This window comes from Oenanthe melanoleuca, chromosome 2 (genome assembly GCF_029582105.1).
Source record: "Oenanthe melanoleuca isolate GR-GAL-2019-014 chromosome 2, OMel1.0, whole genome shotgun sequence".
Taxonomy (NCBI): Eukaryota; Metazoa; Chordata; class Aves; order Passeriformes; family Muscicapidae; genus Oenanthe; species Oenanthe melanoleuca.
The window spans coordinates 22,992,474-23,064,562 of NC_079335.1; positions in this window are offsets into that span (position 1 = coordinate 22,992,474).

Here is a 72,089-nt window from a genome sequence, read left to right on the forward strand (position 1 = left end):
ACTTCATTTTCACGAAAATAAATGTTCCATCCTGTCCTTAGCTTTTTACTCTTATTCCATTTCATAAAAATAAACAGGACATGATGCTGTATGTAAAAATCCATACCCAGCCCTCCAAAAAGCCACGAAACTGCATATTTTCTGATTTATACTCAACTCAGAAATGTATGGGACACATCAATGGTCTGAAATGCATTTATGAATCCAGTGATTGTAGAAGATAGTGGCCACTCAAAAGAACCTCCAGTATTTGATCTGCTTGTTCAAGTGTGTCAAAAAAAGAATTGATGGGGCATAGGCTCTGCTTCCCCCTAGGAAAGTACACAGCAAAAATCCTATTGGTGCCACTGGGGAGTGGTTAATCTAATTCCCTCTCACAAAGTACACTTAGCAGGTCCATCCTATGGCACATGTATGCAGGTTAAAGCATTTTAGCCACAAAATTGTCTCACCATGTGTTCCCACAGCCAACAAGCTCAATGATGTGTTATGTCACACAGTCACTAGATCAAGAGCTGTTGCCAAAACTTGTGAAAACATTCCTGGAACCATGTGAATATGATCTGTGCCTTTGTTCCATGCAATATACACACCTATGAAAAAATTACCTCCAACAAAAAAACTGAGGATTTGAAGATGTCATGCTGAGTAAGACCATCTGCTTTAGAATTTCACACATTGGGAAGCCAGTGTGGAATATGCATCATGGTCTCTGTGACTTGCAGAGGGAGGGCTGCAATGCAGAGACCCATACCAACACGAGCTGGAAGTAAAACAGCCACAGCTGTGTGTGCTGTGCAGCTTGGACTGCCATAAGAACATGCCCAAAACACTCCTGCCTTGCTCCATCAGCACATCAGAAACACAGCTTTATACAGGCAGTACCTGGGGCTGCTCCCTCAAGTTCATTGGTGCTCTCAGAGGCTCTGAGTCTCTCCCAGGGGCACAATGGGCACAGACAGCTGAAATTTCTGCTGAGCTGCAGATATTCTCACCTGAGGGATATCACTTTACTTCAGTGCTTTCCATTTCCACGTTCAAAGCTCTGCATACCTGTGCCCTGACCCCTACTTAAATCCAGTGTCTTATCATATTCCCTCTCCATCCTCCACTGAGGCCAGTGTTTTTAGACTAATTCCCATACGCTCTGCACTTCACAGAGAGCATTTCATTTTTACTGGTCAATATTTAGGTCCCCTGGTTTTACAAAGAGGATGTTTTTCCTGCTATGAGTGGTGCCTAGTATTATTAAAACAAAGCACAGCATACTATGCAAAATGCAGTGTGGCAGTGTTGTCCTTTCTGCACAAATTAACCTAAAGTGTATTTTCCCAGCCATGGTATGGTGGCTAACCATCTTAGAGGTGGTCAGAAGTTTCCATAACACACATCTTTGTTTTGCTGCTACAAAAAAAGTTGGCATAGTGCCCATTTGTCTCAGGTTTTGCAACTGGCATAGAGGACAACAAAAAAAAATCTGTACATTTTTTTCCAGGAGAGGATCATCTTATTTTACTTAGAAAAAATATCTATGAAGGTCTCACAACTTCTGTCACATTACTCTTATTTCTGTATTGCTGAATAAGCAGGGTTGTTCACCTGCTGCCTCATACACAAAAATTGTCTTCATATGCCTGGTGAGAGAGGCTCCAGAGTGACTTTAATACAGAACATACACTCCCTCCTCGGCTGGCTTTGTTTTCTGGAACATCTGTAACCTGGGGCCCGATCACCCCGTACAGGAGAGGAGCAGCCACTGCTGGAGCCAAGCCCAGCCCAGCCACCAGCTGCCCTTACCTTCCACATTCTTTCACTGCCCTGCATTGTTTTGCTTTGCCTCTGACACAAATTTGTCTGTCCCTCAGCTTCCCAGGGAAGCCTTGCAGAGGTGCACAGCCCTTTCAGGCAAGCAGGGTGCACACATCTCACTCAGCCCTTTACCTTCTCCCCTCTTTGGCTCCCCAGAAAGCAGAAACCCAGGGAAGTTGCTTTGCAATGTGCTTAGAAAGTTTTTAATTCAGTATTTGCTGTTTTCAGCTCTTATTGGAAAAACAGTTCAAAGAAATGAGCCTTTCCTTGGACCAGAAAGTTGTGCTGCAAACAACTAGGGGAAATTTAGGTCTCAATAAATATGTCCTGCAGCTATTAAGGGGAGGTAAATAGACCAGACAGAAAAGGACTGGAAACAACAGAGTGGAGCAGCTGCATGCATTGCATTAAAACATTTATCATCTGGCCTACTTGGAGTTGTATTTTACATTGTGAATTTATTATATTTTGGCTTAATAAATGTGAATTCTCACATTCTTCCAAAGTTTTAAGTAAGTCCAGATACGCTTCCCACACATTTCTTCATGATCTCAAGTTGTGTTTGTTAACTACTACATAAATGATAAATTTCAAGAAATATATTAATAAATAAGGCCTTGTCAGGTGTATTTATCATATCAAAGTTTGATATGATAAATATTATTTACCCTTTCCTCTGACAAGAGGTGCAGGCAGGCCTCTAGGTCTGAAAATAAACTTCATTCTCACTGGTAAATATTGAATGTCACAAAAAAGAACAAAAAATTAAATGAAAAGAACAGAAGGAAGGAAGGAAGGAAGGAAGGAAGGAAGGAAGGAAGGAAGGAAGGAAGGAAGGAAGGAAGGAAGGAAGGAAGGAAGGAAGGAAGGAAGGAAGGAAGGAAGGAAGGAAGGATACAAGTACAAGGTGCCCTCTTTTTCCAGCAACCACTGCAAAGCTTTGCTGAATTCCTGTCATCTTTATCCATAGTATCCACTTGGGTTATAAATATTTAGAGAAGAAGGTCAGACTAATGGGTGACTCTGAGTAGGGGCTCACCAGGACAGCCTCATCTGGTTCTTTTTTTGCTGCTATGATAAAAACAGGTAATGGTAGAAAATTATTTTTCTAAAGGCAAAATCCTTCTCAGCAGAGCAGAAGTATTTATGATATTCTTTGTATAATTGTTAACAGAAATTATTTTTAATGTTAGACATACATTTTTCTACAAGCCTTACTAAGTTTGAAATTACCTTAAAGTTGTTTAATGTAATTAGCTTTCAGACATTATTTCTATGTGTTAAAAATGTACTATGAAGAGCTAGAAACCTGAGAACACACTGAAGTGCAGAGTGGGCTTGAAGAATTAAATGAATGTAGTCAGAGAGGATTATGTATTACCAAAAGGAAAGGTCCCCAGATCTGGGAACCAGTTTACTGATTCTTGTCAACTGAAATGAGTGAAATGAGATCTATTTTCCTTTCTTTTTTTTTTTCTTTTCTTTTTTTTTAACTCCCCAGGAAAGGAATTGGGAACCTGAACTATTTGTAGGAGAAGGTGATTCAGTGAAAGGAGATGAAGTAGGTGTCTCAAAATCTATGCTATTTTATAAATAAACCCATTATAATTCTCCAAAGAGAAAAAAAAATTATAGAATTACTAAAATGCAGAATCACCCATGTTAAGAAGTGATGAAGCTCTTTCCACAACCTGATCTGACCAGCCAGGTTGTTTGCCAAGGGTCAATTTACAACTGCCACACAAGGATCATTTTAATTACACTGTCCAGACAAGCCTCAAAAGTCCCATTTTCCCATTTGTTTATCTGAGAGAGTGTCACATAAATTGGCTGATCACTGTTTTCCTCAGCCATTTCCAAAAAACCCATGGGGAAGAAGGGGAGAAGGGGAAAAGGGAAAGCTGTCAATGCCTCAGTCCTGAAAAGAAAAAAAGACAGACATGGAGACATGGGGACAGCTGGATGTTCCTTGAAGAGGGATGGTGGGAAAGGGGTGCAGTGCAGCTGGAGCTGGTGCTGCTCCAGGATGGCAGAAGGGGTCAGGACGAGTGGTGGGATGGCAGCTCTGGAAACAGAGGGAGAGGGATGGGGGCACAGTGGGACCCTGCCTGGGCACAGCAGCACAGCCCTGCTCCTTCCACCTGCCAGGGGCTGGGCTGAGCCCTGGCTCCTGTGCAGCCACCAGCCCGCTCAGGAAAATGAGAGGAAGCAGCTTTAACAGGGGGTGATCCCATTTACATGCATCTTGTGCTGCATTATACAGGAGTAACTTAGACTCTTTGATTTCCTGATTGTAAATTTTCCTCCTGCTGACAGAAAGAGTAATTTCTGTGACCAGAATCAAACTGATTGCTTAAAATGTTGAAGCTGACTTTTGTTCCACTTCTACAATGTATACATCTCTGAAAAATGAGGTTTACGGGGATAGATATGGTATTGGTGTTTACCAGAAGTATCTTTGAAATGCTTTGTAGTGCCAAAGTATATAGAGGGCTCATTTACTATGTTGGAAGACTAAATGCAATGGGGCTGTTTCTGCAGAAATAAAGTATATGTATGTTTTTATTTCCTGTTCCCTTACATAATCTTGTTATTAGTTTGAAACTCTCCAGGCATTCTGTAGGTGATAAAAAGAGAAGAAAAGTTATTTCTAGAAAGCTGAGAAGTTCTTATTTCTTCTGGTTTTAAACTAAACATGCCAGCTTAAGCAGAAAGGTGTAACCACACTCCGCTTCAGGGACAGGATAGCAGTCGGGCCAACAAATGCAAATAAAGGTCAAAGCAATTTCCATGAGGAGATGCAGCCCAAGGCCACGGTTCCCTTCCCAGGGATCTGAGGGGACAGCAAGGGCTGATGCTGAGAAGGGAAAAGCAGTCCCCAGAAGAAATCAGCTGTGGGGCTGCTCTCCAGTTTGCCTTGCTTGCCTCTCCTATGGGTTTAATCACGCTCTTGCAGATCCTCTCCCACACTAAGCCATATGGGAGCAGGGAGCAGCCCAAGCTTCCAGCTGCTCCTTGCAGGGCAGATACCCACAGGCTCCAGCCCTTCCCTGTCCCTCCATCCTCTGCCACTGTCATTAATATACACTCTGGTGCAAATCAGCACTGCACACTCCACACATACTCTCTGAATCTGAGTGAACTCACTGAAAGATGGAGCCTTTGGGGGTTAATCAACGGCTCGAGTGGAAAAGGTTATTTTGATTAGGGTTTGGTAGGCTGAGTTCAGATGAATATTGTTGTAGATGCAGAGTAATGGGCTAATAATCCCCTGTGCATTCAAATACTTAATTTCCTAGGTCTGTCCCTTGTCTAGCTGGCCATCCTTCCCTATCCCTTCCCACACTGCACATGTTGCACAGATACATCACCACTTTAGATGATAAGGAGGAAGACTGTCACGCAGCAGTTTCTTCTTCCAGCCTCTTTCCCAGAAACTGTGTCAGCTGAATAAACATTCCTCTCTGTTCAAGAAATGAGGAATGAGCTCACAACGGGGTTGATAAGGGTGGAATCCTCCTCCCCAACCCAAATGTAACCAGAGGTGGGGGCAGACCCATGCCCTTCTTCCATCCCTCCCTATGCTCACATCCAGTCCTATAGCAGGAAGAGCCATTGACTTGCTAATTTCATATACTCAACCCTGGCATTATTTAAAGTTCCTGAAGAACAGTTCTGATGCATGATAACCTTATTCAATCACTTACTCAGCTCACCTTACTCAAGCACTGTTATCTCATAGTTATCCTATACAATATTTATTATCATTACTATTAAATCACTGTGAATTTTATGGTGTGTTGGATTTGCATCCTGAAGAACATTGGGAAGGAGTAGGAAGAAATTTAGACCTATTCTAAAGATTCCTGAAAATCTTCCTAGTCCATTTTTCAAAGCACCCCCAAAAAAGCTAAGTCGAATAATATTTGGGGAGTTTCTTACAGAAAAATGTGAAAGTATCTGAATAATTTAATATTTACAATGACCCTCTGGAAACCTTTAAAAATAGCTCACTCTGAGGACTAAATCTAAATGGCATTATACAGCCTTGTAAAAACAGATAGAGCATCACTTCATGGGAATGTATAAACAGAAAACTAATTTCTCCCTTTCTGCAGGGAACACTGGCAAAAGGGAAAGCTATTGCAAAATATCTGCGTGGCTAAGGAAACTGTGGTTTCACCACAAGGACTGAGATTAATGGGCACAAGCAAGGGGACAACATGGATAAGCAGTGAGCTGCAGAGATGGGAGATCTCTCCACAGCCACAGCTGCTCCAGGGGAGACAGGCTGCAAAAATGCTGAATCTTGCTCAGAAAATATCTTTGCAGCATTCCCTCGATGAGACTAAGCCTGCATGAATGTATTTTAGACCTGCAATGCCATTACCTCCTGTTTAGCAGCCCTTCAGAGCAGTCATCTGTGGTGGCCCCCAAATATTTCTTCCATGAATTCCATCCCCTTGTACAGTCTTCTCATAATTAATGTCCTGCTGTGGTACTCTGTATTGTGAAAGTCTGTGTGCAGAGCTGCTCCACCTGCAGAGGCTGGAAATGCAGGACTAAAGGCAGCTACCTTTATTCTGAAATGGACATCTACAGTGTTTCAGCCACCTCTATACCACTCTCCATTTGGTTTCACAAGTACACCACTAAAGTCTAGTTCAAATGAAGTACTGTGCAGAACTGTTTTAACAGGCTTAAACCCTGAAGTCCCCAAGCCTATTTTATTAATTCTCCAGAGGCTTATAATGATGTCACTCAAGGGAACATAGCCTATAAGAGAAAGGTATGTTAATTTTTTTATTGTTATACAGAGAAATTAAAACACATGGATTATTACACTTGCCTCATAACTGTGCATGCTACATGCAAAAAATGACAATAAAAATGAAGTAATGCTTTTTATAATGTGACTACTAGAATAATTTTATGTGAGTAACTACTATTTGGGATACATTTAAAATACTACAAAATTCTTAGATGGCTGTTTCAGCATACTGTATTAATCAACTCAGGCATAATTGTATGATGGCCCAAAAGTCAAACTTTTCCTTAAGTTTCCTGACCTTGACCTGAAAAAAATGTTATAACAAAATTTCAGATTGGGTTTCTTTAAGGCAACAGTTCCTCTTACCTAAACATACCTTTGAAATGGAGAGAAAGAGCTTGCTGATAAATGTTTCAACACCATACTTTATTAAAACAAGTTATTTCTGTTGTTTACTATGTGGTTAGGCCATGATGAAAAGCAGATCTTCACCAATACATTTTTGTGCAAATTCCTTACCTTTCTGTTTACAAAAGAAAGTGAAGTACCTTTCAGTGGTATTTGTCACAGAGCACTAGCAGCCAACAATGCACACTGTCAACTGCTTAAGGTTTCACTTCCTAATTAACTTTCCTAGAAGCAAAAGAACTGTCTGAAAACACAAAGCTCTCACATTTACCCTGCTGCCCCTCCATCCTATTCATCCCCAGCCGCGGCTGCGGCCACCAAGAGCAACAAAGTCCTGAAGGAGGGTCCCCACAGCCCAAACAGCAAGGGGGTAACCTGAGCAGCCTGACTACAGAGCAAATTAGTTATCTGCCTTAGTGGGGGCTTTTCTAAGAGATTATGACTCAACTGCAATTCCAGCACAGACTCCTTGATGTTAATACTTTTTTAAAACAACCCGTTCCTCTTTTTCTTTTTGCTTTGTATAAAATCCCATTCAAATTCCGTGGTTTCTTTCTAGGCTTGTTGAGTGAATGTACTCTCCTCAGGTATAAATAATTTTTTGTTCAACCAAACAGCAAAAATATTAAGTATAGCTGGAATTGTTATGGAGGTTGTTAATATCTACTTGCATGTGATCAACAGAAAAAACAATATTACATTGACCAGCTCACAAGTATTGTCACTCTTTCCACTTACAAAACTGCTTTAATTTGAACAGTTCAAAATGCAGTCCAATACAAAAGTAGATATGAATTCTGTCTGTTTCAAATACAGTCCCCTCTTTCTTCCATGGTTACTTATGGATCAACTTCTGAGTATCATGTATGTCTTTTAGAATGATTGGTTTACCTGCAGCATAGTTCTGCAACAATTATCAAGGCACAAGCCAACTGAAAAATGCTGAACACAGATGTTGAGCACAAATATTATTTCACCAAGTTTCTACAAATAAGCTTTGGCTCAATGTCCTCTTAGCAATGTGCCCCATCTTCTGCTGTTCGTTGACCCTTAGACTGGACCAGGCTTTTATTACTCTTACCATTGTTTAAAAGCAATGTTCACATGAGTCTCAAAGGCACAGAAAACTGACATATTTTGACTTTTCTACTGTAAGTTACTCTCATGTCAGGACGATGGTAAATTATTAATTGCATGATACCTTGAATGTCTCCAGATGACTGCAGACTGTGAAGCTCTTCTAAACACAGGTTTGCAAGCTGATCGACCCAGCACACATTCTGGTAGCAAATTGCAAAATGACAGATTCATCATCTGAATGAGCTGCTATCAGATAATATTAGCTGGCAGATGTCTCAAAAGAAATAGTTGATGCCTGCAGAGCTCTGGCAATTAACTGTTTACAGGTCTAACACCTGCCTCAGTGATAGCATTTATTTCACAAATCATTTTAATGGCCATTTTCTCCAGCACACAAAATACTTAGCCTTGAAGGTAAAAAGTTCAGCCACCTCTCCACTGCAGCACACAAAGCAGCAGGAGAAGGAAGGAGACAAAGCACTACAGAGGAGGGTGTTGAGTGATTCCCTGCCTCTGCCACCCAGGTGAGAGCAGGGAGGGGGCAGCCCTGCCCAGGGCTCCTCCTCTGTGCTCCCTGGCATCCCACAGGCCCTTCCACAGCTCTGGGAGCAGAGCCAGCCATGGAACCAGCTCTGCCCATGGCAGGGCACATCTCCCTCTGCCCAGGGTGCCCAGGCAATGCTGCCCAGCCACTCATACAGCCACTTTTACAGCACAGGAGGCAATGACACTAATAACCACTAATCCTCTCAAAGGCTTTTTGGTCTCTTGCCAGCTCAGCTTTAATCAACTGTGACTATAAAAAAGTAAAACACTTTGGAGGACTGGGTTACATAACCCACCAAACTTTACAATTGCATCAAATCCAGTCACCTAAAACCAGGAAGGACAGCTGCTTAAAAAGCTGCTTGCTCATGGACAGCATGGACCAGCATCTGCTTAGCAAAACATGACTAGCAAGTAATCACACAAGTCACAATCTGACTTCTGGTGTATTTGTCCCACTGAACGGCCATGTCTCAAGTCATCAAATCCATAAGCACTGAATTTCAATGATAAGCCAGAAGCATGTCAAATACAAGGTGGATAGACTGTGCTCTAAGCTCCATTTCTCCTGCAGACTCATGAGCATTTTAATGGCCATAAGCCACTCAAATGTAATGTTTTCATGCCACTTAACAGCAAGCCCTGTGCTTAGGTACCTCAAGTAATCAACAGCCTAGACACATAGTGTAATAAATTATTCCTTACTATAATTAAACAATATTTATATAAGAAATTACAACAAATGTATTAAGAGCAGGAAATCACATTTTTACTAGGATAAGTCCAGATGTTGCTTCCTAACTGCAAACTATAAAATGTTAAGTGTAGTGGGTACCACTGAAATCAAGCTATCTAAATTCAATTAATGAAGGCATTTCCTATTCTGAGAGTCTGAAAAAAACAAAACAAAAAAAAAAAAACAAAAAAAAAAAAAGGAAAAAAAAAAAAAAAAAAAAAAAAAAAGACAGCTGTTAGAGTAAGCAGGAAAAATTACAGGAGTGAAAACCTTACCAGGTAGCCCACTGAGCAAACATTTTGCACTTTCTACTGAGGAACTTTCAATGAATTTTTAAACAAGGAACTTAGCATTTTCCATACCTGCAGGATGATATTTTTGAGAGCACATGAAGTGAGGTATGCCTCCAGTCACAGTAAATGTGATAAATACCCACAGGCCCCTCAAAACTCAACTGCTGGGTTTAATCCTCTCAGCAAATTTGCAGGGTTTGTTTCTCTCCCTACCAGAATAACTCTCACAGAGGCACAGCTCACATTTGCTCACAGCAGTTGCATGCAGGCAATGTCCCCACTGTGTGACCCTTCTCCCCCACAGGCAGCAAGAGACACTGCTGCAGTGCCAGGGTACAGACATGGAGCACCATGCTGTGGTTTCACAAGGAAAAATTTGGTGTAAAGCAAGGCAGCATACACAGATTATTATAGATTTGTAACAGCTCTCTGGACACCACACTCCTCATGGAAGAAGATTATCCTTGCTCACTTGAGCTTGTACTTTAAGCAGGCAACCTGGCAGAGGAGGGCTGCTTTGTGTCCTGAAACACCTTGCTTTCCCCCCCTCACTCCAGCCTGCCACTGGTGTTTTGCAAAGCTCTAACTAAACCTGGCAGCTACAGATATCTCTTTGAAAAAATCCAGGTGTTCAGCAAAAAGTTTCAAAGAACCTATTTTCATTGGCTAAATCAAAAAATGTTCAAATTAGGGAATGAACCTCTATTTCTACAGAAGAGCTGCAGCACCAGAGTCTGAGACCCATTTTCTAAACTGAAGATCACATCTCTCTTGTGCATCTCCTCAAAGGACTCTTCTTCCAGGCTGCAGCTATACAAGGAGAAGGAATTTCCATTTTGTAGGATATTGAGTTCCAGCTGAAATATAAAATGCATATTTAGAATTTTTGTCTTTTTTTTTACATCTGCAATGAAACAGAGCAGCTAACTGCATGAGTCCTGGACCATGTGAGCCTTGGCATGGCTCAGGATCAGGGTCAAGCCAGGGGCTCAAGTAGGTCCCAGGTTACCAACAGATGGGCACCCATGGGCAGGTCCCTCCATAATCCCTGGCACTGCTACCCCATCCCACCAAAGGCTGACAGGCAGGAGCATCACAGCTGCTGCTTTTTTCCCCTCTTGCTTTTTTCCCATTTCTTATTGTGGCTTTTGAGTTATTGTAGGTTTTTACATTAATGGTTTTGTATTTCCTAGAGCATGCTGGGGAGGCAGAGGGAGGGTGAGAATATCCAGATGATTGTATGGACTTTTCAAGACACAGCCTTTAGTGCCTGGGTTTTGCACTGGTGGGAGGAAGGGAAACCAAACCCCAATATTCTGTTACTGTCATAAACTCCTCGAATTCTCCCACTTTCAATACTTCTAAAATTAGGGTCATGCACCATTGCCTCACTATATCCTTTTCACTCTGCTCTTTATAGATATTCTATATGAGGCAAGTCTACAGTTTCTGTCATCATTAGAGGATTTCATGACAAATGGGCTATAAGCCTGAACCTTTAATCCTTCCTATTCATGCAAGCGTAGAGACCCCAGGGAGCGTTCGCATCGTATTCTCACGGATGGGATTCTCTGTGTGAATCTCTTTCCTCTGAGGATATTCAGCTTCCACCTCATCAATGGTAGCTTTCTGAAGGGAGGTTTCTAAAGCACCTCCATGTGAATCTTCACACTAATGAAGTAGTTATGGATAAAAAATGCAAAATCCCCAGATACAAGGAAGACAGATAGCAAAACTCCTGTTGCCATGAGGCCACGCTGAGCAGATTGCTTTGTACAAATGCTACACATGGAAATACTGTTAGTGCATCCCTCTTTAAAAATATAATACCCATCTTGCTATTATTCCTATTATTTCCTTATCCATAACATCCTGATCCAAGAAATCCTGAATTTCAGCTTTCCTAGAAAGCGTTCTAATAAGCCTCATGGGCCTCCCATCATATCCCTCAAGAGCAGAGAAATTAGGCTGGACTGTCAGATAAAACAGTCGTTATCTGGAGAAAAATTAAAATATCAACAATTAATTTCATAGCTAGAAAAATAAAAAAGAAAACCTGGTTGAGATTATATTTAGGGAAAAAAGTCAAATTCATCCAGTAAGAAATGTGTGGACAAGACTCAAAGCACTCTACATGATAAGGTGTAATAATGTGACAAAATAATTATGCAGTTATGATGGAATGATTTTATTGGACTGGACTGAACCAAAGATTATTGGTTCCAGATAAAAGTTATTTTTAAAGACTCTATGCATTTTTCACTTGCTGATGGTCCTAAAGATAGAGTTACTGTTCTGCCTAACTGCAAAAGTTCTAATCTAAAACCTTTTTTGCTCAATTTCTCTCTTACAAATGGGTTTACTACTGCATTAAAGGCACACAAAACTGCCAGCCAGACCTGTCCAAGTCATTGAAGTGCCTTTGATTCAGACTGGTCACACTTGAAGAGCCCAAAGGGGCTGGAACTTGCTGCTGTTTCTGACCTTTGTAGTTGTCCATGGAGAGTGTGACTGGATGGAGAGCCCTGAACCTGTGTCTGAACTTCTGGCTGTGCTCTTGAATCTTGCATTCTCTGAACCCAGTGGGATCACATGGGCCAAGCAGGAGAACCACCAGCCCTGTCCCTCTCATAAGCACTGCATACACATTATCTGCAGGTGAAAAGCTGCCAGTGCCAGAGTCCCCTGTAAGACAAAAGGATTTGCCAGCTTAACCTTTCCTTTCGTGCACACTGCTCCAGTGGCAACAGAACCAATGAGTCTGGTTTTCTACAGCCTCGTGTCCTCTGTGCTTTTTTACTGTTCCTCCCCACTGCAATAATCTCAGTCTGTCACTAAGGAACAGCCCAGAGAGCAAGAAATAGCAGGGGCTGGTGATCTGGGCAAGTTGCACGTGCCATTAGAGCAGCCCAGGTCTTCTTGACTTTCCTGCAACAGCTGCATTGATGCAAGTCATCCATCTCAATGAAATGATGCTTTCAGGTAACTTACAGGAAGCTGCTATTTCTCCTAAATCTGGTTAATTCTGCTAAAAATAGACTAAAGTAGTGAAGCATTCAACAGCTGGGAAACACAGACATTCATTTTGTCTGCATAACTAACATTTAATTAGCATTTCAGGTTTATTAGATATGGTATTTTGCTGTAGGTTCCCTATCCCTTTCAATTCACAGGCTAAATGTTTTAGAAATTGATACAAATTATGAAAGGAAAACTCTTCCTTTCTTTGAAAGACTCTTTCCTTCCTTGAAGACATTAAATTTTATGTCATGAAGATAACAAAGAGTAGTCTTGAAACAAAGGCTATATTTACAGTCCTGATACCAAAGCCTGGTGGGACTCTGAATGAAGTCCATACTTATCCAAAATGTCAAAAATATGAAGAAGTAAATATTTTAAAAACTGATTTCTTAAAGCTGAAAAAGTTGGATAAGTACTTTCCCAAAAAAACATTTCCCTTGCAGGATGCAAGTGCTCTTCACTTGGGTGAAAAAAAACCAACATGAAAAAGTAGCCAAAGTTTAGCAAAATTTTCTGAGAACAAGATTGAAAATATGTAGCATCAGCAAAAGTGCCTGTAATAGGAGTTTAAAACAACACTGCATAAAAATTAAATAATAAATTATTTCTTCAAATGTATCCTGTGCAAAATATCATTTTGCACAATGCATTGCAGCTGAACTTTTTTAAGCTAGAGTATAAAACAGACATAAATGTTAAACTTGTCCAAGGATCACATCTTTAACTACAGATCCAATTTACATCTAATTTTAGCTTAGAAACTGGTTGGAAGATTTACTTGTAAAATGCCAGAAAACTTATCCAATGTGAAGTATGGTAAATTGCTATGGTCTGGCTGCACTTTTCATAAAAACCTAGAGATTTAATCCCTTCAGAGCAAATCTTAGTCTTAAAAATGTCATCATACATGGGCCTTCCAGCATGCTTTATAATTTACTATTATTTATTGATTCCTACAAATGCAAACTCTGCATCAGAAGAGAATCCTCAGTACCTTAAACTAGATGAGCATAGAAAGAGGAAGAATGACTAATTCCCAGTGTTACCAGCTACTGTTAATTAGTTCTTCCCTGATCAAATTCACTTGCTTTAAAGCTTCTTAATTATTAAATGGTGCTTGCTAGTTCAAACTAATCCCTAATAAGAAAAAAAAAATGTTTAGCTGTGCAGCAGAGATTAAAGGGCTTCAACATGCTCACTGTTAACAGGAAGTAAAGAAAATACATTTCTTCCTCAAATCATTTTCACAAAGCCCCATATATTTCATCAAAAATGGCCATTAGTGTTATTTCAAAGACGTGCCTGTGGTTTCTGCTAACTACTTATTACACAGCCATCATTTTGTAATATAAACCAATGACTTGGTGATAAAGTGTAGCAGTTGGAAACATAAACAGATGCATTATGGATAACTGAAGTACTGCTTTCTCTTCTACAAATTCATTCTATGTCACTTAAAAGGAGAAATCAAAGGAACCTTATGTTTAATAATATTTAGATATTCAGGATATGCCTAAACTTAGCAAATTAAAGCAGTTCCAGTATTCTATGTTGCAGAATACTGAATTCCTGTTTCAAAAATCAAATGAGATGGAAAATGCTTATGATCCCTTGATAAGCATAGCTAGGAATGAATTGGCATATGGAGGAAATAGAAAAGCCAAAAACAGCAAGAGTTGTGCTGTGCAGGGCTTTTGTAATGACTTTGCGGCCATATTTCCCAGATTATGTTTCCAGTTTTTGAAAATCAGACAGGCAAGGAAGAACATTTTGAAAAATCAAATTCTTCTGCAGAACTATCTGCATGTTTTTATAACTATCCCATGGTAATGCAGACCCAGTCCTAAAACACATACAAAGCATGTAACCTCACTGGCAAGATAATGTCCTTGCCCCTAGCAGTGCCTTCAAGGAAAATAACACTCCAGCTGTGCAGCAGAGTTTGCCTGTTTGATGGTATGGATAATCTCCTATTCAGGTTACTTTAAAAAGTTTAGACCTTTACTGCTGAATGCTTTAAAAGAAACCTGCAAAAATTTATCATCCTTGGCCTTGTAGCAAGCGATGATTTGACTGAACTACTCTCAGAAGGGAATATCTATGGATCGTCTCGTGTTCTAAAAGAAAAATAACTAGAAACCAGCAGAGAAAATTCCATTTCTCTGGACAGTCTCCATTAGCTCTCTGAAAAATTGTCTCTTTAAATGTAGCCCCAAGAACAGCACCCTTCTCATGAGTCATTTCCCAGTGGAGGAAAGGCTTCCTTTAACAGCACTTTCAACATGACTTTCTGCAGCATCCTTGTATCCAAAGTAAGTCTTCACAATACTGATGGCTGGACTACAAGACAGAGAAAAAACTGTTTGAATTGTCCATTTCAAAGGGTAGTTGTTACTGAGTAGTACCCTGTACAGAGCCTGGTGAGGAGTTCCTCAAGGGTCTACCTTGGGACATGTCAGGAAGATTAGAAACTCCAGATATAAATTGGAACAAGAGGGATTCAACCTGAATATAAAAAAGATGTACCATCAGATAATTTAGCACTGTAATAGGTTGCCCAGTGGCGAAATCACAAGTTGCCTGAAGCCCATCAGGGGATCCTGGGCAACCCTGCTTTCCAGAGACATCCATAATTTTGGCAGTCCTTTTCAAGTGCTTGCAAAATGACCAGTCATTTGTGTCCTAACTGTGTCCTTGGCCAGGCACAAAACAGACAAAGCAAAACCTGTTGTGTCTGGCTAAGACCAGTGCAGTGTGCCATCAGGAGCTGCAAAGCACTCAAACACATCAACACCAGCTTTATACACAGGTTGGGGAAGTGAAATGGAAAAGAATTAACCCAGAAGTTACCCAGGCCTCAACAAACAAGAAATTAAATTAACCAGCTAAGTTCATAGGGGTCATTGTTGGAGGGACAGAGAAACTGCTAAAATACATCTTTAATTAAATCAATAACAATTGAAGTAATACTTTATAGCTTCTGAGATGTCCCAAACTTGCACAATAGTTAACAGGGCCACAAGTGAACAAGAACTTTTGCACTAATCTGATGTTGACAGTTTTGCAATTTCTGCTTTTTATTTATTTCCTTTAATCTATGAGGATTTTCATATTATAAACTGTTTATCTTGTCTGTGTGTGATGTTCTAAGATACAATGATCTAAGGCCACTTTGTATCAAAAAAACTCCAAGACAAAACAAGTCCCAACTTTTTTTTCATATGAAATTCTGATATTTTTTTTCCCAGCACATTTTGCAGAGACAAACAAACAAACAATCAAGTAGAATTAAAAAACCTAACACTTCAATTTTAGGAAAAAAATTTTGCTACTGCTTTATCTGTGTCAGGTATTTTGGAAGACTTTTTCTTTTGAGAAAACTGAAAATGTCATCCTATTTTGTTCAGAATATTTCAAGTAATAGATAAACAGCAATTGCAAAACTGGCATAGCCAATTGATTTTCAACCTCACTGTTGCTCTGCTTCCTTTATTCCATACTGATTGAAAGCACCAGAGGAGAAGTATTGGGAATTAACACTTCAATTGTTGCCAGTGCTGCCTTGCATCCCTTTCTCCAATACTTTAAAGTAAAAGTAAAGAGGAAGTAAAAATGTAGAGTGCTAATTAGCCATTAAACAATCACGAGGGGGTTTCCTGCACTGCAGCTCCAGGTGAAGCAGTAAGGAGAGGAGGGATGGACCAGGGCAGTATCTGGTACCAAACTCTGGAGGAACATGGCAGTGTGCAGAAGTGCAACACACCTGATTAACTTTTAAATCAAGGAAAGAAGAAAGTGGGGGGGGGAAAAGGTTAAATTAAAGCTCTTAACATTAATTGCTTAATGAAGACTGACAAGAGTCTGTGTAGCAGGGTCATTTTGTATTAAGAACAAACAGTGCCCTCTGTGGTTTAACAGAAAATGTGGTGTTGGTTTCTTCTGTATTGTATTTTTAAACACAGAAGCTAAGAGCACCCAAAATTGCCCTATTTAGTATAATCACTTAGCTGGATGAAAATCCTCAGTCATTTTAGCATGCTTGCCTGAGGAATGCAGATTACAAGTAGCAAACAGAAAGTAATCCACAAATAGCTTTAGAATCCTGTTTGAAAAATTGGTCTGTGAGCTATGTAGGTCTAAAAGCCAAGTGAGTACATTATGATCCAAAAAAGTGAACGATTTTTTAAAATGATTTATGTAAACTAGGAAAGAAAAACTCACTTTAAAACAAACTTGAGTGTGTATTGTTGATACGATCACATTTTAGAATACACTAAGTGTTCCAAATGGCCCTCAGATCAATTTTGGGAAGTAAACAAAGCTCAGCTTTCAATAAGATTTAGGTTTTAAAACACAAGAAATTAGGTATAGGTTAATTCAAACATTCATTAAATCCAGACTGCCATGAGTTATATTCCATGGTCTAAAGTGATGACTAACGCAGATAACAGTCATGCTTATGCAATCTGTTACAGATAATATGTTAAGTAAAAGAGTTTGCACAAACTCTAAAATAAAGGATCTTTCCAGTTAACAAAAAAAAAAAAAAAAAAAAAAAAAAAAAAAAGACAAAATTAAAACATAATTTGAAACATGCATTTTGTTCTATATTTGAAATCAGAGACTGTGTTCACATTTCATACACACAAATACACACTCACAAACACACACAACACACACACACACATGCTCACCCACATTATTTTAATAGATGCCAGATGGGAAAAGTGCCTGACATCCAGTTGACTTCCAGCAGCTCACAGTGGAGCACAGCCCATGGCACTGTGGCCCCAGGACCTGGGGTGACAAACTTGGTCATGGAGGAGCAATGCCACCTAGGACACACCTGGGAGCACCTGCTGACCTGGGGAGGAGGAAGCAGCCAATATCAGCTCCCATCCCATGCAAGCAGACAAGTCTGCAATGGAAGGACAGAGTCCAGGGGCTTCAGCAATCTCAGCCTCTCCTTTTGCAAGGGAGCCTTTGGGGCACTGAAGGGCTGTTGGACATTTCCCACACAGTTTGCTTCTCCCCTACTCCCCTTCCATGGTTTGGATGACAGCAGCACCTCTGTAGACCAAGGGCAGAGATAATGAACAGCTGAGCCCCAAAGGGGTCCAAACCCCTCCGTGTAAGGCATTACAATTTTCCCACTATTAGCACCTGGAAAAGTCATCCTTGCTGACAATTTATAGTAACTCCTGTTCACACTCCTACAAGTTCCCACTGTGCACCAAGACCACCCTGGACACTCTACCAAGCTGAAAGATGCTGTCTGGCACCCAAAGAACTTGCAGTCCTAGCACAGGTGACAGCAGAGGAGGTGGACAGCCTTCAGTACATGGCACTATGCTGAGTGCACATCTGCTTTCCAAAACTTTGAAATGTAGTGTCTAATCTGCCTTTGGGGGAGACACAGGGAAAACCATGACTTTCCTCAGCCAGGTTTCAGTGGTTAGTCATCTGAAGCACTGATGTGTTGCTCTCACAGCCATCAGGATGAGATCTGCTGAAGCAGATGGAGGAATGGCAAAGCAGGTTCACAGTACAGTGAAGCTATTACCATACTTCATTCATGGCTGTTCATTAAAGACTCTGAAGATGTAAAGGGTAATATAAGCATTGAGTGATATTGTTAGTGTTTCAAAAGTTACTTTGGCTTTTAGGTTTGACACATTTGCAGCATGCAAAAAAGGCCTAATACTGTCCCATAGCTGGAAAAAACATCAGTGGGCAGGGAGTGCAAAACCATCTCACAAGTATCTATCAAAACAATTATATTAATTTAGAATAGTTGTATTTGTAAAGTATTATAGCATAAAGTATTATTAGAGTTAGCTGGATGTCTGAGATGGATATGGGAACATGAAGAAATTAAATATTTATTTTACTACCCTGGATGTCACTTTTGTTATGATATCTGGGTGTAGAGTGCTTTTCTGGCTGGACCTTTTTGTAAACTCAGCAGCACAGGGCACAGCACAGATCTGTCTAAATAATCTCCAAAGGCAGTTTCACTTTGCTGATTGATGTTGATATAGGTGCAAGTATATAGAACCTCCTGTTGTATTGTCCCAGCACCTCTTTATCCCTGGCAAGAAACTTCAGCCCCTCAGTCTTGTGGCACCTGGGAGCATTTCCCAGTTCCAAAGTGGTGGATTTGCCTGAAAATTCCGGGGAAAACATTTTGAAATTTTTATTCTGGGCTTTTGTAACACAGAGCAGGTTCTACAGTCCAGTGCTTTCAGTGTTACCTTCTCTTTCAACAAATAGGAAACTAATTTCAGTAGAATATCCCGGAGTTGTGACTCAACATTTACAGAAGAGAGGTACTTTAAACATAAAAGAAAGAATTATAAAAAGAGGCTGGGCAAGTGGACACTCCATCAAAGAAAAAAAAGTTCATAAGCATAAAAATATAAAGTACATATATAAAAAAAAAAAACACTTTGAGCTGCTGTAACAGAGTCGTATGGGAGCTGCAATCAAATGATTTCCTGTCTCCACTTTCATCCATTGCTGCATTTCTTGGCAAGACCCCATCTCCTGGGGTTCCAGAAAGACTCCCAGGATACACTGTCATATCCTCACTGGGAATAGGATTCACTGATAATATCTATGAAAGATACAGAAGGAAAAAGCAACTCTTAATCAGAGAAAAAAAAATATTCTGAAATTATTGTTCACAAAACAGCTAAGAGGTAGAAATAGTCAATATATTTAGAATTGTTTGGTAAACAATTTGGATACTATCCCATGGAAGAAGAAAAGAGACATAATAAATCTTTTATTTATGGGATTAGATTATCATTTTGTTGGAACTCAGGCATCTTAGTGAAAAGCCATCCTGTAGGCCAGCTGGGAGTATAAAGGCACCTTGATTCTCATAGAGAGCCTGAGGCCTCTCTTTTCCTCATTAATAAATATCTAACTATATGTCCCTATCAGTTTATTTCAAATTTTCTCAAGAGCTGTTGTCATGGTTTAATCCCAGCCAGCAGCTCAATCCCATGCAGCTGCTCTCTCAGTTCCCCACAGTGGAATAGAGAAGAGAATCAGAAGAGTAAAAGTGAGAAAACTCATGGGCAGGGATAAAGACAGTTTAATGGGTAAAGCAAAAGCTATGCACATAAGCAAAGCAAAACAAGGAATTATTTCACTGCTTCCCATGGGCAGGCAGGTGTTCAGACATCCTCAGGACAGCAGGGCTCCAACACATGTAACAGTGACTTGGGAGGACAAACCCATCTCTCCAAACATCCTCCCTTTCCCTCCTCTGCTCCCACCTTTATACACTGAGCATGACTCCATATGGTCTGGAATATCCCTTAGGTCACTTGGGGTTAGTTGTTCTGGCTGTGCCCCCTTCCCCCTCTACACTCCTTGTGTACCCCCATCCTACCCATTTGGGGAATAGCATAAGAAGCAGAAAAGGCCTTGGATCTATGTAAGAACTGCTTAGCAAAATGAAACATCCCACAATTATCAATGCTGTTTCCAGCACAAGTGCAGAACACAGCCCCATAGTAGCCACTGTGAAGAAAACTAACTCTTTCCCAGCTGAAACCACCACAACTGCATGTTCATAGTATTGCAGGAAGCACAGGTGATTTCCAATGGACAGAAAGAGATCCATCAGGGTAAATTCAAACTGGTCCTTGAAATGTGTTTAAAGAATAACTCAATATCACTAGGCACAGTCAACATGGGCTCACAGAGGGAAAAACCTGTTTAACTGACTTGATCATCCTTCTATCGTACGGTCACTCATTAAATGGATGAAGGCAAGACTGTGGAAACAGTTTTTCTAAATTTTAGCAAATTTTTTTGATACTCTCTCTCAAGTAACCTTCAGGACAAATTGTCCACCTTTGGGATGAGCAGGCTCATGGTGAGCTGGGCAATGAGCTATCTGAAAGACAGAGCTCAAAGGGCTACATCTGCCTGGAAACCTGTCCCAGCAGTGCTCCTCAGGGCTCAGTTCCAGGGGACTTTAGGGACCAGATGCCTTGCTGAGGTGTCTAGATAGCTTATAGCATTGGGCAGTGGTTAATGGGAGGAAATTCAACAAGTTTGAATGCTGGATTCTGGACATGGGATGCAGTAGCTGGAGAGCATCCCTGCAGGAAGGGATCTGTGTGTGCTGGTCAGCAGCAGGCTCAGTAGGAGTCAGCAATGCCCCCTGGCAGCCCAGGGGACAAACCCCTTCCTGGGGTGCATCAAACTCAGCCTCACAGAGGTGACTCACGCTGTACAGCCTTGGTGCAGACTCACCTTGAGCTCTGGGTGCTGCTCTGGGCCCCACAGCTGAAGAGTGAGGGTAAAGGATGAGAATGTGTCCAGAGGAGGGCAACAAAGGTGATGAAAGGGCTGGAGGCAATGTCCGGTTTGAAGGGACTGAGGACTTTGGGCTTGTTTCATTTGGAGAAAGGAGGTGGAGGGGTGACCTCACAGCTCTCTACAGCTTCCTGAGGAGGGGACATGGAGAGGGAGGTGCTGAGCTCTTCCCCCAGTATTCAGGGATAGGAGAAGTGGGAATGGTTCAGAGCTGTACCACAGGAGGATCAGACTGGACATAAGGAAGCATTTCTTTACTGAGGGTGGTCAAATACTGGAACAAGCTTCTTACAGGATGTCCCAAGCCTGTCAGTGTATAAGAGGCTTTTTAGAAACCCATGACAGGTTTAACTTTTGTTCAGCCCTGAAGTGGTGAGGCAGTTGGTCTAGATCATTGTAGGTCTTTTCCAACTGGAACTATTCTATTCTTTTCTATTAAACCAATCCTCTTCACATGTGACCATGTGCTCATCTGCACTTAAGGAGAGCCCCTTAATCACAGGACTGTTCTTTCTCCTCCTATAGCCTTCCATAGCATTTAGTCCAGTTTACTAATTTCTGTAACCAGTGAAGTGCCCTACAGGCAAGAGCCTCCTTCCCTGAAAAAGCCCATTTCACTTCTTGAACATGACTATACTGTACCTGAACACCCCATGGGAAAGGATGACTATAGGTTGCCTTATCTCACACAAATTCAAGGGAGACAAGTTATTCACATTACTTCCAAGTTTCAAAACAATTGCTTTTTCAGCTTTAGATTCACTTCTTTCACTAAAATTGTGAGAGTGATTAGAGTTGGGGAAAGGTGTTTGACTCTTTGTTACCTTGTATTTTTAAGAGACAAAAAGATAAGTAACATGCTAGTAGCAGTCTCATTGGCTAGGGTTTGTGGAAATGAATGCTTTGAAATCATTTTGGGAAGAAGGCCCCAGAGCAAGAATGAGACATACCTGTTCCACCAGGACTGGACTGTGACAGGATCAGACATCCAAAGGACTAGAACACTTAGCAGATTTTCTCTGGACAAGGAAAATTAGCAATATGTAGGAAGCACCTGTCCATTCAAAGATTCACAGCATACTCTGGTGGTCACTGACATGCAGCATTACCTCAGTTGACCTAAAACTTTTCATCTTGTCTCCAGCTCAGTGCAGATACATTCTCTTTGCCTCCAGATTAGCATTTCATTCCTTCCCCCACATTCTCCCCTACTAGTTACAGCCTTCCAGAAAGCATTACAACTCAGCTATTCATCCAGTTTATTAACATATTTATTACATCAGTGTGGCTTGGTACATTCTTCTCCTCTGATCTTGGCTATAAAGATAACATATAAAATTGCTGTATAATAATTGTTTGAATGAGACCATGTCTTCTTTTAGAAATTCTGATTTTAGTGTGTCCACTGAAGAAAAAGGGGCACATTCATATAATATAACTCAAAAAAGTTAAAACCACTCTATAAAAATATTTTAATCTTATTTCTACTGCAAAACTGCCAGCTGAAGGTTAGGTTGTTTGTCTCTCACTGTAACAGAGCTCTAACTCCTAGCAGTGCTTACCTGGAGCCTTCAGTCAACCAATAATAACCAATAATTCTATGTAGTGAGAGTACCTTAAATCTTTACCTTAAATTCTAACTTTCCTTTTTAATTAAATAATCAGATTGAACCATGAGTCTTTCACCAGAAGATCTAACCTTTTACCATTTCAAATCTCCCTGTGATCTTTTCTTTACACAATGAAGGATCTGATCAGCTTATTTAGGAAATTACCTTGCCTGACAGAATTCTTTGGAGAGTTATTTCTGACAAGTTGGAGCTGCTGTCTCACAAGAAACTCATTTTCTGTTTTTCCAGAGGTGACATAACCTTTATGGCGTGCTTGAGAAGATATAACTCCTGTTTTTATTAGATGTCTGTCTCTCTTGCTTACCACTCCCAGTCCCCATATTGGTTGGAACCCCCCTCTGCAATGATTTCCTTTCAGATCTTCAGTTCAAAAAATTGAAGAAGACAGGACCTAGAACGTCATGGTGCCTAAAAATAGACATATTCAGCAGTGGTGATCCATTTATTATAATATTATAGCACCTAATCCATTTAGTACACCAGAGGGAGTAAATTAAATTGTTCTTGATTAAAATGTTACACAGTAAGTTATCCAATATTTTGCATTACTTGCTTTTCAACCAAATTTTATATGAAAAAAAAAATTGTATATGAAAAAATGACCCCACCAAATGAAAAGTTAGTTTCAGAGGTTTCCTTTAAAACTGTGGGTTTGAAATTAACTGTATTAACTTCCTTCATAGTTTATTTATTGATAATTTCATCAACAATTCTGGGATTTTTACATGATCAGTGTAAAGGTAAAAGACTTTAAATTACCTAGGATGCAATTTTACCCGTTTGCTGTGGTATATCTTCAGTTTTTACTGTGTCCTCTAAAACTTTACACTGGTACCATTAATCATTCAAAGAGCTCTTCGGCAAGCTCTTATAAAGTTCTCAGATGCAAATTATCTAGACAACCTGATATTAAAATGTCTAGCTTTAGCAGCTGCTGTTTAACATCCTTTGAGAAATGTTGGACTGGAAAGTGTTTCAGTTTCAGGATCAGCATGTAATATGACTAATTCACATGGCTTTTCTCCAAAAACTTTACTGAAGTATTTTGCAGAATCACAGAATGGACAGGGTTGGAAGGGAGCACAGTGGGTTATCTGTCCAACCTCCCTGTTCAAGCAGGGCCATCCCAGAGCACATGGACAGGATTGTGTCCAGATGGTTCTTGAGTATCTCTGGGGAGAGAGACACCACAGCATCTCTGGGCAGCCTGTTCCAGTGAACCTGCACAGTAAAGTTCTTCCTCATGTTCAGATGGAACTTCCTGTGCATCAGTTTCTGTCCATTGCCTCTTGTCCTATTGCCTGGCACCATGGACAAGAGCCTGGTTCATCCTCTTGGCTCCCTCCCTTCAGAGACTGATAGACACTGGTGAGGTCCCCTCTCAGTCCTCTCTGAACAGGCCCAGCTCCCTCAGCCTTTCCTCCTAAGAGATGCTCCAGTCACCTCAGGATCTTTGTAGCCCAGAACTGGACACAGGTGTGGCCTCACTAGGGCTGAGTAGAGGGGCAAGATCACCTCCCTTAACCTGCTGCCAGTGATCTTCCTAATGCACCCCAGGATACCTTTGGCCTTATTGACCATAAGGACACAGTGCCAGCTTATGGACATTTCATTGTCCTCCAGGACTCCCAGATCCTTCTCTGCAGAGCTGCTTCCAGCAGGGCACCCCCAACCTGTACTGGTGCAGGTTGTTCCTCCCCAGGTTATTCCCCTGCATTCCCCTCTGTTGAATTTCAGATGGTTGTTCTCTGCCCATCTCTGTTGGGTCCCTCTGAAGGGCTGCACAGCACTCTGAGCTATCAGCCACTCCTCCCAGCTTTGTGCTGTCAGGGAAATTGCTGAGGAGGCTTCTGCCCCTTCATCCAAGTTATTGGTGGAAAGTTAAACAAAACTGGGCCCAGTACTGAACCTTGGGGGACACCATCAATGACAGGCTTGCAACCAGATCCTGTGCCACTGATTACAACCCTCTGGAATCTGCTCAGTTCTCAAACCACCTCTCTGTCCACTCACACAGTCCACACTTCCTGAGTTTGCCTGTGATGATGTTGTGAGAGTGTCAAAAGCCTTGCTGAACTTGAGGTAGACAACATCCCTGCTCTCCCCTCATCCATCCAGCAGTTCTTTCATCATAGAAGGCAATTGGGCTGGTCAAGCAGGATTTACCTTTAGTGACTCCATGCTGACTACTCCTGATCACCTTCTTGTCACTCATGTGGGTGGTGATGGTCTCCACAATGAGGTGCTCCATCACCTTTCCAGGATTGAGGTGAGGCTGACTGAGCACTGCTCCCTGTGTCTTCCTCCTCACCCTTTTGGAAGCCTGGGGTGACATTTGCTCCCTTCCAGTCCTCAGGCACCTCTCCTGATGTCCATGACCTTTCAAAGATGACCATGAGTGGCCTGGCTGTGGTGTCCACCAGCTCTCCCAGCATTTGTGGATGTCTCCCCTCAGGGTCTGTGGATGCCAGGTGTTCCTAGGTGTTCTCTAACCCAGTCCTCCATGGCCAAGGAAAGGTTTTCCATCCAACACCCCTTTCCCCTGTGTCCTGGGTCAGAGATCCCTGAGGGCTGGTCTTGTCAGTGAGGACCAATGCAAAGGAGGTGTTGGGTAACTCTGCCTTCTCTGCTCCTCTGATCCCAGGGTTCCCCTTCCTTTTAATATTGGTCCCACATTGTTCTTTGTTCTTCTTTTGTCATTGATGTATTTGAAGAAGTCCTTCTTTGTGTCCTTGACATCCTTTACCAGATCTTGGCCTTCCTTGTCTCATTTCTAGTAACTATGACCACCTCTATATCCACTATAAGTGGCCTGACCCTACATTCACCTCTTGTGTATTTCCTGCTTATACTTGAGTAATGACAGCTCTTTATTCATCCACATAGGTCTCTTGTCATAACCAATTTCTTGCTCATCAGGGTATATCACTTTTGAACCTGGAGGGACTGATACTTAAATATCTCTTGCACCACTCCTTCCTGCAGGGCCTGTAGCCGTGGGATTCTTCCAAGAACATCCATAAAGAGGCTAAATTTCTCTCTCCTGCATTCCATGGCTGTAAGCTTACTTTCTGTCCTGCTTCCTCCTCTCCTGACACTGAACTCCACAGTCTCATTGTCACTACAGCCAAGGCTGCCCCCAACCTTTACATCTCCAATAAAGCCTTTCCTGTTTGTTAGTATGAGGTCAGGCACACCATTCCTTGAGGAAACCTCCCTGCCTGGGACAGGGAGCTGTGATTGAGCTTTCCAGGAACCTCCTGGACTGTGTGTGCTGTGCTGTATAACTTCTCCAGCATGTCAGGGTAGCTAAAGCCCCCCACAAAAAACACCTCTTGTGACTTTAAGGCTGCTCCAAACTGCCTCCAGAGCATCCATTTCCTCCTCCTGATCTGGCAGCATGTAGGAAACACCCACAATGTCACCCTGACTACTCTGCCCTTTAATCCTAACCTATGGGCTCTCACTTATTCATCATCCACCCCAAGACAGGACTCATCACATTCCAAGTGTTGCCTCACATAGAGGGCAACTCCACCACCACTTTCCTGGTCTGTCCCTCCTAAGGAGTGTGCAGCCCTTCATGATAACATGACATACAGCTCTGTGATTATTTATTTTCTATCCACTCAGGTTAAATCTATTATACTATATATAGGTGATCAGTTCTACTAAATTGTTTCAAAATCAGTATGTCTTGAAAAATCTACAATATTAGTGTTGACAGAATGGAAGATCCAGCATATAATTCAAATTGAAACTTCTAGCATCTTATGTTCTTTTTTCATTCCAGCACACAGTGCAGTGAGGCATTAAAAAACCCTAGTAAAGTGATTTTGTGAATTCTGTTGAATCCTAATTAAAAGCATCTCTTGTTTTTCATAGAAAAGCATTTGGCATAATTTTCATGACTTCATGCAAGGAACAAAGAACTCCAGGAGACATAACCAGACCCTTTCTCATGCACAGCTACTTCACATAATACCTTGCAGAGACAAATTTTCATTTTTGTTGCTAATTGACATTTCCTTACAACACTTTAATGGTTTGAGTGGAGTTTTTCTTTGTCATCTCTAGGCTTCAGCAGCTCCTTCAAAAGAGATGAACATCCATGCTGGATGCCCATATTCTACACTCCTGTACACAGGAATCTACAGTAATAAGAAAAACACACCTTTTTTTTTTTTTTTTTTTTTTTTTTGCAAGGTTATAGAGACACTAAGGATAAAGCCACTGCCCATGCATCTCTTCACTGTGCATAAACACTCACCCCAGCCACAAGGAGCTGTACCAGCTGGGACCCCTGTCTGCTGGGACAATTTTCTCTTGGTGCCAGTACCTGAGTGAAGGGCATTTCACTCTGTGCTGCCACAGGCATACACTCTACAGGGAAACCTGTAGTTGCTGGGACAAAAGCAGATGTTTTCTCCCCACACCACTTTTCAAGTTCCCTGAAACCAGAGTGCAAACTGTGGGGGTGTGGAGCTGGGGAGGAGAAGAGGGAAAGGGAGAGGATGCCCAGTGAGTCAGGAGGAGATAACAGCTCGTTTTATGTGGCTTGCCATCCTCCTTCCCCTCTTGACTCTTCCTAAATAGGTTATGTTCACAGGCTTTTGCATTCCAGGCATGTGAGTTCTATGGGCAGCATCCAGTGACAGCAATACAGACAAATTTATTACCAGTTAGGGGCATTGGTGTATAGACAATTAAATACTTTTTTCCTCACACCCTTTGTGCCCCAGTTAAGTTTATCAATATCTTGATTGGATGGAAAATGAGTGCTTATTTTTTACTTCTACATTGGCTATCAGGTGAGTCCAGTTGCCCCATTACTTACAAGGCTGGGAAGAGGCTCCCTCCTCCCAGGGCTGAAGGCACCATCCACTCCTGGTGCCAGTCCCATCTCTGTCCAGCATCCCTCCTTGCCCCCAGCTCCCCAGATGTGCCCAGTTCTCTGCCATGGACTCTGTTCATGTGCTGGCTCAGGACAGGAAAAAAGTTAATTTAAATCACCCTATAATCATGCATAGAAAATAAGTGTTGTTTGGACCAAAGAAGTCTATTTCTAACCTGCCTGTTCCCACATCTCAGAAGGGCCTGAGAGATGTTTGATTTGGCACCAAAACCCCAAGCTGGTGAGGCTCTTGCTTGGCTGCTTAGCTTGTGGTCAAGTCATCACCTGAATGACTCCTAGGTTTTTGAATACATAGCAAAAAAAAAAAAAAGGGAAAACAGGTATTTTCAGCTCGTCATGGGCAATTTAAGGGGACAAATAAAAGGCTAAGTTCTATCCAGGTGACTCTTTCCCCATTGAATTTCAAAGGCCTGCTGACATGACTCTCAAAACTCTGCTGAGAGAAGGATTTTTAATAACCAAGGGTGCCAGAAAATGTTAATAGCCAGAGGCCTGTCCAATTCTCAGCATTGCATATTCATACTGTCACACAGCAAACTCAGTCATTCATCTGTGCTTCTAGGCACAAGAAAGAGGGGTTAAGAAGAAATGTTCCTTCACTTAATCACAGTGCCTTAAGGTTTCCTGTCAGGAAACCCAGCTCCCAATACCATGAAGTCATTTTAAAGGGATAAATAAATAAATAAACAAGTGCATTGCCCAGGGATGGCTTTCACTTTGGCTCCAATTTTTAATCAGGATAATAACACCCAAGAGCAGCATGGCAGTGCCTTTCTTTCATTTTGTGCCACATTCAAGTGATGTTGTTTCACAGCTTTAATAGTTCTGTCAGCATTCATCAGCAAATCAAGGCACCCTCCAGAATACCACCATAAAAACACAGTGGATTTTTAATTGGAACAGGGCAGCCCTTAGCACACCAACTACATGTTAAATTGATATTTCTCACTACAAGCTCAAGATTACCCCGTTTCAGCTGTTTCCAAATGAAGCAAATCAAGCTTAATGTGGGCTCAGCTGAAGAAATGTATTTTCTTAGCTTTACAGCAGCTTTTAACTTTTAATGCCGTGTCTTTTCTCCCCCCTCTTTTAAAGATGATGTTATGCTAGGAAAATGTTACACTTGCCTATGTGAAATTTACAGATGACCTTTTTCACTAGACAAAGGTTCTGTGGGACATTGGACAGAATATAAATCCCAGACTCTACTCCATCAAAAGCCGATAAATAAGTGAGGAAGATTAAGAGTGTAGTTTAATGAGACAATATGTTTTCCATTACAGATGTAATTATTTGCCAAAAATTGTCCTTTCCACATTCATTTTGTTTTGAAAAACAATGACTCCTTCATAAAATCGTTTAGTAGGTTTTCTGGTTGTACCATTTCTTTGGAGATCAGTGGTTTGTGGTCTTGTTGATGTGGATCAGAAGAAGTCACAGCCATTTGTTGCTGTTCCTGAAATCTTAAGTACCACAAGCTGCTGGATGACTTCTTATTAGTATCTGGGAATTATTAAAGCATACCCAGGATTCCCATCCAGTCCCATTTTACAGTAACAAAAACCACAGGGAAAAAGTGGCTTTTGTTACTTCTGTGTTACTTTCCCATAAATTACATGGAGCACATTCCCCTGCCATTTTTCTGTTTAGCCAGTCAGTACTCAGAAGGTGTGATATCAGAAAATGAAACACTTCCAAATATTAGCTCAAATAGGTGGAAGGTGGGAGGTGAAATCAGACAACACACACTTTGCTTGCTCCTTGCCCTAAAGAGCAGGAGGGTGGACTGGAGGGGACAGCAGACTATTCCCAGGACAAGGTGAGTCCAAGCACATCTAGCACAGCATTCTCCACATACAGGGGCTCATCAGAAGGACCATAAGGAAATCAAAAGTCAGGCACACAGCTCATCTCTCCATCTTAACAGACACTCACTTGAGAAGTTTTTCTAGTGGACACAGCCATATTTTCCATAATAATTTGGGAGACAGTGTGGAGTGTTCGCATTCAGGAGTGTTATGTGTCAATCCACCTACACAGATGTTTATTGTTGGAATATATGCTTTAACTAGAAAGAGGTCAAAGCACAACAGCAAAAAGGAAAAGGTATAGTTAGACACCTGAATTGGCTGAGGATTGTATCCTTCCAGGTGCTGCAACTCTTCCATATGTTTTGAGTTTAACCTATCTACAGACATCAAAAACAGTGTAAGGGAGTTGGGTCCCTTGGAAAGGGGTTGGCAGTAGCCAATGTGCTGAGCTGGGAACTGTGGAGAGCTGGTGGCAATGCAGAGACAGCACTGCCCTTGATGCCTTGCTCCTGAGGTGAGCTGGTAGTGTGAGAGTGGATATCAAGAGATTCACCATCACCTGCCCTCCAGTGACCTCCTCATGTCCCTGCTTTGTTGAAGGGTCTGGAGGACATCAGGGAACTGTACCATGGGCGTCCAAGCAAACCCCAATGCTGCTGCACCAGAACTTCATCCCCCTATGTCTGGAGCTTCTCTCACAAGAAAATACCTGATGCTAAGGGCTCTCTAGTGCTAATCCTTCTAGCAGCAAATTGCTCTCTTTATACTTTTCCTTGATCTCTCAGGAAACCTGGGGGACTTGCAGACTTTTCAACCAGCTTATCCCATACATGGAATGATGCACTCCAACAGGATGATGGGACAAGTCTTCCTCCAGACTTCTCTGACATGTTTTGTTGTTGAGTTTGGGTTTTGCCCTAAATTTGTGTGTGTGTATGTGTGTGTTGTTTGGGTTTTTTGGGTTTTTTTAAGTAAACATACACATCACAGTAAAACATTCTCTCTCTTTTTTTCTCAGTGTTCAACCTGAAAGTGAATCATTAAAGCTAAATTAAACAAGAACAAACTTTTATATAATTTTTAAACAGCAAAGAAGCTTGGAAAAAAGATCCTGTACGTGAAATACTACGTGTAAATTATGATTTCATTTTCAAAATTTATCTTGGCCAAATTTCTGGAGTAAATCTATCAAATGTAATCTTCACTGGGAAGCTTAATTCCAATAAACAATTTCCTACATTAAGAAGCAGAGGATAAGTACAACAACAAATTAATCCCATTGCATATGGCTATATATATAGAGAGAGAGGTATATGCCATGATAACACCTTTAGAGACAGACACCATGATAATGCAAAACTCAGAGTTTTGAGGCAACATCTGTATTTTGCCATTCAGCTTCTGTTTCAGCTCTGTGCTAAGGCTCAGACCTGAAAGGTGCTGAGTAACCCCAATTCAGCAAACATTGAAGGGCACAATTTACTTAAAGCCTACAAAGGGGACTTCAAAATTAATGGGAAATCAATCAGACCAAAAGAAGCAGAGCAAAGAAAGCATACTTCATTAAAATATAAGGGAATAAAATTAATCATACATGAAGTGACCTCCACCGTGCTGGACTCCCTATTGGAGGAGATGAAAGACCATTTCCATCCACATGAGTTTCCCCATCCCATTTGGAAAGCTATTTCTTCACAAGTCCTTACTTTTGTCTGTGCATGACCTGCCTTGGGGTGAGACATCATCCTCCAGGGAAGTATCATGGCATTGAGCTGGGGTTTGATGGGGAGCATGGCAGCATACAGCAATGGAGTCACACTCTTTCAAAGAGCAGGTGACCTCAGCACTTTCCAGAGGGCCCTTGAGATACTGGCTTTGACCCTTGGGACCTGTCTGACTTCATGCTTGCAGAGGTGGAAATATGCAAACTAAAGCTAAGAGAAACACACTGGACCAATACTCTGCTCAGGGCATTTACACATATTATGTAGGGGGTGAAGGAGTATTTCAGACAAAAAAACCTCACAGTGAAATGAAGGGGCTTGCTTCTGCTTGTGCTGATGTCCCCATTAATAGGTGACATTAGTAGCTACATGTTTGCATTCTGTACATTAGGGAAAGACAGAAGCACTCAGCACCTACAGACAATTTACATAAATAAGGGTCTCAGCACCTACAGACAATTTACATAAATAAGGGTATAGGAAACCCATAGTGAATCACTCACAAAAGGCTGGAAGAAAGATATGAGAAACAGCTTCCTCTCTTCTATTTGGCACCTGGCAGACTAAGTCCCACCAAGTATGTGACAATTACCATGGTTCAATTACCTCAGCTAGCTGAGAGGAACTTATGTCCCAACTTTCTTTCCCCTGGAAAACTCTTAGACTGGGCTGATTCTGGAAGGATCAGCTGAGAAGTGACCACTGTGGCTTAAAACTTCCAGGTTCTCAGGCCTCCCCATACTCAAACCATGGTGGTTTTAGGAGAAAATGGGCCAGAACCTTGTCTTCCAACACAGTCATAAAGATTTCCCAGTGGGAATAGCTCAGACTCTTTTACAAAGAGGAATAGCTAAAGAGAAACCTGTGAGAAACACTACTGGAAATCCATTAGTGAAAGAAAGCATTTGTTTTCTAAGTTCAAATAATCCAACTAAAGAAGTACCAGCCATCAGAGAGGAGCTTACATAAACATTTTACAAGTAGGTAGCAAAGAACTAGAAAGGAATAAATAAATTACTTCTCTACCAAATACACCATGCAGACTGCAAGCCTTCTGGGGCACATACTTTGGATACTGTATTTTCTCTTCAAGTTGGTACCACATGCAACAATACAAACCCCCCATTTCTTTAATGGAGTCTATATACACTGGACTAATATAAACAGAAAATTGTGTGCCAATAATAATAATGTAGATGTGGTCCTGAAAAGGGCAGTGCAGCCATGACCACATCACTTGACGTGGTGCATCCCTGAGCTCTTGTGCCTTTCTGCACTGAGAATGCTCTAGACCCAAAGCTGCAGAGAGGTGAAGGCTTGCCCAAAGCCCCAGCTGCCCCCACACATCAGTTTGCAAGCTCAGGCTTCGGTGTCTTTCCACGTCTCCACTTAGGGAACAGGTCAGGAAACTGTCCCAGATAAAAAAAAGGGCCAAGCAAAAATAATAAGGTGATTTCTAGACAGGATTTTGCAGAGCATAAGTGGCATTGTTGTTACATTTGTAATCAGGTAGACTTATCTTAATGCAGCTTCAAAAAAGTGGCCAAGAGAAGCTTGAGGCAGGGAGGAGGAAATGTTCCTATTGGGAACACTAAAGAGACTGTTTTGTATGTGTGCTCCCCCTCCCCCTCCAAATTACAGTGGGTAATCCATGTGTGCCTAACCTTTGGGCTCTCAAATAACTAATTAGTGTACTTTAATTAGTACATGCAGTGTTAGTGAGGTAATATTTCATCATGTTTCAAGTAGGAAAGGTTTTGGCAGAGTGCAATCTTTTCTTAGTCCAGATTGGAATAACAGGGGTTATATAAATGTAAATTACACAATTTGACAGCTGTGTTACATCAGCATGTTATGATTTAAAGAGCTAAATCCCAAGACCCCTCACTGACCAGTGAAATCAGGCTCCCATTGGAAGCTGCCAGTGGAAGCAGCCTGCAGAAGAAAACCCATGGCTGTAGCTTCTCACCCTCCCCACCAGCAGCCCTGCCCTGGTCACTCACAGGCTTTCTGTGTGTGCTCCTCCTTCCTGACCCACTGCCAGCCAAGAGTTTCTTCCTTCTCACACCCACCATGCCTGCTTTCCTTACTGTATCTCTCTTTATTCTAACTGTTCTTTCTTCTGCTTTCTTCTATCTTGTGATACTTCTTTCTAACCTTCCTATTTTGTCAGAAGAGCTTCATGCTATTTAAATGATTTATTACAGCTGCATCTTTCTGAGCACTGGCAGTCTCTTCTCCCATTCCCATCTTCATTGTCCTTCCAGCCCATTGCATTTCACTTTCACTGGCTCTTTCTTTGCCTTCTTGCCTGCCCTCCCTCTCACTCTGCTATTCCTTTAGTGCCTGAGCAGTGCCATGGGTGCCAGTATGGACCCATCCATCAGGCCCTGCACGTGGAGGCTCTATGGAAGAGGAGAGATTCATTGGACACAGAGATCCAAAATATTCCCATGGCTAGGTGGCCTTGGCAAGGTCGAGGTCCCCCATAACAGTGACTACACAACTTAGTAATACTTTTGCTCCAGAGAGCAAAATAAAATCAACTGGTTCCTGCTTACCTCATGCGCTTCCCAAACCCTCCTCATGAGACTGAAACAGAAAACAGTGATGGTAAAAGGACAAATCAAGGTGACCCCCATCTTAATAAAGATTCCTCCACTTTCTTTCAAATACAGAATTCAAAATTCAGAGTAGGAATCAGCTTAGTTTGGCCTGGATCAGAGAAAAATTGGTCTTTAGCAGATGACTCATGACCAACACCTTTTTCTTCCCACCACAGCTTTTCCTGCTTTTCCTGCTTTTCCTGCTTTTCCAGAGGGCCTCTTGCCCCAGTGGCTGATGTACCCTGAAGGCCCTGCAGCAAACACCCAACCTGGCTCCTCTGCAACTCCTACAGCCAAACCTGGCTTTCAGATCATTTCTGTTGTTGGCTCCTACCACACCTTAGAAGAATCTGCTTCTTAGGTCTGCAAGAAACTCAAAATTTTGTTGGAGTATCATCTACAGCATTAGCTTTATTACCAGATTTATTTGCTGTCCTCACTCTGCTGTGTCCAAGCCTGATCTGAACACACAAGAATAGAATTTGCCTTTCACCCAGGACACATCCAACATAACTGTTTTGTCGCTAACACTCACAAATTTGATTATTTTATTAATTAACTTTAAAAAATGTTAATCAAAATTATTGAAACATTTATACCTGGTAACAACATGCACATGAAGTACAATCTAGCCTGTCTTTTCCATCAGGTATAAACAGATTTTCTCTAAACCTGTATCATTCAGAGCCTCCTGCTCTAGGAATTACACATGAACAAAACTCTGGGGGTAATATGAGGGCTCAACAGCTTTGATGGAAACAAGCATGAAGTGACCAATGTAATTTTTACCCACATTAAAATAATGATCTAAAAAACAGTAAAGGCCAGAACCTCAATGCAGGAGGCCTTGCACAGGCTCAGAATTAAACTGCATTCCTTCCTCCAAGATGCTCACAGGCAATTCACCAGGTAAGAGAGAGCAGGGAACAGGAGAAGCCCAGGGAAGCAGAGGTGCCCAGCCTTGCAGGCAATGGCTGCAACAACAGAGTAACCTGGCTGTAGCAGTGTGGCTGTGTTCCACAGAAAGAAAGGTTCAGAGATAGTGGGGATCTGTATATGTGGATATCTCATACTGCTCTCCTGGGCCTCTCTGAAGACCAAACCAGAGAGGACTCCTGACTATATTCAGACTTCTGGCCCTGAGCACGTCTCCACTGGATGCACACTGTCATGCACACTGAAAACAGTTTTGACACAAAACAGCTTCAATCCCTTTTCTCTGTTTCACCCGTGCAAGGAGCTCTCCCAACCCCATCCCCTTCACCAAGGCATGTTCCAGGCTGTGCTGCAGAGAGGGAGAGAGCAGGTTCTGGGACACATCCAAGAGGAGAATTCAGAGGATATTGTCTCACAAGTCCTGCTCCACCAGCACCTTCAGCCAAGGCTGTGCCTTTTGCCCTGGCTTACAACAAAAGCTTTCATCCTCCATCCTGCTCAGCATTGCACCCTGAGCACAGGAAGGGGTCTGGAGAGGAGCAAGGGGCAACAGTTCTGCATATGAAACACAGAATAAACAGAATTGCTCAGGATGTGGACAAAATCAAGGATGATGAAGTTCTGACAGAAGTTAAGGAGCATCTGACTTTACCATTGAAAACATCTCTGAGAACACTTTCCAAAGTAAATAAGCTACATAAATAGGGTTTGGTTTTTTTTCCTAAAGATTTCTAGGAAGGAAAATCCTGCTGCTCCTGGTGTCAGTGTATTTTACATCTCAGCATCTAGAAGTACTTTACAAAAGTTGGTAAATGTCCTTGTTTTTTTTGCAGAGAGTGATTATTCCCCTTTGCAAGATGAGGAACAGAAGTTAAGTGGGTTGCTGGAGGTTGCACTAGGACTGAACATTGGTCTTTTGACTTCCAGGACCGTGACTTAAACCATAATCTTTCCCCTTTTTTCCACTACCATTGCAGCTTCCACTTCACTCAATACTCAGCATGGTGGTTATCATAATTTTACACTAATTTTGACTAATTTTCTGCATCACTGCTCTGCATTTAATTACTTCAAAATGTATCTCTGAATCATTTATATACTGTAACTGATTTTGTGTGTTAGAGTAGAAGTATCAAGTGGTCTGGCAAAGCTCAGCACTAAATAAATAGACCCTCAGGGAAAAATCTGAGGGATCTGGGGAGATATTTCTTTTTCCAAAAAAGCTGTGGCTAGCCTTATCCATGTTCCCAAGTCTGTTAGAAAGTTTCACAGAGTAGAACTGGGGAAACAATTGTAGAAACCAATTTGCTTGATGCAGCCTCCTCTTCAGTCTCAATAATTTTCAATAAGAGAGATCTGATTTTTTTGATGTGCTAATTATTTATACTTATTCAACCATGAAAAACAACAGGCTGATTAGGAAGGGTGGGGAAAGCAATAAAGAGAAAATAAATAATTTGCCTGCAACAAGCATTTAATTTGTAAAATGTTTGTTAGAAAGCAAAGAAAATTGACAGGGCAAATTCAGGGTGTCAACAGAAAATCAGCAAGCAGCATTTCTGGTAATAGTAGAGTGCAGAATAACACTGCCAAGACACAGTCTGACCTCTGTGCTCTACAGAAGATACAGTGGGTTAGAGAGTGTGGACTGCTGGGGAGGATGAAACCACAGATCCCCAGATGCACTGAAACTGTAGTGATTAATGAGGCTTGGAAATAAATATTTTATTCCAATTTTCTTAGCAGGAAATTCTACATCTTGTCCTGTGGATTCTTCTTTTTTTAATTCAAAAAGTGGAAAAGAGACAGAGAAAATGCTGAAATGTTTGATAAACATTTCCAAATTAGAGAAAAACAATTATTGAAAATAATTTTTTATCGTGGTAACATGTAGATGGCATGTAGACTGACATGAAAGAGACATGTAGACTTCCCAGTTGCTGGAAGCATTTTCTTATCTCTAGGACAGAACTGACTGGCAATTTACACATTGGCTGAGATATCTGAAGACAGTCCTACTTTAATGAAGAAATGGCAGAAGATGAGCACAAGGTTATATTAAGCTGTCAGAGGACATCTGTGTGCTTCTGGGCTTGGGCTGACTGTGCAGGTAGGTCTCAAGGCACCAGCTCCTTTTGCCAAGGGCTCCTCTCTTCTGGGAGACCCTCAGAGACCAGAAGGGGATCAAGGATGGGTTGGCCATCCCATGGGCATTGCAGCAAAAGCCCCTTAGGAGAGCATTTGGAGGATGAGGACACCCAAGAAATTCAGACTTGGCAGCACTGCAGATCCCATCCAGAAAAAAAAAATTCTTGAAGACTTTTATTTGGCACCAACCTAATGTATGCAAGCCAAAAGATGAAAACTGGAGAACCACAGGTTTTTAAGTGCAAGGATACCTCTGTACCTGGGCCCTGCCTGAGGCTCTGCACTACTTTCAGCAACTGGGAATCCACCTCCTCTGATTTTAAGTCAGTGAGCTCGTTGTTTGGTCCCAGCTGCTTCTCTGGATTTGGAGTGGCAGGAGGAGACCATCCTCAGATGGAAATTGTCTCACTGACAAAAGATATGTATTTTAGCAGGGAACTAAACACCTTCTAGATATATCAAGTTAGAGGAGCAAGGCTAAATGGAGCTGAAATGAAGAAATCATGCAAAGGCAGCTCTCTCATGGGCAGTTCCACCCCTCCTCTTGCTGCTGGGATGGAGCCTGTTCCCATCCTTCTGATTCCTGCCTGGCCCCTGCCTGCCTCTGGCCACTGGGCATCTCTTGGCATCTCCCCGAGTTTCTAGAAGGAATAAAACATAAGGCATGCCCTGTTTCCCAAGGGTAAACAACAGCAAAAGTAGATTTAAAGGTACAGATGGCTGATTGTGCCCAAGATGCCAAGAGGAAGTGGAGAGCACAGCACAGCAAGGCAAGGACACACTATGTGCTGGGCTGGGAAGTGGTTAAATGTTTTAGCACCAAGGACCACAGAATGTGTCCCTGCAAACACATTTGCAGACTAGGTACAGCAGCTCTGGCGCATGGGAGAGAGGGCACAGCAGCTGTGACCAACCAGCTGTGCAGCACAGAAGCACACTAAGTCACATTTTTCTGAGATACTTTGAGTGCCATATTCCCAGGAATGAGATGCAGTGTAGTTTACACAACAGTCTTACTGCAGGACTGAGCCAAAAGCTACAATGCAGTCCTCTTTTTTCTTTTTCTTTTTTTTTTTTTTTAATATTATTCCACCTAAACCCCACACCTTCTCTTGCTTATATGGTACAGAAGGGAAATTTTAAAATCATATATTGAATACAGAATATACTTTAATTACCTCCTGAAGTCTGTTATTTTTGGTAGAACATATCTCTAGTGGCATGCAAAACTGAATTTTATTATTATAAATTGATGTTTGATTGAATCTGATTTGAAAATGAATTAATTTATGATAACATGAGGTCATACAAAATTGCCTACTATTAGTTCAATATTTTTATCCAGCACAATAAATAAATCCTAGCTCTCCTCAGTGAAGAACAGGAATAAAAGTACTGCACTTTTTTTGCAAAAACTCTGCAGTAATTTTTACTAGCTATACCTTCTTTGCTTTTAGTAAATTTACAAAATAAAAAGAACACTAAGCTCTAAGTGAAACATTCTTAAGTGATATTCTGCTTAATTTTAAAAGTTTGTTTTCTCTGTGGTAGTGTGAAACTTTCAAGATAAAATTCTCTGCTTTCTACTTACATGTGCTCAGTTTATATACTACATTATTAGAATAAGGCTACAAACACAACTGTGTTTCTATTGCTCCCAAGTTTAGGGGCTCAGAGAGAAGGTTGCCTCCATCTATATTATTATTTCCCAATTTCTTTGCAGGCAAAATTCAGTCCTCTACTTTCTGCTCATTCAAAGCTGCAAATGGTAATCAGTGTCTTGCATTTTCCTATTTCTTCCACAAAAAATATTTTTTCATCTAATTTTTTTTACCAGATACACAGAAAAGTAGGAAGACCTGGCAGCAGGGTTTGGAAACTGACACATTCAGGAGCTGGAGGACTAAGACTTGGAAGACAACTCCAAGTTCACGATGATTGCAAATCAGGGATCCTTTTCAAGGATTGCTTTGCTTAAACCCTTTTTTCTTTTTTTCTTTTTTTTTTTTTTTTTTAACAGGTTGGTATGGGCTGGTGGCCTGCAGGGACCTTGTTACTGGCAGGGATGAAGCTGGGAAGTGGTTAGAAGTGTTTTAGCACCAAGGACCACAGAAAGTGTCCCTACAAACACATTTGCAGGTGGGTGGTGAGCAGAGGAGGAGGTGATGGAGCTGCACATCACCATGAAGTGGTAGGTGGAATGTGGCCAGGGCACCTCTACACACAGGCACAAACCCATGCACAGAAACCTTTGTGGGTGTGCAATAAATTCCAGGATCCTGAATGCCATAATAATCTCTCCTGGGACCTCCTCACATGTTCCTTGTCCCAATGCCTGGGGCTGGGGTGATAGGAGGGGCCCTGGATGGGCACTCTGCCTTGCCATACCTGTGCACTGACAGTAACTACCTGTGCCTTGGAAAGTTAATTGAATTTAAAATTGTGCCTTACCATTAACTGGATGGTGGAAATTAAAACTGTATTAATTTTAAGGAGAAATTAGTTTCATAGAGTGAACTATTAGCAGTAACCATATTCTTCCTGCATGTTCTGCTTTCCATCCAGGTATCAGCAGGAGCATGTGTCACTATGAACAGCAATGAGGATGGGTGTAATACAGCTCAGCAAATGCATATTTGTCTGTAATTTCCCTAGGAGCTTAGTTTGGCATTTTGAGTGCATTTAAAACTGTTGGAGGTATTGTAGAAGCCTCCTTGTCTAGAGATGAAAAATGCATCTCCTTAGACAGTATGTGAGAGGTCATACTTAGAAGGAAGGAGAAGGAAAGATGCTTTTTCAAAGGTGGTCACCTACTATCACAGACTCGATGCAGGTCCAAATCTTGCCAAAAGAGCATGAAGCACCTGATTTTCACCTAGTTATGGACTGAATTAGCTCTGCTCCACTGCTTTCCTCCTTCCAACTGTTTACCATGATATTATGTTGAGAAAGTTCAGTAAAGTTCATTTCCAAGTCTGGCTTTGTGGGCAGGTGCAAGTGCTCTACCATGGTTTCTGCTGACTCCCACTGAAGAACACAACAGCAAAGCAAGTAGACAGAGTAGACAAAGCGAGAGACAATTCATGTGATCTCACATGGCTACAAACTACAGCATTTGTGTCAATATCAGTCCAATTAATATCAACTATGACAAGAAACAATGTTAAGGAAGATTTAAAAGGTAACAAAAAACAAAAAAGAAAGCATAAGTTTTTCAATAATATCAATTTAAGAAAACAAAAGACAACAGATTTCTCTGCTTTAATAAAAATGCATATACGTGGCAGTTTCAGTAATGTTTTATTTTCTTTTTCCATTAGACCTGAGAGAATCAGAGAGTTTCTCCAGTGAATGTAACTGAGTGATTTCACTTATTCCTTCTTTGGATTGGATTAAGTTGCTGCCATCTGCTTAGTGTCCCAAGTACTTTTGAGGAAAATTCTTTTCACTCAAATGGTTACGTAATGGTACGAGGTCTCTTGCCATCCTTGAATGCAGTCACTGAAAAGACAGAGCTAAAAATAGAAAAAAATTAGTTATGATTACCATCAATTGCTGTCTGTGCTCTGTCTTCTTTTAAGTCTGCCCTACAGCAGGCTGTTAGCTGCCTTTAAACCCACCTTCCTTTCTACTTCTACTCCTAAAGATCAAAAGTACAACACTGACCATATAATTCCATTCACCTGCTTTTTTACTGAGACCTGGGATTTTTTTGGCTTATATCTATTCTCCAACAAGTCTTGGTATGAAGTATTCAGGAGATGTAAAACTCAGTTTTTCCCTTGATAGCTCAGTCATTTTTCTAGAATCACTTAAATATTTGTCTCCTTTCTCTGCTGTATCTGTTTGGTGCTAAACTGTATCCAGGGGTTTGTTCTGCCTTTGTTATTGAGCTTATCTTTAACTGCTATGCATTTTCTACTGAGTGAAAGATCCTAGTAAATAGTCAGAGAAGCTTTTAGGTCATGCTTTTTACATCTTCAGGTGTTAATGGCCCATCTTTCCACTCTTGTATTCCAGTCCAAGGGTGCAGTTTTTTAGCCCTATAAATAATAAGTAAGGAGGGGAGATCATCTGCCTGTACTGACTTGATATGTTTTTTCATAGCATTGCACTGAAAGCTAATGCTCAGCTGTGTGTCCACTATGACTCCCAAATCCTCATGTATTTCCATGCAGCAGACAAGCTAAAGCTTCAAGTACCTAGATATAGCATCTAGAGCTCTGAAAATGAAAATAAAGGGAAGGTACCAAGGGATATGAGTCCGTGCCAACATATGTATAATTTCATTGCACCCCATCCCCATAATTCTTGAGAAGTTGCCAGCAGCACATTAAGCAATAGGATTGCTATCTGGTTTGGATGTTTCAGTCAATTCTTCACCTGCTTCCTGAGGGTGGAGAACTGCCTTTGGACTGTGGGGCTTTCCTCTTGCTGGAATTCTCATTCAGATTTATTTTTCATAAATGTTTCATCTGCCCTGCATGTATTCAGGGAGGACAAGGCTGGGCGACCTGCCTCTTACATATGGTGTGGAAAGCACTGAGGCTTGGGATGCTCATTATTCCCACAGGAGTCGGCTCCACGGTCTCCAGCAGGCTGCCCAGAAACATCTGGCTCTCCTACAAGGCCAGAGTTTGTCTGTCAGGCTGTCTGAAGACTACTGCTAGCTGGATGTTCACTGGACATTAGCATCTGTTTAAGAGTATTGAGCAACACCTTGCAGCAGCTGGGGTGAAAATGCCAAGTTACATTCATAGACACTTCAACAGGAGTGAAAATTGTTAAGTACTACAGTTGCAATGTGGGGGAAAGGCTAATATTGCTTTAATTCCCATTCAAAATGTCTGTAATGATCACCTGAAGTTCAGTGCTTTAGCTTCATCACATCATCTGCAAAAATGGATGTTTCTCTTAACAAAATAACAGAAATTCTCCATGATGAATTACATGAATCCCAAATGCTGAGTTGCTATTTGCCAACAAACACCTTTTACTATGAGTACTATGAAACTGAATAAAGAACACATAATAATTAAAATTATTATAGATAAGAAAAAAACACATGCAGAAAAAAAATAAACAAGTGACAAAATAAAGTTGCTTCTCATTGATCACTGGCTACAAGGAAAATGTAAGTGTTTACAACTGCAAGAGATATTGCTATTCCCATAAACTACAGATAGGGATGCCTATTAATGATCCCCCATTAGTAATCCCCCATCATTCATCATGTTTCTTTCTCCATTAACCTCTCATTCTGTTCACTCCCCCAGTCTGGGAAAGGCCCAGTGGACTCATATAATGTAGCCAATTTTTAAAGGCCCCAAGGTCCTTTTAAAAAACCCCAGCACTTTCCCTATCTGAGGAGTAACAACAGAAACTTTTCTTTCACCCCAGGACTCACTCCATATGACACCTATAAACAATAAATCAAAGCACCAGCACCACCCTTCTAACCTCCACTACTACTCATGCTGGGGTAATTTTAAAAGATCTTTTTAATTTTTTTGGATAAATATGAAGTGACAGCCCAAGAATATGATGGGCTGGCATAGATGCATTTGGTATCATTGTAAGATGAAGTTTATAAGGCTAATACAGTTAGCAGCATTTTAGAAGTTGGGAAATTTTTGTCCCATATGGCTTAACAGGTGATTCCTATAAATTACACAGTACATTACAGCAGCATCCACCAGTCTGGTTAGAATAAGAAGTCAGTCAGTATTTCCATTATAAACCCATATTTTCAAAGTTTATTAGATAGCCATAAAAACATTCTCTAAGCTGAGTCTTGGCACACTGTGGATTTTCACCTTATGAACAAACTTTCTGTGTTACAGCATGCAGAATAATCATCTGAAACTCACATTTCAAACTAGATCAAAATTTTCAAAGCTGATTAAAACCAAAACCTATGAAATTTTTAGAAGTCCTCTTGCCCTTCCTGCTTTGTTACTGAGGATATTAAATTTAACAAGGTTTTGTTCCTTTATGACCTATGATTTCTTGCTAACTGATCCTGAAGGGAGGTTATTGAATTTGCAACTTGATAATTCCTTTCACAACAATGCACCAGAATGTCATAAAGGGAATCCTACACCACATTCTAACAGAAGGATATCTCAAGCTAGGGAAAGGGGGAAAAAAGGCAAATACAGTCTTTGAAAAAAACTTTTAAGTTTGTCTTCAGTCTGGTTCTCTATTGTTAGGTGCAATAATTGAGATGAAACAATTATAATTTAAAAATGCCTGAACATTTAGGGTGGAAATGAAATGGAAATTCTAAACAACTCCACATTTCCTGTGTTTCTCATTCTAATCTGCACATACTGACTTTTAGACATCTACAAAGCAAACTTAATCCCAAATAGCCCAGAAATAGTACCTCAGGCACAGAAACAGAACTTTGCAGGATACATGGTGATTGTTCAATATGTAAGGCATTAAAACCACTTCTATAGGTATGTCTGAAAATTGAAACAGACAACAATGTGAATTCTGTGCAATTTAAAGCTTCTTTGCTTAATGCAAGGAGCTCAGTTTTTATGGGTTGTTAGCTCAGACATTTGTGTCCCCACATTCAATTCTGTCTGCATGTGTTACAGAAGTATCATCAGGCTGGAGGTAAATGGGGCACCCCAGAGACCACGGCCCCTACACATCTTGGCTTTCACAGACTCACACCACATTGAGCATGGTGCTGTTAGCAGTCCCATGGGAGAACAGCCAGCATCAGACAGCTGCCAGAGGATCTTCTGCATCACTACTGCCTCTTTGCTTGCCTTCCCTGCTCTTCCAGATGAAGCAAGGAGGCAGAACCACAGCCTTGTCTCTTAAATTTTTGAGGGGAGTTGACTAACACCTGAAGTTGCCATTTGGGTTCAGTCCTTCAAACACGTATTTTCTCTGAACAAATAAGAGATCTCAGCAATTTCTAAAGGACAGGTCACATGCAGACAGGCTGGCTCAGGTACAAGTGTTGGCAAGGTCAGGGTTATTTCTACGCTGTCAGTCAGGCTGCACATATCCTGTTTCTTCCTCCAACCTAACTGCAAAGTCAGCTGAAGTCTATGGAGGGCATCTTTCTTTTCCACCTTAACTCCACCTCACTGTCATGCAGGAAGGTGTGGAGATTCAGAGCTTTGCAGCTGTTTTGTACTGCAGTTATTCCTTACAGGAGTACTTGGCAGGTCAGTGGCAATTTGAGCTGGTCAGGCAGTAACAGGCTGTCCCACTGAACAGGACACATTTAATTTGTTGTAAGAACAAATAAAACAGAATGACAAATTAACAAACCTGAAGTACAGATGAGAAATGTCACATTGATAACCTCACTCCCCAGGCTGACAGCAACAAGAGAAACTCCTTTAACTTCCTCAGTGCTTCATCAGCTCCCACCTCACCTGTGCTCAGCCACTCTTCTTACTGGGGTTTTGCTTGTCCAAATCACAACATTACTAATTTACACTACACACAATTTACTGTATTTAAGTGCTTTTGGAAGAATGCAAGTGAAACTGGTTTCTGTTTTCATTTTCATACCTGAGAAATCCCACAGCAGTGATGCCTGCTGTTCTTTGTTACAGACTCCTTGAGCCTTTGCTTTGCATTGCTTCAAGCCCAACTTGTGTGAAGCACCCTCCATCACAGACTGAACTTATCTCTCTTCATAGAAATATAGGAAAGATAACAAAGAAAAAGATAGGACAACTATTGACAGAGCACAGACACATCATCCTCACAGTGTTTTTATTTTGGTTACATTCTGCTAGAATTACCATATTCTAGCCATGTTCTAATATGACAAAATTGCTGTCAACAAGTGGTCTGGGAAAGGCATAACAAAGGGCAAGCCCACTCAAGGGAATATTTCACATTCTTCCTGGCCCAGAAGGCTTCCCATGGTCTGAAAGATCCACAGACTAAAGAAACTCTTTCCCATGTGATTCCTAAGCTTTTGTTAGCCTTTGCTTTCTTCATATAAGTACAGAAAGAGGAGATGGCATGCAAACTTTACAGTGAGAAGAGCTTTTATAGTCTCTATGGGCAGAAGAATGTTTGCTTAATATCTTTCACATTTAGAGAGAACTATATTCCTCTTGAGATTACTCCCCTGCATTCTTTTTATCTAAGGGATGTGAGAAGGGCAATTAAAAGGACACACTTGTCTGCAGCAACTCCCTAAACTTTAGCTTCAAGATCTGTAAGTGTCACCCCTTGATCCACACTATTTTTCATTGCTACTTTTGTTTACACTATCTAGGTAGTGCTAAGTCCTCCAGCTCTACTGATTTCCTGTGGAAGACAAGACATTGATTTCAACAGGCTAAATGGAGTTTGGATTTCATGCTCTGCAGATTTTTCATGCATATTTTTCTCTTTCAGTCTTGTAGGGCTCTCTCATAAATAGCATCCCCATTCTTTCCAGCTACCCCTGACTACTGAGTTTCCCCCTCCACCTCCAGAGGAGGTGGAACAGCCTCTTAACTGGCTTTTTATATTATTTTATTTTCTATCTTTTTATTACAGATGTAAAATGTAATATTCCTATTACAATAATTCACCTGTAGACACAGTGTATATGGAAAAGTCCATCCAGCAGCTATCTCATAGTCCCTGTACCAAATCTGAGATTTAATGCCCACCCTAATGGGGTTGACAAAGGCATCATGAAGATTATTTTTGGCACTTTTATTGTCTTGAGGGTAGTTCACTGTACCCCAAAGGTTTTGGACAAGAAATTGAGAATTTATTAAAGACATAATGTGGTTTTGCATCCTCAGATATGTGTGTCAGCTTTAAAGGAAAATTTTGCCTCAGGTGAATTTGGATCAGGAAGTGATTCACCACAGACCATGTAAGCAGGTGGCCAGTGGCCATGCAGGCTTCTGAACTTCATTGGACTTCCTGGTTTTGCAAAATTTAAACAGTGCTGTGCTTCCTGGTTAAAGGGAGTACCACCTTTTGTCCTAAAACCTTCATAATCTAATAAAACAACAGCAAAAAGAAGTATCTGTGAACAGCTGTAACCATGGTTCAATTAGAATAACATCCAAGACAAAAAATTCCCCCTTGTTTCTGAAATGCTTTCCACTCAAATAATATCTTGCTAAAAGCTGATGAGCAGAGTTCAAAAAAGATTCATTAAAGGTCAGATTGTGGCCATCAGACTGCAGTGTGATGTAAAACAAGAATAAAACTCAAGCCATCCTCTGATACCAAAAAACAAAAAAACACCATATTTTAGCACATTTTAAGAAGCTTTAAATCTATAGTTTAGTTGGCTACTTATTGAACATGTTTAAGTATTTATTTGTATTTATTTGCACATGAAATTAAACAAACTTCCGTTAAGCAACCAGAAATCTCATTTTTGACAAGGAGAGAGACCAAACAGACCTTCAATTTTTCCAAGTAAAATTTATAATTTCTGGGGTTTCTTGAAATGTATGGACTAATTTAAAGCACTGGAGTCACTGGAAAATAACAAGAATAATTTAATGATGGATGCCTTGAATACATACAGAGGTCTTTGGTCCTTTATGCAGGGACGACCGTGCAGCAAACTTCAGTATTACTGAGAAATTTGGAGAAACAATACTTGCTTGGGTTTTTATTTTTACACAAGTGAGCCATGCAGAACATGAAGTCCCTCCAAGCTTTGGCAAGAGCTCACAGGTAGAGCACAAGGCAGGACACCCAGAGCCTCTAACCTACATCTCTATCAGCAGGCTCAGCTCCTGGAGAACACCAGTGCCTTAGTTTCACTCCACAAAAGGAACCACCAGTACCTCATGCTATCTTCTGCTTGTCTTTTGGGAGTTGGTTTTTTTCCCTTTTCTCTCAGTGGAATTTTCCCCATTGTCATGAACAGACTGGAGCACTCACCAAGCCTCCCCTGAGGCTCAACAATTTGTCATGCCCTTGTCACATACAGTCTGCCACTTGCCAGGCATCCAGAGCAGTACCCATAGACAGGCACCAGGGCATTGGTGTATTTCTTTACTTAAATCCATCACTTAACCCTGTGTTTTCCACTTTATCTACTTGTACACTCTATTTTTATCCAGTTTGACAGAGCAATCCTGTTTCAAAACTTTAAACATTTTTAAAACTTGAAGTTTTTAATAACTAACAGCAGAAACCACCTTTGGGTTTGGGTACTTTTGTCACATATGTACAAATACATATACATATGCATATGGCTGAGTGGATGTAACTGGTCTGACTTCATGTGTATGCTGTGAGCAAATTATGTTAAGTACCAAATAAACAGAGAAGAACATTTAATTCCTATCCCAAAGAAGCAGCAGAATAAAGTAATTTAAAATATAGCACAGAACCCAAGGAATTAAACTAATGTTTTGCAAATATTTCCCTCATTACTCACTTGTTTGTTGTGATTCTTAACCTAGTTTTCCACAACTGTGCTTACCCTGTCTGTCCTATCTGTCCATCAGTCTACCCTAATTGTATTTGGCAGACAGTAGACATCTTAGAGGACACTCACAAGTATTTGCTGAAAGTCTGAAATGTCTGGTGGAAACAGCAGAAGAACTCAGCTGTTGTTCAATCTGTTTGGCAGCAGATGGCCAGTACACAGCCATATGTTCTCTAGAAAATTAATATGTATGTGTCTCTACTCATCACACACAGTGTCTTGCTCAACAGCAGAAAAAAATCTAAGAGAGCTTAGAATACTGTGGAGGGGGAATAGATCAGAGGGAGAATTGACTGTGCTGTTGTAGAGATAGACTGGCAGTATGGATAGTGCTCAGGAAGGCAGGAATAGAGTTTACTGGACTGAGATAAGGCATACAAAACACAGGACAACAAGCTAGATGAAACTTCTAATTCTGTTGCTCTGGGAGCTTTGATCTTTGCCCAAAAATACCAAATCCCTTCCCTCATATCAAGCTTCCTCGAGTGCTCAAGCTCTTCATCCTCTCACCATGGAAGGCCTCAACTTCCACACCTGCTTCTCTAAGAAAAATTTTTTTTGGGAAGTGCCAGAAGTCTAGTACGCTGCTTGCACCAGGAGAGAGAGCACTTGGCAGCCTCTCGCTCAGCTCAGCTATCTCAGACTGTGATATGTCTGGATCTCACCAGCTCCTGGGACTCAATCCTCCAAGTCACTCCCACACTTGAGTTCCTTCCACGGCAGTGAAGTGCATCTCCTCCAAGCCCCTGGCCTGTTCCCTCCAAAATATCTCTTCCTTTAATTGGTCTTGGCTAAGGGATGAGTACAAATAAATCCATTGATATCACAGCTTCATGCACAGCATCTTAATGCATCAAATCTTTATATGACTAAACTTAAACTCTCAGAGATACAACGTAAAGCTAGTCATCATCCATAAATCCAGCAGTTATAACAAAAATAATGTAGTAGAGGAAGAGATTAAGCCACATACAGAATAGCTGAAAGTAATTCATGCTGTCTACCCCACTACCTGCCAGCGAGGTTGTAATTCAGCTGACTGTTCTCAACAGATGTTGTCTGACTGTCAAAAAAAAATAAAAATGTCTGGGTTCATTTCCAATATAGAAATGGAAAGGAATGGAAATAAATATGAAATATTTTGCCATCTGTTACATTGCTGAGTCACAAGAGAATATTATCCCCAAATGTGCATACTTCTAGATTAATTGGTCTATAGCTGTCTGGCAACTAGAATTAAAAAAAATTCTCCAAGGCTCTGATTCCACCACATTACAGAAGATATATGGAGATGACTGCTGCAAAGAGAAATATTAACCTAAGCACTAGAAGAAGGCTACAAGAAATCCTTGAAGATACTGCACTGTCTTGCTATAAATGTATAATATAATTAATTCACAGATTTTTACAATGAGCCTCCTGGGAACCTGTAAATATTGTGTCTTCAACCAAATCACTTATTGACTGGACTTGGTGCACAGCCTGTGCTTGCAGGAATCTCCCAGTGCTGCACAGCAGGGGGTATTGGGGGTGGAGAAAGGAGGAAGAAGGATTTCTCCCTAAGGAGAAAGTGGGATTTCTTGGGGTGAGACTTTGCATTCATGTGCTGTTTGAATGCAAACCCCTAGTGGGTGTAGCATAAGGCTCCAGGCAATATGAAGTCTCCAGGAGCTGCAGATTATGCCAAGATAATTGATGTGATGGTACCAGAGGAGCACTAAGCCTCCTTACCTTTGTGTCCTTTTTTCCTAGGGTGTTAATCATCACACCTTGTCTCACCTGGAAGTACATGCAGCACTCTTGGAGGTGCTTTCCAATGCACAAGATTTCAAATGACAGCTGCAGAGGAAAGTCATGGCAGCCTAGGAGGGCTGGGATGGCCAGGCAGGCTCCATCATGTGTCCTGCCTGTATGAGGCTGGAGGCACCTCCATGATTGCTCTGCTAGTTGATAATTCCCCCTCAGCTGATGGATCTGCAGGCTAAGTACCTTGTTTATGAACCACTCAGGTGGCATGAAAGGATCAGGATCACCTGCTCAAGGGCTGCAGCACCTTCTAACAGCACAGCAAAACTCCCCAATCTTTTTCAGGAGATAATGGATATTTTTCAACACCAGCTTAGCTTAAAAGAAACTCTAACTTCTCAGCTAGATCTCCTCTAGACAGGAGATCAGTCCTCTTGCAACTGACAGGAGACAGGAGACAAATCATGAGGTATTTGCCCATATTCTGCTTCATTCCATGGGGCACTTTCTCAAGTCAAGCACTAGGCCAAGGTTACCTTTGTGATACTGAGATGCAAATCAATGGCCTGCACCAAGTCTGTCTCAAACCATGCCCACTATTTACCTATTGGTGCTTTACCTTATTCAATTGAAGATCTGTTTGGCAGAGAAAAGAACCTGATGGCACAGTAGAACTGACTCTTTAGAAGCCCTCTTTTCTACTTCTTATTTCTACATGGTTATTTTTTATTGCCAATTGCTGAATGACACCCATCAACTATTGCAGAAAAAGTCAGAGGGAGCAAGTGGGACTTTGACTCACACCCAAACAGCCTCTGGAGTAAGGACAGTTACAGCCCAACTTATCCCTGTGACTGCAACTAACTACCAACCAGATGTACCAGAAATACAGCACAAGCACACTCCTCTAAGCCCCTGGGCAGCTTCAGATTAATTTTAATCAAAGAGAAATGTGAATGCTAAAATCTCTCATCTGAGCTCATATCTATAGTTTAGATAATCTCTGTAAAGACTCTACACTTACGTAGTCAAAAATCTAAAAACCTACCACTCTTCTCAAATCCAGCAATGTGAAAGGTGGTTGAGCACCTAAAGGAATTGAAAACCATCCTAAATATTTTTGAAAGTAATGTGACATTTAATACCATAAAACCAAAGTTCTCTCCAAGTTTGAGAACCAGCCTTTTTGCAATAACGACATTTTATCAGTTGCATTTCAATGAAGTAAACTCATTAAAAGAAAATTACTTAGTTGACTGAGGTTTTTCTGCTCCAATATTGGTTAACACTGGTGAATAATTTAAAAGATCCTAACCATTCAGTTTAAAAATGAGGCAGATAAAGGCATCTGTTCAGATACCAGTAACCTGAAGTATTCATAGTGATAAGAGTCTTGAGATCAGGCACTAGAAGCAGAAAATACAGGTAAGAACCTGGTCTATTCTGTTTACTTGAAGCACGTGGTCTCACTGTATTCAACAGAAAGAACAGACAAAAGCCAGAAGACAGAAAGGAAGATGTGATCAAAAACAATCCACAGAGGTTACATCAGGAATTAAGAACATTAAACAGCAGAAAAAGACAGTATTACACCAAGGGAGAGGGGGTAAGATGGGGAAGAAGAGCAAGTCTTAATGAATAAACTCAGTAAATCAGGCCAACTCCTCAAAAAGTAAAGATAGCTCAGACAAAATTTCCAAGGTGTTTGTAGAAAAATACGACAACAAAGAGAAAGAATTTAAAGGAAGAAGAGACAGCAGCATGGGGAGACTAAGAGAAAAAGAAGTAAAAGACCCATCAGAATAGCAAAGGTCTGTCATGATTCAACAGGAATGATAGTGTAGAGAATAGTCCACATGCACTGAGCTTTTGGAAGAGAAGACTCAGTCAAATTTAAGTCAATTATTCCATGTGAGCATCATCCCGAATTCCATCATCTGCATGTTTGGTATGTCTTGGAATTGAAGTAAACAGGCAAAGGAAATGGGATAAGAGAGAAGGTTTAGCTACTAATGCCACAATGAAAGTCTCTCAGTCTGGTGTGTGTGAATGAAATCTCCACATATTTGATTTCTAGGCTTTTTTTGGTAAATATGGTCAGTATGAAAGAGGGAGAGAAAAAAGAACAGAAAGACTTTAAGGGGGAAAAATGTAGAGTAGGTCTGTGCAGCTTGTTTTATCTGCTGCTGGTGAAATTATAATTTGTTTCCAAATAGCCCCACAGCTCCCAATAGCCCTGACTGGCTATTACTCCACTGTTCTGGCAAGTTGCTAATGGCTTTGCATTTTCTTTTATTGTCATCAAGAATGTCTGGAGTTCATTAAGAATTACAAGAATAGCCTCCATGCTTTTCAAACTAGATTTGGGAATATACACAGAAGGATCAGTGATTGTAGGCTTTGCTAATTCTATGGTAGCCCATCACAATCATTGGAAGAGTGATTAAGAAAACAGCCTCTTGGGAAGCTGTGAGAAGTTGTAAGTATGTATAATAAACCTTTGTGAAAATGGAACATAATATCACTTACTTGCTAACTGTTGTATTTAAAAGTCTTATCAAGACCAAAAATAAACTAAAAAGATTGCATTTTTGGTAGCCATAAACTAAAAGAAAACCTCCTATTCTATGAAATCAAAATCAAATACTTGCACACATTCACAAACTTTCAACTAACCATAAAGATCTAACAGAGGCAGTGTTTACTTATAAGAGTTTATAAGACACAATCCTTTTCCTAAAGGGGAAAGAATGCATGCTGAAAACCCAGAGGACAGCTCAGGGAGCTGCTCATAGAGAGATTAGATACCACACAAAAATATTACACTGACTCAAACATGGGACAGAAGTAGAAAATACAGCCACTGAGGTTTTATTTTTTCTTCTATTACTTCTCAGCATGTAATACTTTTTAAAGAGTCAGGAATGTACTGAAACATTTAATTCAGATTCTCAGAATTTAAAGCCTTTACATGTAGCAGTCTTGATACCTTCCATGCATTTTTCCTTACCTGTGAGTATTACTTATAATAAGATATTGAACTAGATACTCCTACTCCAAATGCATGAAATGCTAATTGAAATGAGGCTGGATCCCAGTGAAGACTATGGAATAATCTCCCAGAAGAGGTAATGTAGAATAAACTGCTGCAGAAATGGAAAAGTAGACTAGACAAGTTACTAAGAAATATAATCAAGAAATCAATCCCCTAATACAGAGAGAGAACCTGTCCTATTTTTAAGAGCTGATGTGGTATTCTGCAACTTGTAATCCTTTGCTATCCCTGGGAAAGCATCTGAAAAATATTAGACCTACTCACCTGTCAGTATGGCCTGACTTACTGACAGGCACTGGTTTTCTACAGATAGTGCAACTCACTTAACTGAGCATTTTACTTTCATCTGGACCTGGGAAAGCAGAGAGTACAGTAACAAATGAAGAGTTGGCTGGGGACACAAAAAGGAAACAGGCACAAGAGCTCGTGGTTCTGCAATGCTTCCCCTGCCATCAATCTGGCCACTGTCCACTCACCACAAAAGCCAGTTTCCACTCCTTGCCTTTGCACTTTTCAGTGGTCCCACACCCTCCAATGCTATTGCAGAGGGAAAGGGAGCTGAGTGCCCCAACATTCTAAGGGAAAATTTCCCTAGAATCACTAGAGGAGGAGACAGTGTTCACAAACACTGGGGAGCAACACTGGACACATTGCAGGATTAGACCAAAGGACTAACGCCTGTTGAACTGAATGTGAGCAGATACCAGGGGCTTAAGCTGTGGCTGACTGAATTGAACAAAGCCTGGGAGGTGAGAACATGGCCATTACTACAATAAGTCTACATGTTTTGATCTATACTATAAGGATGAGCATTATCAGGAGTAGCGATCAGGGCACACACATTCCCCTGGAGATTAATCACTGTTTGGAAAGAGCTGAGGGACAGACAGCCTTAGGGCATTAACCCCAAATGGCCATTAATCCCCCAAAATGTCATCTACCCATGCCTTTGTCACTACTGAAAGGTGAAAAAAATAACTTTGAAAGGGAAAGGGACAGACTGAAATTTTCAGTATTTTCTTCTTCCTTCCTGTGGGGCAGTTCAGGTGTGTGCAACAAGTCAAATCAATAAAATTTTCAAGTACTGAAATACCAAACTTTACTGGGACAGAAACAATTCTCCCTTTTCCTCCTCTCACTTAAGAATAAAAGTAAATACAGTGCCTATAAGACACTGAGGGGAAGAGACAGACTGAGATAAAATTCTGGGCTTTAAGCTGGTATATGTTATCCATTAAAAGACCACATCGATCTGACCACTGTGATCAGTTTTTGGGATTCAAAATAGAAAAAATTATCTTCGTACTAGGTGCAACTGACTCCCAAGATATCTGTATACACATAAAGTGAAATAATTAGACCTTGAATGAAAAATCTTGACAGTACAAAGAAAGAGCATGATCTAATATCAGAACAAAGTTAACAGATGTCATTAAGTGAGACGATTAGCCGATGACGGAAGGTCGCACCCAGTTTACTTTTCACAGTTGACAGATCAAAGTTATTCGTTCAGTTTGAGCAAAGACTAAATACAGTTACCCTAGGAAAATCCTTTCACATAACATTAAGCCTCTCTCTGTCTTGTGTTTCTTAGACATGAATTGTCAGGAAAAATAATAGTGAAACAGTACAGAGCAAGGGCAACCAGCTCATGTCGTAGTGAATGGAAATTCCCTTAGTAGTAGGTAAAAATAAATGTGTAATTGTATCCAGTGGCCTTTACACTCATGTGAATCACATGGCTGAGATATTATGAAGCTGACTCTGCACGAGTTATGTAGCTGTGAATTGGGAGAAGCCATTAAGCCACATCCTGAGACAGATCCAGTCCCCAGGTCCCCTTTGATGCCAATTCTCATTGCCCACCCTCACCCACATTCCTCTCTCTGCCCCAACCCCTGCCTTGCTATCACTCTAACCCAATTATCCAGTGCTTGGGCACAAGGCCGGGAAAGACATTCCCCATTGCAAGTGGCTATGGTCTGGGTGCCACTGGGGGTCTTAAGTGTTAGGGCAGCAAAGTGACAGGTGGAACAGGGAGAAGCATAGCTGCCTTTCTGCTGCCAAGCCCCAGCCTGGTTCCCAGAGACCACCCTGTGCTCTGGTAGTCTCAACAGGTACTCTCAAATCAGTTTCCACCTGTGTCAGCAGAGCAGAGAAGCATCACCAGCAGCACTGGGGACACTGCTCAGCCAGGTATCACACCCCTCATGCCCAGGTGGGCACCCAGCATGGCTAATGCATGCTGCAAATAGCGAGTTGGGCTGCCATAATTTCCCTTTTAGCATTAGATTTTTACAAGGTGTCTGTCCAAGTTTTGCATAGTTGCTGTTAGTGTTGGGTTTTGCTCCTGGTTTTTCTTGTTTGTTTTCCAGAACTGGCAGAAAAGGGAATATTTAAAACTCAGATTTTAAACCTGACCTACTTCATACCTTTTCTGTTACAAAGTGTGATTAATTTTACATTGGTTTTCACTTAGAAAGAGACTGAATTTTTGCACATGCAGTCTTGAAATCCAGAATGAAAAAACACACAGGAAATATCCTCACCTTCAGTAAATTCACTTTAGTCCAGCTGTGCATCCAATAATTATCCATTTACTTAATTACACCATCATATAATATGCAATATGATACTACATTTATTTTCTTTTGTTCATTCAGTCTACAGGCTTGATTGGGTTGGTTTAAAAACTGAATCTTTATCTCAGTGCTACCCACTTTGTATTCAAGCTTTCAATAATGCACATGCCCCCATCTAAAGAAAAAGGAAACAACAGCCTCCAAGTAAGTCACAGAGCAGGTATTAAAACACACTCACACGATAATAAATAAAGGGGAAAATAACACATTTATACTGCAATAAATATATTCATAAACTCAGTGTGGTAGAGTTTCAATAGGCTGCAATTCAAATATTCTACAAAACCCTATGTCAGCTAAAGTTACCATTTGAATGCAGGGAGACTAGCATTAAAGAATGCTTTAAAATAAAGAAAGATTATGCTGGCCACTGCCCTGTGCAAACTGGGGGATTTGTTGCCTGCCAAACCTGCTGCAGGATGAGAAGACATTCAGACCCTGGCAGGGAAGAATGATTGCTTCATTGTGTGAAGGTATTTCTGTTTCTGCTGTGTGAAGCACACCAGCAGGGCTCTTCATCAGAGAAGCGCACAGTGGATTATAAAATCTCTTAACTCTGTGGTCCTCAGGAATTTCAGCAGTTATCAAAGTAAGAGGACCAAAGAAAGTGGTGCCTAACAGAGAAAAGAAAGGAAGGATTTAACCTTTGTCCTGAGGGTGATAAAATAGCATCACATGGCTGAAAATCAGTCTAGCTTCAGCCATGTGATGCAGTTGACACAGTCACTTTTGTGAAAGTTACAGGATGGCATCAGTAGTTGAAAGGTCATATTTGAAAGGCTTTCTAAATTCACCACCAAAATACTGGCTGGAAGACTCTGTGAGGCCTTATTATGCAGCTATAAGTCAGGACATATTTGCTCCTTTTTGCACTGAAATCCCTCGTAACATTCCCAAAAGCAGCAGGCAGACCACAGGAACTATAACACACAACTGAGACATTTGCTTGTGGTATAGATAACATACCAAATCTTACCTCTCACTGCCAGAGCCCACCTCCACCTGTCTCAGCACTTCTACCATGCCAGTTACAGCAGCATTTAGGAATTATGTGTGGAATTCATTGGCAGAAGACAATTTCTAGAGGCATCATTGAAGACATGGACGAAATTCTCTGAGAGCATAAAAATGTGTCTGTGTGCTTCAATCTTCTTTTGAGGGAACACGTGTTCCTCAAAGCAGCAGAAGTTCTGTCACCACTGTGAGTTCAAACAGACCAACTTCAGCTGTGGAGTTGGTAATTGTTCTTTATTTCCTCTTCTCAACACTGTTTTGCTCTTATCTTCCATGATCCAGTCCACCATGTCCTGTCCTTCTCCCACTGGTTTCATGACTAAGCCTTCTACTTCTTCCCCCACCCAACTAGTCAATCTATCCACACATGTCTTGGCAAACCCAGCTCCCCACGATTCAGTCATGAGTGCCAACAAAGGTCATCTCCTACACCTTCTCTTCTCCTTGTAAACATGTGCCTTTTTCCTGATAATTCTCCCTCTCCTGACATTTTGGCTTCCCCTTTATAACTCCCTAAATTACTCTGGCTCAGACAATTAGCCTGCTTAGCTTTCTGCTAAGATTCATGCAATCAGAACTCATTTCCTAAACATTCCTTCTGAAGTTTTCCTGCTCTGCTATCACCACGGGTAACAACAAGTGTTTTTTCACAATCTACCCCACACCTTTAGAGACAGCAACACTTCACAAATAGATGATACAGATGTCTTTCACCTGTTACAGATAAATAGTGAGCTTCTTTTTAAACTGACCTCTCACATTTATCACAGAAACTGCAACAGATCCAAACATTTTCTCCATGGTTTTTTGATCATATCCCTGCACGCTGACTCATTTAACATCAGATGAGAGTTCAAGATCCAAGAGCATAAACTGCCATAAGTATCTTTAAAGGGGCACAACATAAATTTCTCATACACTTTTTAGAATATTTCCTCAAGTATCTCTGAAGGGTAACAGGCAGACATCCTGAGCTGAACAGCCTTAAGCAACAATTTTTCAGAAGAGTAGGCTGCCAGCCTGGGAGCAGTGCTGAACTTCTGCATTCCCCTCAATCCAGAGCAACCTTCTTGAAAGCAGATGAGTGATTCCAGTACAACTTTTCCCAACTTGCCCATACAAGTAAGAAGACTGCAAGACAGGTCCAGATTTATTCTACAAAACACTTTGAAAAAGCCCAGAAGCATACAGAGACTAGGAACTACCCCATTGTGCTTTGAAATTATCCTTTTGTTCCCCAGAAATCTCAAATCTAATCAGCCAGCTCATGAAGAACAAAAGAAACCAAATTTACAGTCATCCTTCTTCTGCCTATTTAAAAAAGAGGTACAAAGCTCTGGGAGCAGTACAACCTTCCCATGCCTGTGACCAGACCTGGGAAAGGATCTCATGTGCAGCTATGAGTGCAGTTCATTGCCTCACCCCAAGGCAGCTCCAAGGTGTCTATTAAGTAATTCCAGCAATGACAAGCAGCCCCTGATTGCTTTTCAGGTGGTTTTAAGGACACACTGCTGGCTAGGGAGCTATTGAACCACAGGCCACCCAGGCCTTGCTGGATAGTAACCACTGTCTGTCACTTCTGGCTCATCTTCATCTCTTCATCCTGGATGATTCAGATTTTAGCTGTGGATCAGGACCCAAACCCCTGCTCTGGGCATGGCACTGGCTGCAGCTCTCACCACTACAGCACACTCTGTCAGACTTTCCCTACATTAGCCATCCTGTTCAGCTCTCATATGTAAATATCCCTGCAATCTATTTATGAAGGGCATACTTCACAAAGGGCTCAACAGTCTTCTCATCACAAGATTTTAGAACAGGAGGCTAACCCCAAATTATTTCCCAAAAAAAGTCCTCTTTCCCCTATTTTATTGGCAAGTCTGTTGTTTTCTGATGAAATTTTTAGGAGGAGGAACGTGCAACGCATCCCAGATCACATCTCTGTGCTCAAAAGAATGAGAGGGAGTTATTAACCAGTAGTGAATTAAAACTAATAAACACATCATTGTACCCAACATTTATGGAAAGGCTTCCTGTTGGAGGGAAAATCAGTGGCCAGTCCAACACATATTCTTCTTTTTTTTTAAGGAAAAATTATACTCTCAGGGGTATCAAAAATCATTTTTTATAGCCAAGTTCTAAATTTCTGAAACCTAAGATGTATTACGGGAACTTATAATATTAACTATATTTAGTGGGCGTTTTATTGTCCATACAAGCCACACTATTAAAGAAAATATTTCTTTCCTAAGCTATATATATATGTGTGTGAGAGTGTGTGTGTGCACATGTGCATATATGCATGTGTCTGTTCTTGAAGAATTTCACATGGTCAGCAAAAGAGCTTTGTGTTTTATTTTTAAATTACTATAAATGCTCAAACGATCTTACACTGGATGCAAAAGAAAGAAAAAATGGGCAAAGCACTTGTGTCTGCAAGCAGTCAAAACCGTTCCCAATCTGTGTACCAGCGAGAATTGGTCATATACCTTATAATAAAGTTATTGCCAGTTTTTGCCCACACACCCAGAAAATGTTTCAAAGGTCCGTGTTTCTTCAGACTTCTACTTCAGGAAATAGTTCAGAGTGGTTTCTGTGCAAAAAAGCAAGCAGGTATGCTGACATTTTAAATGAGAGGAACAAAAGCACAAGAATAAAAGTAATGCTTCTGCTTGAGCACGTTTTCCTCTGTGACAGTCTGCACTGAGAAAAATAACAGCCTGGGTCTGCAGGCACTGGAGGGTTGGGAAATGCTGAAAGTGCAGTCTGCAGAAAGTAGAGATGACATCTGTCCAGCAATATCACATATGAGGTGGTGAAAGGGGTATGTCCAGCCACATCCTCCAAGACAGTCACTGAAATGTTTACTCCAAATTCCTAGTCGAAATACTGGGAAGTAAGCTCTGCTTTCCCTTTTTTCCTCTTTTACCAGTAACCTGGGAGGTTAGCTATGCAAAGGTAGATCTCACAGCCATCTCAGATTTGTTCAACAGCAGTGTGAAGGGAACATGGAAGGAAGCTGCTGCTACAAAAGGGGTCACCATAGATATATTCATTTACTGTGCACTCAGACTCAGCTGCTGGGGAGCAAAGAAATGTTTGCCAATAATTGCTCTTTCTACCAGTCATCTTCCTAGCACAGAGAGAGGCCTTAAAAGTTGAAAACTGTGGATCTGGCATCACACTCAAATGAGAATAAAAATCTTGATGATTATTTTACTTTATTATTTTTCTGAGTTTGAAATGTAGTTGTTCTCTCTTTAAAGGAGGAGAGTGGCAAGCCGTATCTCTTGTAAACTTTTTCTACTTTGTAAACCCTCATGTGGTCTTATCTTACCAGGGGATCTATTGCACAACCACCACTCCCAAAAGAAATCACAAGGTCATGAAAATCTTACAATCTGTCTGTGGTGAAATTTCAACCAGCAACAATGAAAGTCTCTTCAGTGCGATCACACTGACCTGATTTCTTACAGAGGTTTCAGCAAAGCTCTGTTCTGAAAGGACAAGAAATGTACTTGATTGTGCCACCACCATATAAACTGACCTAAGTTCATCTGGTGAGCCCTCCTCATATGCTCAGCCAGCCACAAAACCCAGTGTCTTACAGGCTGAGCCATGTAAGAGGAGAAGCTGGTGCTGGGCTTAGTGAGTTTTTTTTGTACAAGTAAAAACTGTTTACAAGAGGATGGTCAGGGTGCACCAGAGAGACAGCTTTTCTTACAGAACTACTTTTACTCATCAGCTCATCCTGGAAGTCCTCTCTCTTCTGCCATTACCAGTTCAGGTGCAGGTCAGTGCTATGTGCACTTCTTTCTTCTCCCTTTTTATGACACTGTTTCTAACCTGTCCATACACAGTTGTGTACCCAAATTGCTGGCTCCAGCTCTTCTCCTGTGTGCATTCAAACTGCTCAGCCTTTGACCTGGAAAACAAACAAACAAACAACTGTCCTGCAGCTATCAGAAATGGAAGGCCAAAGTTAACCATATCTTTCACAACATGACTTAATAAAATTTATTGCTGAATTTAAACATATATTATGGCTTAGAAGGAACATCAGTTGTATCTCAGACAGAACAGTCCTTGAATATAAAATCTCCTCAGGGTGAGGTGAGCAAGCAGAGCTGGTTTTATTATTCAAACTTTTTGAGCTTGCAATGATGGGCGAGAAATCTCATGAAAACATGATATATTGGAAGATTTCTAATACGTCCTGCTTCTGCTGGGGCTGGAAGTACCACAAAAACTACATTTCTGTGGTATTTTGGTATTTCACTTGTGGCCCCAGCTGGAACTAAGAAGGGAAGAGGCACACACACTTGGAAATTGTGAAGTTTTGTCATCTGCCTTTTTTTAGAATCACAGGAAAGGTTTTTTCTAAGTCCACTTTGAGGCAACATATTTGGGGAGGTATTCTTATTCTAGCAGATGCTACAGAAAATTATTACTTTTCAGTTACATAAAATCTGCACTTTAGGTTGGAATTTTATGAAAAATGCCTCTCTGGTTTACTGGTTTATATGAACTCTAAATAGTTCTGCAACATAAGAATTTCACGATGTCAGTCATGCATAATAATAATATAACAATCTAAAATAATAATGTAATAAATCCACTCACTAGTCATCATGGGCCAAACTCTGGCAACCCTTTGTAAAAATGTGCTGCAAACACATGTACAAAAAGTCTCTTAGCTCAGTCCCACTGGCCCCAAGCCAAGAAGTTATCTAACGGCAAATCAACAGACAAGTGTCACCAGAAATATCTCATAGCTAAACAGCTCTGCTGTGAGCATAAGTTATTCCATTTCAGATGTGGAAAGATTTAATTGGGTTCTATGCAATTAACAAACCTCAATTATGAGTAATTTGTTAGTCATGCTTACTTTTGGCTAAGCCTTGCTTTTTTCCTTCTCTCAACTCTCCCTCTTGAAACACCTGCAAATAGATGCATGGAGGGGGACCGTGGTTCTGGCCAGAACTCTGATAAAATGTCTCCTTGGTACAGATTTTTTTCTATGAAAACAGCTGCTCTCCTTAGAGAATGTGCCCATGGGCAAAGCTGTTTTCACTTCTAACACAGGCCTGAGGAGCTGCACTGACAAAAATTACCTGCTGGAAACATGGAATCAGTGTGTCCCCAACCCAGAGCAGTGCTCTCCCCATCTGGCTAACCTGGTCAACTCTGCATCCATGCTGGGCAGGTCTCAGTCACCTCTGAGGGACTGGTCTTCCTCTCCTTTGGACATAATAAGAGCTGGGGCAGCAGTCCAAGGCAGGGTAGATGCTTTTGAATCACCTGGTGGAATACACCTCCATGTTGTGCTAAATTCCTCCCTCCTGCTTCCACTGGGAGGGTAACTTGTGCTTTTCCTCCAGCTCTCCTATTACACTGAGCATATCTTGAACCATCATTTACCTCCTGAAATTTTAACCATATCAGTTTTCTAAATACAAGCCTGTCTCATATTACTGCTCAACAAAAGTCTTTGGAATCAACAGAGGATGAATGTTATTTATCTGCTTCAATCTATATATGAAGATAATTGCATAAAAAAAAAACTAGAGACAAAGCAATTTTGACTATGAAGAAAGAATTCTGAGACTGAAAGCCAGGGTTTACTGGAGAAAAGGTCTTACAGATGCTGATTGTGCTTATGATTGGACAAAGAACAGCAGTTCCTCCCAATTTAAATTCAGATTATTCATTCTTCACACTCAGCTGTCCTGGAGTCTATGTAAACTTCTGCTCCTCTGCACTGCTGTTCTGCAAAGTGGTGCTCTTTGAATGGAAGGGAATTTTGCTCCAACTTCAGTAAAGCAGGGCTCAGAGACCTCAAGCAAATGGGAAAAGTGTTAGTCCCAAGATGGAAGCAGTATAGCATGACCAGAGGTAATCCTCTTTAGCAGAGGCTTAGAGGCAGGCTAACCAGCAATATTGTTTTCAGGCCCACACTTGAGATGGCTGCAAACATTTGTGTGGATGAGCAATAATCTGGGTGCCTTTGAGCAGCATGTCACTACACTCTGCAGCCTCTCACCCTGGCTAAGGGCACTTGTCAGAAGGAAGCAGTACCTGGTCTGATGCTGTAAACATAACCAAGGGAATGGCATACTGACATCTGAAATGTAGGAGGGAAAAGAGAAATCCATGGTTGGGCTTCTCTGAGCTTGTCTGCAAGGTTCTGCCCTATTCTGCTGAGCTATCTCTTGAGACACATCTGATGAGGCTGCCTACAGATTTGTACATCTGCTCCAGCTGCTTTTATTCTCTCTGATCTCTTCCACCACCTCTTGACTACATGCTCCCTATGGCAGCTAACCTCTGCTCCTTTATGTCCAACAGCTACAAAGGACACTGTGTCTTCACTACTGAAGGCAGCACATTCTATCATAGATCAAAATTTCATTTATTTCAAACTCTCCAGTCTGAGGCAAACGTCATGGAAGTCAGAAGTTCTTTTTCGTCAAGAACATAACAGAAAGGGAAGAATACCTGGACCTTGAAAGCCAAAACCTTACAGGTTATACACGAAAATAAATTTAACCTTTAATGGAAAAATGTCTGAAAATTTTGTTCCTGATAGAGCAATTATTTCCAATCAAAAAGGAAGTCTGTCACAAAAATTCACAGTTACCAAAAACTATCAGAAATATTTAATATTCTTAAAAACATAACCAGAGAGTAATTAAGCTTTGGAAAAGAAATCTCTGCAGCAACAGTGGTTATGTGCTGTGTCCTCATTTGCTGGGGTGAAAACTAAAATTTAACAAGAGAACTTGCAGATTTAACATAAAATAACAGCCAGGGAATATAAATAAAATATAATATAGCAAATGGGGAATAATTATTTTGTGGATTTATGACACCTGTTTCCCTGTTCCATATTCAGGACTGCTAAAGGAAAAGAAAAGGATACTCACAGAGGTGAAAAGTTCTCATAATTCTTTGTTATTATTATTTTTCAATTAATTTCTAAATATATGCTTACCACACAGTTCTTTATGAAGAAAGAAAGGCTGAGCTATAAATAATATTTCCACCTCTGGGAGTTATTTTAACCTGCAGATTTTTTACTGCTGTCAGAAATGGGAAAACATTGAAAATACGCAGGTTTGTGTTAGTTTTAGTCTTGGATCTTGCTTTTAATTAAATTCTTTTAAAATACTGATAATTGTCTTGCAAAATAGAAAAGGCACCAGAAGCCCAAGACACATCTGGAATTAAATCTGATCAAGAATGTCAAGGACACAAAGAAGGGCTTCTTCAAATAAATCCATGACAAAAGAAAAATAAAGGACAGTGGGGACCATTATTAAATGGAAGGGAAACCCTGGGATCTGAGGAGCAGAGAAGGCAGAGTTACCCAACACCTCCTTTGCATTGGTCCTCACTGACAAGACCAGCCCTCAGGGATCTCTGACCCAGGACACAGGGGAAAGGGGTGTTGGAAGGAAAACCTTTCCTTGGCCATGGAGGACTGGGTTAGAGAACACCTAGGAACACCTGGCATCCACAGACCCTGAGGGGAGACATCCACAAATGCTGGGAGAGCTGCTGGACACCACAGCCAGGCCACTCATGGTCATCTTTGAAAGGTCATGGACATCAGGAGAGGTGCCTGAGGACTGGAAGGGAGCAAATGTCACCCCAAGCTTCCAAAAGGGTGAGGAGGAAGACACAGGGAGCAGTGCTCAGTCAGCCTCACCTCAATCCTGGAAAGGTGATGGAGCACCTCATTGTGGAGACCATCACCACCCACATGAGTGACAAGAAGGTGATCAGGAGTAGTCAGCATGGAGTCACTAAAGGTAAATCCTGCTTGACCAGCCCAATTGCCTTCTATGATGAAAGAACTGCTGGATGGATGAGGGGAGAGCAGGGATGTTGTCTACCTCAAGTTCAGCAAGGCTTTTGACACTCTCACAACATCATCACAGGCAAACTCAGGAAGTGTGGACTGTGTGAGTGGACAGAGAGGTGGTTTGAGAACTGAGCAGATCCCAGAGGGTTGTAATCAGTGGCACAGGGTCTGGTTGCAAGCCTGTCATTGATGGTGTCCCCCAGGGTTCAGTACTGGGCCCAGTTTTGTTTAACTTTCCACCAATAACTTGGATGAAGGGGCAGAAGCCTCCTCAGCAATTTCCCTGACAGCACAAAGCTGGGAGGAGTGGCTGATAGCTCAGAGTGCTGTGCAGCCCTTCAGAGGGACCCAACAGAGATGGGCAGAGAAGAACCATCTGAAATTCAACAGAGGGGAATGCAGGGGAATAACCTGGGGAGGAACAACCTGCACCAGCACAGGTTGGGGGTGCCCTGCTGGAAGCAGGATCTGGGAGTCCTGGAGGACAAGAAAGAATGCCAAAGGTGTCCTGTAGTACATTTCGAAGACCATTGGCAGCAGGTCAGGGGAGGTGATCTTGCCCCTCTACTCAGCCCTAGTGAGGCCACACCTGGAGTGCTGTGATCATGAGGGGACTGGAGCATCTCTTAGGAGGAAAGGCTGAGGGAGCTGGGCCTGTTCAGAGAGGACTGAGAGGGGACCTCACCAGTGTCTATCAGTCTCTGAAGGGAGGGAGCCAAGAGGATGAACCAGGCTCTTGTCCATGGTGCCAGGCAATAGGACAAGAGGCAATGAACAGAAATTGATGCACAGGAAGTTCCATTTGAACATGAGGAAGAACTTCTTTAGTGTGCAAGTGACCCAGCACTGGAACAGATTGTCCAGGGAGTCTGTGAAGTTTCCCTCACTGGAAATACCCAAGAGTCTGGACACAATCCTGTGCCATGTGCTCTGGGGTGACCCTGATTGAACAGAGAGGTTGGATCAGATGATCCACTGTGGTCTGCTCCAACCTGACCCATTCTGTGATTCTGTGATTCTGTGATTCTGTGATTCTGTGATTCTCTCCCTCAAGCACATTCAGGTAGGTACACAGGCTTCTATACCAATTACCATAAACATGCAAAAGGGATTAACAGCTTCTGTCTAATTGTCTCTTCCATCCAATTTCCCTCTGACTGGTTTCTAAGTACAGTGTCTCATATCACAGCAAGTCAAATACTGTTACAATCACTCCACCTCCACTGCCAGTGGTGACCCTGGTGCCAGCAGGTTGCACACTTAGCACCATTACAGTTAGTGATGGGTGAGCTCCCAGGAGGCAGCGATAAACCCCTGAGACCTTTCCCTGCCTCCCAAGGAATGCAGCGGGGTCACGGCTTGAGTGGCCTCAGATATTACAGAGACGGGCACCCTGGAAAGGCTTATCAATAAATAAAGCCATGACTTTAGGTGCTTAATTAAACTCGAGGGACAAAATCCTCCCTCCACTAACAAGCAGGGAAGAGAGATAATTTGTGAATGCAGGAATTGCTCTATTTGTGAATGCAGGAAAAATTCCATACTTATAAAGAGGACTGTGGAATTCATACCAGGCTAGTAATTTTTTCAATGTTTTTGAATGCCAGTGTTGGGTCTTTAATGCATGATGCAGCTCTTGCAAAAGAAATCATGTTTTCAAAACTGATGCCAGGGGATGAGTAGACAGTAGGATGCAAGGGCTCTATATTTCATTTGCTGCCCAAATGCTTGCCCCTGGACTCCCAGTAGCCAAGTAACTTCATGAATTACTTTAACCTTTGCTTCTCAGAAAACGCACTTTACTTTGATCTTTGAACCATGATCAATAGAAGGTGCAGAATGGCAGGGAAGAATTTTTCAACTCAGGGGGAAACAATGTAGTTCAAGATGCTCAAATAGCCTTAAAAAGCTCCGAGTAGAATGTGTCCGGAAATTGCAGACCAGTTCTTTGCTTCTTCCTGACAATTTAAAATAGTATCACAAATTCAGTTCCCCATCTTCATTCTGTGGGATAAGAGCAAGACCTGTATATGACAAGGACATTTCCTTGTAGCAGCAGAATTTGCTTGAACCCAGACTGAACTTGATCCTCTGTCCTACAGCTACAATAAAGTGGATGCAGGTGCCATATGACTACACTATCACATTATTCCAGAAGTTCCTACATATAAATAATGAGCATTTAACAAACAGCTACATCAGCTGAGCAGCTTCCAAGATGCACTGGTCTACCACAGGAAAAATATATTTTTTGCAGCAGAAATAGCAGCATTTCACAGTCACTCAGGGAGGCTGTTTCCAAGAATAAGAGCCACAGGCATGTGTACAAATTAACTGGCAATAAACATTCTGACTTTGGTTACAGTCACTGGGCCAAATCCTCTTCGACACTATATCTGAACCATCTTCAGAGTGGTTTGCTGTAATCCTGAAAATTATTGCCTAGATCCACAGGTGCATTAAACTGATGCCATTCATTCTATTCTAATGTGAAACACATACTGCAGTAGTGGGCTACATAACTTGTTCACTTATTTTTCTCCATTAAAAAACCAGGTTGGCCATATTCCTTGCTTAACCATGTTGAACACCCCTCATGTTTGCATCCAGTGAAGGTCACTCAAAGATGCTACAGCTCTTTATCTGTTTGTCACTCTGAGATTCAGTCCAGTGCTTGTCATCTCACCCCTGCCCAGCAGCCAGAGGAGCTCAAAGGCACTTTTACAGCCCAGGAAGAGGGGACAGCACTGGGTGGTGTCCTCTGAATACCCATTCAAAAACATCATCACATTTGTAAACAATTAGTTCTTGTAGTGCCACACTGAGAGTCGAGACCTTGCTGCAGGTGCTTGGACATCTGCTGCTGCATCACTGCTCCCTATCTAATCCTCCAGGCAGATATGAAGGACACAGAGAACTCCAGTATTCACTGCAAATCAAGCAACTGGGAGGTGAAAGGAAATACCTTGGATCCAAATGGATGCTTGTGATGGACAGCAAAATACACCGAAGGATCAAGAATGTAAATTGCATCCATGACCCAAATAAACATCCTTTCTTTTTCTGTAACCCAGTGTGGGCACTCCTCTCAAACACCTTGCTAGTAAATACAAACTCAAACACATCTGTACCATTTGTATGTGGACAAGCCAGACCCATAAGAGAAGCTCATGCCATGCCAGTTCTCAAGGTGTTGACATGGTGTGAGAAGGACCCAGCAGCAAAGGGGAGGAGGAAAGCAGCGAAACCATCAGTGCTGTGCAGGGGGTGGGATGGGGGGCACAGAAACATGTTTTGCTCCGTTTCTCTCTTCACTAAAATACTGGTGGCATGCCAGTATTAAAGCAGTTAAGAAATTGTCTTCATAGCCTGCAATTCAGTTTTCAGCTTCTACACGATAAACACAATGCCAAGCTTTACCAGACGAGTATCTCATAGCAATTGCCAACTTTATCAGCCCATGTCTGTCAAGGGATAAGAAATTTTAGCATCTGCTGACCTAAAATACCTGTTGAAGTTTAAGCTGACATTTTTCCCTTCTGTTTGCCCAGACTTTAAGCATGCACAGCATAGCTGTGCCAAGCACAGCTCAGCCAAGTGTCATTATCCCTGCTCCTTACCAGGGTGGTGTCTGGATCTCATGCTACACTAAACCATAACAGGGTACATTTTGTGTTGGCAAAGCAGGTATTTGAGAGATTTTATATCAATGTATTCTATTTGCATACTTTTAAATACAATTAGGGAGTGATGGTAAAAAATTAATAGCAATATTTTTGTGGAAAGCCAAACAATTCATGACAGCTGAAAAGCAGTTAGAATGAGTCAGGATATGTTTTTTATTCATAGTCCAGAGGTGGAGCAAAGCAATTATATTTTCTGTACTGCAACCAGACTTACATTTCAATTTAGATCATATGGAATAACTACATACCTTCATCTCACAAAATTAATGTTAAACTAGTAATCTGCCTTTGTATAATTGGATTCCACCAGAATATCATATGAGGATTTGGTTCTTTCAGGGCACACAGGAAGGCAGCTCACTCCATTCTGACCTGATGTAAACAATAGTTCAGCTCCACAGCAAAGTTGACCCACATGACTGCCAGCATCCCTTTCCAGGAAACAGTTCTGTGATTCAGAAATGAACAACAGAAAACCCTTGTTTGGCTTTAGGTTGTGTGTCTTCTGATGAATTACTTTATGTTTTGGTATTCAATTGCTTTTCTTAAAGTCAGTGCAAACACATTACTATTTCTGGCAATGTATTACAATTTTTCAGAGCTTTGATATGAGAAATATTAAATTAATAATATATAATATGTCAGTATAGATATTTTAAAATTATTGATTCACAAGAATATTCAGTAGTGTACAGAACATCCTGTTCTTCCCAAATCAAATGTTTTGAGGTACAATAGCACATGCCCCTACCTCTATTTGCCCTAATTTTAAAATGCTTTACACCTGTGAATTTCTAGTTCTGTAGTTCTTACTGCCTCTTTTTTTAATATTGTTGTTTTTATAAATTCTATATGAAACATGGTTTTAAAGTGTTGGGTTTTTTTCAGACTGAGAAGTATGTGAGAACAGCCCTCCACCACAGGACAGTAGTCCTTGCTGCATTCAATTCATTGCAGAGTGCTAATAATAGGGCAATTTATAACAATGGGAATAATGGGCAGCTCACTCAAAGCATTATTCCGGTAAGAACTGTGCATGGGAGCTTGTCTGCAATAGCAGATTCAGAAAGATACTGCATGGATCTGTCAGTAACATGTTCAGTATCTCAGCCTGCTGCTGAGGAGATGCATGTTCTAATTTTTTATTTTTTTTTTAAATCCAACCAACCATCGTATCATCTCACTGCTTTTTGCTCAGGAAATCAAGTTCCCTGTTTCACAAGGTCCTGGAAGACATTTTTCTCGGATCAGCCTGACAACATCATGCCCATGTCATAGTAAAATGTCATTAAGGATGAAACATGAGTTCCCAGCAGAACATTTTCCACCCTCTTTCCTCATGCAGTAGTTGTTTCAAACATGCTCTCATGGCCATAAAAGGTATCTTTGTCAATGAGATAGGAGCTACTAAGCTCCTCTGACAATTCAACTTTCCAATCCTCAAAAGCATTGCCTCACTTTGGATATTTCTTGACCATCTCTGTTGCTGTTTTTTATGCAGGCTCTGAGATGATGCTTCACTAAAACACTGTACAGCTTGTGACTGCTGGGCTCCTAGAAAGTGAGTACACAAGCAAACCATAAACATTAAATATTACACCCATTATGTAGTATTAGTTATTCATTAAGCTGAAAGTGATCTCTGAAGGTTCTAATATTTCCTGGCTCTTATACTTCCAAGCATTTTCAAATGAGACTGTACTGCTGGTTTCATTAGACAGCTTTAAGCTACATGCAGTTCTGTGCTGCTATGTTTTAAAACTTCACACACTCCTTGGTTTAAAAAGTAATGTCTACTCTACTGTTTTCTGCTTACCCCTTTTTCCTATTGTCTTAACTGTCTTTATCTTCTATGTAGAAATAAACACAGATTATTCCTTCTGTGCCCTATGACTGCAGCAAGCAAAAGGCACTAATCCTAGTCAAGACCAAAGATTCCTCTGCCAGCCATCTTTCCTTGTAGAAGTTGACATGCCAGAAAGGTAGAGCCAAATAGAAAAGGTCTGGTTTGGCTGGCATAACCAGAAAGCATGCCAAGTCATTGAGGTGCCTGTACACATATAGAAAAATAAATACATAGTGATATATAGGGTCACTTTGACCACTGCAAAAGCATGCCAAAATATTGTCACTGTCTTGGCTCTGCTGTTTTAATGAGTTTTGCAGCCCAGCCAAAACCAGGCTCTCCATTAGCAGCTTCATTCACTTGCTCTTCTCTGCCCAAGCAGAGCAACAGAGCCATTCAAACCCCAGGTGCTCAGCACAGCAAACTCCTTGTTTGTAAAGAACAGGGGGTCTGGTTTGAATCCCTCTGCTTACACTTTCTGGTTTTCTCATTTTTAAGATAGCAATGAACCTCCTGATGCCTGGAAGACTCAGAAAGGGGTGCAGTTAGGAATGTCTCTGAGGTGAGCTGTGTCCTAGCACTTTCCTTTCAGTATCTCCACAAGACAGTCTCTTCCCAGGAGAAATCTTCACTCCAGTTACTTATTCCTACTGGTTTAAAAGGCCCATGAAGACATTTGAATTTACTTTCCCTACTTCCCTGACACTATCACCTTTCTTCCTCTGCTGAAGGTACATGCTGGGCACAGTGACATTTTCCTTCTCAGTGAGGCCACCAGGAACCAGAACAAGAGATAACAGGACAGTGACACAATACATGGTGCAATGTAGCAATAGAAACACATCACTTTGTTCCCACTGGACTAATCTGATTAATATTCTGCCAGATGACCTCTGTAAATGCAGTCAGTGAGCAACCCACTCACTCACAGGATCAACTCCTGGCCAGGGGAAAGTAGCTGCCTCATGCCTTACCTAGGATGTTCAGCTTTACTGAAAAAAAAAAAAAAAAATTGTTTTATTTCCCCTTTTTTTGTCCAAAGAGGGCTTTTACAAGTTTTGCTGTAGTGCATTGAGCTCTGACAAGCTGGAAAACCAGAAAAATACCTCTGAATATCTCTGAAAAAGTCTCTGACTGTATGCAAATTTCCCTGGCCCATGCTACATCAGTGAACTCCTGCTGTACAGGAGAACACAGGGATAAGAATGTCTCTTCAGAGAAAGCTTCACAGATATTAGTTTAGCAGGAAGCAGAAATACAGTAATTCCCAATGGACATCCTAATTCTCTTGGACAGTGCTTCTCAATGCACATCTGGTATTCAAGAGCTGTGTTTCTGTGTCAAAGACCTGTGGTTGGGTACACCTGTGTCCTTTTTTGGATGTTGAAGAGCATAGTACTGGTACTTGGAGAACACTTAACTGTTTTTTAATGACAACCTCAACAAAATACATATAATTTTTTCACTCATTTCCATGTAAGTTATCATCCGAGTCCAGTCTTAGTACTTTTCTTGCTGTATCATCTTCCTTGCTTATACCAGACTGATGGACTGTAGGAATAGAAGAGTTTGCCATCTGACTTCTTTACAAGCATAAAGTTTTGAGGAATTAATTCCCTTTTCATATTGAGTTGAACTCCCAAGTTCTCGAACTTTTGAGTTGGCTTTTAGAAGAACATCTAGTCTTAACAAAAACATTATCAGGATTTTCAAGGGTGGAGGTTCCACAATGACTTTAAGAAATCTCTTTCAGTAGAAAATTCTCTTCACTACTAATGTTCCAGAATTTTTACTTTAGCTTTTGAATATTTGGTTGGTTTTCTTACTACTTCAGTTGTCATACTTCTATAGTACTTGTGCATATTCTTGAGAAAGGATTCACTTCATTTGGCTGTATCCGTCTCGGAACTGGAGTTCCAGCCCAGAATATCTCTACAGTCATACTGGTGGAGGACCAGTGTCTCCAAAGTTCAACTCACAAAACTACATGACTAAGTTTAAGATCATATGCTTTAACATCATATGCTTTGCTTCCAAAAACATGCAGTGTTTAGCAACTGCATCTAAACATTCTCCTCAGCACATGTCTGAACTGAACAGATATGACCAGTCTCCATTAACTGGCTTTTCCTCAGCTGCAGAAGAGTAACATGTATTGACTGTCACAGCCAGATCAGTACATGAGTGTGCACTGTTTTCACTATAAAGGCAGGTGAAGGACAAATAAGACACCTGAACCATGGGCAGAGCTCGGTAACATACAGGGAATTGAATCTGTGGCTACACACATGACAAATGGTGGAAAATCATGATCTGAAGCACTTTTCCAGAAGTCTAACTCCCAAGGTCTTAATCAGGTCAGGTATTTTTACACATAATCAGTTATTTGTAGCATTTAAAAGGCACAGAGTTCTCCATTCTGTTCTGAGCATCATCTTGGAAAACCAAGGAAAACCACTTCCACAGCTTAAAAAAATTACCCTAATCAAAATTCCAGTGAATTTGGGGGGGCACCTGGGAGGGCACCTGAGGAGACACCTGAGGGGTCCCAGGGCTGCTGCCAGCCCGGCCAAGGCAGGCAGGGCTGGGCTGTGCCCGCAGAGCACGGAGCCCCGGTGGAGCCTGCCTGAGCTCCTCTGAGCGGCTGCTGCTGTTTTAAAGCCGTGTTTAGTTCATGTGCAAGAATATCTCTGAAAACTGCAGTGACTTCCACAGGTGGCTGCCTGCATTCCCTGTGAGCCAAGATATGCCCACCTTGAATACAGGGAAAAGCAGACAAAGCCTGTGTCCTCTACATCCCTGGCAAACTGGGAAGGCTTTGAACAGCAGTCCCCAGGAAAGCAGGATGGCATCCTTCACCTGCGGTGAGCAGGAGAGGAAAGCACACTTCAAAATCAAGGAATCTTCTGTCTTCTCCCGATGAGATGTGGCTTCCAACGCCATGCAAGGTGGTGCTTTCTCTCTAATCCCCAATACCTCCTCCTATAGGGTATACTTCCTGAAGCCTGTGAGATGTT